This window comes from Corvus moneduloides, chromosome 5 (genome assembly GCF_009650955.1).
Source record: "Corvus moneduloides isolate bCorMon1 chromosome 5, bCorMon1.pri, whole genome shotgun sequence".
Classification (NCBI taxonomy): domain Eukaryota; kingdom Metazoa; phylum Chordata; class Aves; order Passeriformes; family Corvidae; genus Corvus; species Corvus moneduloides.
Window position 1 is genome coordinate 17,742,928 of NC_045480.1, and position 72,089 is coordinate 17,815,016.

Consider the following 72,089-nt stretch of genomic DNA (forward strand, 5'->3'; position numbering starts at 1 on the left):
AAGTTTTACGAGGTTATAATAAGCAGCTTTTGAGTTAGAGGTAGCAAAATATTAAATAAGTAAATTTTCAATCAGGGTAATTATTAATTGACCTCTAAATTAAAAATAGTTTGATTATACACTGTTTGAAGAAAATTAATTATCCTTCTTTTCCTTCAAAGTATGGAAATTTTAAGGCCAAACCAATTTCTAAGCCAAAGTTAAAGAAGGGCAAATATAGGACTTTAAAAGCTAAGTGCAACCTTAACAATTGGGAGAATACTGCTGTTCCATAATAAAGAGAAGGTAGATGTGACAAAACTTCCCGAGACAGCTACAGATTTGATAATGAGGGGCTAAACCAAAACTTTAAAAAATCCAGCACTTACAGAGTTTAGCTGAAACTCCCTTGATGTGTGGTATTGAGTAGTCTGAAATGGGTTTAGTATAGGAAGGTGCTCCTGGGATGTGCTGCATCTCCAGAGGAAACTGCATTGTGCTTGTGTTAGCTAGGAAAACATATACTCCAAAATGGGGCACTGCATTTCCTCCTCTCTGAGACATTACTCTATAAACAGAACAGAAAACTGAATGTTTTCTGTTATTGTAAATTCAGCAATGCAAAGCTTGTTTCACACATGGAACCACTGCCTCTCAGTCCAGCATCTTAACTTCTGTCAGTTGGTGGGGGACCTGTAAGATAAAGATAAGATGATGAAGATTCAGTCAAGGTGAAATAGCATGTTACAGCTTAACTCAGACTTCCCTGATACCATCAGGGCTGAACTTAACTGTTGGTTGCACTTTACTTTCTGGATGTAATGATGAAATACAGTCATTGAATTACCTTGAGTCACCCAGTTGCTGGGCAGTTCAGGTTTCTATAAAACATGATTATATAGCTGAAATACTAGAGAAAGTAATATATCAGCAACAGAACTGGGTGCATAATACTTCATTTTTGATGAGGGGCCTTTTGCTTAATTTTCTATTTGTAATTTTCACATGCAATTATCAGATTTTTTGTTAAATAATTTCTATAAATATTTTTCATAGCAGGTTATTGGATGGCAGTTTAATCAAAGTATCTGATATTAGAAATTCAGAAGGGACTTTTGCTATTGGACATAAGAGTCATGTGGTTTTTTCCTAATTGGTTGAGGATATCTCTCAGAATCTGCCTGCTAGTAAAAATAATAATAATTACAAATGCAAAGTCATCACTGCATTGATCATTCATGCCAATAAACCAATATGCTGGAATATTTGTGGAAAGCAAACACAAAAGGATGTGAATAGTTAATTACAGCTCATTCATTTGAGCAACTATTTGCAAAAAATGCTTGGGAATGTTCCACAAACAGTAGCCACTGTTATCTTCTTGCCTCTCCTGTCTTTGAGCCTCTTTGTCTGTTGAAGGACAAATGCTGGCACTCAGTTGTCTTTTCAGGATTCATCAAAAAGCCATATGCGATGTGAAAACTCAGGTAATAATACTTAAACAGAAATATAAAATAATTAAATAGAAATCCACTGTAGAGAATTATGGTTTGCACTGCCCAGTGTACACTATCTGCTTGCAAAAAAATATTTCAAATGAATGTAATATATATATTAGCTAATTTTACAAGGTACAGATATTCAATTCTGGATAGATTTTCCCCAAATCCCTGGTGACTCCTTATATGAATCACAAAAATTAAAGTGTGATTTATAGCAACTGTCTCATGGTTTGGAATTCCTAACAGAAGACATATATCCCTTTATTTCAATGCATAGATACATGGCTTCTCTGATCCTTTTTACAGATGATTTCCAGTTAGCACATGGCCTAATTCAGAGAGTTATCCACTCTGCTTCAGTCATTAAAGTAGAATTGGAAGAAAAACTACTTGATCTCCATCCATACCCAAACGCTTCTGCCTCGCCAGCAAGAATTCACTGATTCCTCTGGATAACTATATTATAGACCTGACTACTTTGGGCATCAAAAAAGCTGAAGATACAATCTGCATGACATTTACATATATTTGCATACATTTGCCTGGCCAGAAAATATAGCTATTCAGATTTTCACATTATAAGAGAGCTCATGGAAGTATTCTCTGTTCCTTTGGTATGCCTTTAGCTTTTTTTTTTTGTCTTTTTCAGGCATCTGTTTTACTCACAAACTTTCTAAGTTGTCCCTGCTTTTGCTCAACCATCTTCAGAGATAATGTTTTTTTCAATTTTTGTCCTCACCCTGACTTTACCCACTCTACACAACTTTTTCATCCCAGCAGGATTCTTTAAAAACATTTTACTTCACCATTATTAATCTATTTAAAGAATTTGCACTGTTATCTTGTGGTGGACTCACTCAACTTTGTCCTTCACAATCCTAGATCTCCTCTCCAGTTCTTCCTCCACAGCTTCTTATGTATTTTACCACCACTGTGAAAGCAGAACAGACGAGCAGAACAGAGCAGGAGGACATGATTGGTGCTGCACTCCTTGGACTTAGGTTGGTTACATTTAGATAATTTCAGCAGCTTTTCCATTTTCTGTCAGGCCAACACAGCCATCACAAACATCTGTGTGTTCAATGATATTCAGCTACCATCCCAGGTTTCTTGGACAGAGCACAAAAGCCACAGAACTTACCAGACAGTTGCTGGAGAATGGAGATAGTTTCCAAGTCTATGTAGTAAAATTAATTTTGTGCACTTTTCACCTCTTAAATTTCCTAGTTACAGTCTGGTCAGATGAAGAGATTGCTACAAGAGAACCAACCATGAGGACTAGCATGTTAGAGGGGAAAAAACAGGGAAAGGTTTCTTCTTAAAAACTAGGAAAAACCCCCTCAGGATTTAGATATCTGAAGTCTATGCTAAAATAAGGAGAAAGTTGTTAATAGGTAACTGGGATTACTGTGACTCTCCTAGGAACAGAAAGGCAAAAATCAACCTCTGAGCCTTTTTTGTGACTCAAAATCACACTGGATAAGATTCACGATTTCTGTCAGGATGTCCATGCCACAGTTAGAGGTGTGCTCTGAGTTAGGCCAAGAGCAGCAATATTCTTTAAGGGAATCTGTTTTCTTAGTTAGACACTCAGCTGAGTCCAACTGCCAAAGCTAATCATGTTGTTTTTCCCCTAGAGCCCTGATTCAGTCAATTCAGGGGCAAAGATTTTGTATAGAATTTCTTCCCCAATTAGAGATTTCCAGAGACTGGTACAGGGATTATAAACACACTTTCTTCTGGGTATTTTGGGTATGATTAATCCTGTTTCCTGACTTCAGAGCATTAATATGTACATAATGAATTCTTTCTCCTGTTGTCCTCATTTACTTTAGATTTCAGGTATGAAAAAAGGGGTAAAAAATGAAGTTGATTAGAACTACATTTGGCATTAAACAATTGGGTTAGAGTTAGGAAAATGGTTTTGAAAAGATTTTTCTGCCACTGTTCTCAAACTACTTGAACTTACAAAATAGCCAGTGAAGGCTTAAGAACCTTGTGGCAAATTCTCTGCTGACAGCAGGTTTATGCATTCCATTTCTCATACTGTCACCAAAAGCAAATGTATGTATTCTTGCATTAAGAGTTTAAAGGCAGACTGAAGCACAGCTGCAGGAGAAGCAGTTATCGAAGTTATGGGTAAGTAGCTCATTGCTGCTAGCTCTGCAAAAAGATTGTGCCTAGTGTTGGTCTGTTTTAATTTTTAAAGTATTTCTTAATGAATTTAGGTGAAATCTAAGCAAAGAATCCCACACAATCCTTATCTAAAGAAATCAAACCCTGTACGCCTGTTATTATTATTGGTAGACCAGAACCTCTGAGGAAAAAATTATTGTGAAATAACTGAACAGTGTAAAATGATGGGTTAGCCAGGTCAACACAAGTACTGGAGGAGTGCCATACATCCTGCTACTAGTGAATGTTTCACCAAAGCATATATCTGTCTGGGAAAGGATTAAGAAATAGATTTTAAGTGCCTATATACAGGCACTTCCTCCTTTTGGATGATAGACTTTCTTAAGGATAATGTAGGAAGAAGTCTGTAGGATTTTAAAAATATGTTTTCCTTTGAGGAAATGCCTTGCAATCCTGTCTTGTATTATTTTAGCTTTGGGGGGAAAATCCCCAAAACAAACAAATCATTTTTTTGTTTGTATGGATATGTTCTCTATTGAGAAAAAATCAGAGAAGGTTTTCTGCTATTTATTCTACCTGGTCTTTTCTTCCACCAAGCTATAACATTAGTTGGTATCTTCTCCCAGTCTGTAGTCAAGACTAAGTGAAGGAGCAAGAAGTTGTAAAATGCCTTACTAGCTATAGCTGTTAACTTTTGTTCAAGGTGACTGCTTTAGTAGATCTAAGACTTTAAGAACAACTGTTCTGTTTGTGTGCACATATGCTTCTATTTTTCTCTGTATACTCAATACTACAACTATGAGACTCGATTACTGTCACTTTAAAAACTTAAAACTGAATCCATGGATCTACTCCAATTTTTCTAAGTCTCAAACTGTCAGCCAGTGCTTAAATTGCAAATTCTATCTGACAAATGCCCATTTATGAAATACATTACAGCATGGTTCACATCCGCCTTCAGAGAAACAGAGTGAGAGAATATAACTGATTGTAGAGGTTAATTTGGTCCATATACTTTGTCAATAGCAGGTCTGAGGAAAATTAGCAGCAATAATTACAATACTGGTGTAAGTCATGAATCTTGCTAGTGTGATTTTTAGCAATTTAAGGACTGAAGGACCATGTATGTCAGGACTTCAGTAATATCCTTGGCTTTTAATAAATGTCAAAAATAGAATTTAGTAGGTTTTTGCGTGCAAGCTTAATCACTATCCAAGAGCACAGAATACACAATGATAATTTTCAAGACAATGTTACAAAATTCATATTCAAGCCAAATTGCATGTGGATACTACTAGACTGTATTTTTTATAAAAGGAAATACGGTCTGATTTTCTCTACTACATCAATCAGAAGTAATTTTCCTTTCTTTTCCTTTTGAATGCATGTATATGTGTATCAGTTCTGTCTGAGATGCAGTTAATTTTCTCCGCAGCAGCCCTCATATCTCTGTGCTGTGCACTGGTACCTAGAAGGACGTTGGTAACACACCAGTGTTTTGGGTACTGCTGAGCAGTGCTCCCACAGCATCAGTACTTTCTCTCCAACATTCCTTCCTCATCAGAAGGCTGGGGGTAGGCAAGGTCTTGGGAGAGGAGATAGCCAGGACAGCTGACCCACAGGGACCAAAGGGATTCCAGAACAAATGGTGTCTGCTCAGATAGAAAATCTAAGAGAAGGGAGGAGGAAGAGGGGCATTCATTATTATGACATTTTCTTTCCAGGACCTCCATTAAATGTACTGAAGCCCTGCTTCCCAGGGAGTATCTGGACATCACTTGCTGATGGGAAGCAGAGAATAAATCCTTTGCTTTCCTTTGCTTCTGCACAAAGACTTATATTTTGTTGTATTAAACTGCCTTTATCTCCACCCATGAGGTGGAGATATTTCCTCCTGCCCCGCCCTCCTGAGGAGGGGAGTGATAGAGCGGCTTGGTGGGCACCCAGCTTCCAGCCAAGATCATCCACCACAGTGTGCTACCAAGGCACTGGGATTGCTGTTTCTCATCCGGGCCCATAGACAAGAGGGTTCATTTTTATTATACCATAACACACAAGTAAAAGATCATTCAACTACTGAAGGATCTATTGCAAAACTGGTATGTCAGAACACAAGCTGTCCAGCAAGTCCATCAGTTCATTTGTGAGAAAATTTTCTATATGAAAAAGTATAAAAATAATGGGAGCAATGGACTTTCTGAAAATGCTTTAACCAAGAGAGAACTTGAGATAAGCATGAGCATGGAATGGCAGAGTTTAAAATGGTTGGGATGGGATAACACAAATAAGACCAATAGCTTTCAAAAAAGACACTAGTGCGGTACGAGTGATACAGAGAATAAAGCTCAAGGAGAACCAGCAGATGCTTCAGACATAATATTACAGGACAAGCACAGAGGAAAGCTAGCAAGGGCACTAGGACATAAATTTGACTGGAATATAAATTTGAACATGAGATTTCAAATCAAATATACAGAAGAATTTACTCAGAAAGTAAGTATAGAAGTGCAGCAGAAATTTTGGGCCAAAAATGAGAAAAGCATGGAAACAAACTGCAATGCACATAATAAGGTACATTCTACTCCCAAGCAGCAAGCAATATGACAAGAGAAAATGTCCTCAAATTGCACCATGGGAAGTTTAGATTGGATATTAGGAAAAACTTCTTCACTAAAAGGGCTCTCAAGCACTGGAATGGGCTGCACAGGAACGTGGTTGACTGACTATCCCTAGAGGTATTTAAAAGATGTGCAGATGTAGCAGTTAGGGACATGATTTGGTGGTGAAATTGGCTGTGCTGGTTTAATGGTTTGACTAAATGATCTTAGAAGTCTTTTCCAACCTAAACAATTCTATGATTCTATGGTGTAAGGAGATAGAATTCACTAAAGGCGTGAGTATTCAAAGGCAAACCAGGTAAAAAAGTAGTCTCCTATTGAGTATAATAGAAAAGCTACTTACTGTACATACCAAGAAGACCGAACACAGTTTTTCAACTTCTTAGGCAGTCCTTCTGCTTATTTCCAGGGATAAGGGTATTCACAGGATCTAGATAAGATGGGTATTTTTGAGGAAATGTCAATAGCTTATTGCCATATTAGTGTTACACTTCCACAAGCTTTGTTATCAGTATACCACCACTCAACATTTCTATTACTCGTGTCTAGAAGTATAGAAAAATTATTATGTTGGTATGGCACTAAGTGGGAAAGGACTTTCAGCATACTGATGTCTTGTTTAGAATCCAAGATAGATTAGATAGATGAGTTGAATAGTATAGAAATGTTCTAAAATAAATTGTTTTAATAAATGAAATTTTCTAGATAAATGTGAAACTTTTTATGAACCCAGGTTTCATGAAATTAGTTTGTTGGAGCTGCCAGCACTGTAAGTTCTCATGAACAGATTAAACAAAACAACAGGTACCACTGATCCTCCCATCCAGTTGCAAAAAAAGCTCATGAAGTCTTTTTCAGGTGTGTAATTTGTTTCAGTATCAACAGTGGATTTATGAAGACATGAATGGAATAAAGATGCTGAGATCCTCTACTCAGTATCAGCAGAACCCTTACAGGCTTTATAGGGTTCTGCTAAATACAATAAATAACTTTAACTTTCCAAAATCAGTCCTTCAGGCACAAATGGTTCATTAGTATACCAGCATTTACCTTCATCAGATATCTATGAAGCCTGCCTCATGCTCACAGCAGGACCCCTGCCTTTCTTCTACCCTTCCAGGATTTCTATCTGTTAGAGGATAAGAAAACTGATTTATTTTTATTCTGAGTTTCAAGCTTCTATTTTACTGGCTTCTCTAGTTTACTTTTTCAATTTATAGATGAATTTGCCACTTCTAAACACACAACTCTATTGTAGACATGTAGGACTAAAATTTACATGTGTACCTGTGATGGCATGTGTGATATCTAACATCAGCTTTGATTTGTCCACAAAAGACACATTTCCTAGTTTCATTTTCATATACAAGATTGACAATAGTACCTTGCCCTACCCATGACTTCTATATTCCTACAATTGTAAGTTTGATTCAGTGTTACACTTGAATTTCTTCCTGTTTTTTAAATACATCAGCTCTTTGACTACACACTGAAGTCAAGTCTTCCCAACTAATGTTCTCTCACATGTGTTTATGATATATAATACAACACATTTCTGGTATACAAACCCTAAATTTTGGCTCTTGGCTTTGAATATCTCTTGCATTCTCTTTGTCTTATAGGATTTGGGCTTATCCAATTTACACCTGCCCTTCAAGGATTTGTATTTCTTTTATTTCCTGATACAGATGTGATGTTATCTCTAATTTGATCTTGGACTGATGTCAGATCTTTTCTCAACATCCGTACAATACATCTACAGTCGCTACAGTTCAGAGCTATCTCTTATAGATAAGATATTGAATTCTTTTGCTCTGTGATTTAACTGGACTCAGAAGTGTTTCAATAACTACTAATATTAAGCTTTAGTGTGATTTCTTGAAACAAAAAGCATTCCTTGGAGAGATAATCCCTTTTATGCGTATAAAACCAGAATGAAGTGGTTTTCAGATACTTGGTGCAGTTGTGGGAATTACAGAAGCAAGAATGGAGACAATTAATCATCTGGCTGGAATCCATGATGTAACCAGTGTCAGAAAAACATATTTTAAACCTGCTCTTTTTCTATTTATTTCTATTTTTCTTCCAAATATTATGGTTTTCCTCAGACCTACACATCTTCATTTAGAGGGTTCCATATCAGAGACCTGCACCTGTACTGGGAAGTCATTATGCACTAAAATTTTGTGGGAGTATTAATGCTCGTTTGGAAGGTCCTACCACAGGAACAAAAGTTATATGGAAATACCAGTAGTAAGAAGAAATGAGATAAAAGAAGAGGAAAGGAAAAGAAGAGGAAAGGAAAAGGAAAAGGAAAAGGAAAAGGAAAAGGAAAAGGAAAAGGAAAAGGAAAAGGAAAAGGAAAAGGAAAAGGAAAAGGAAAAGGAAAAGGAAAAGGAAAAGGAAAAGGAAAAGGAAGGAAGGAAGGAAGGAAGGAAGGAAGGAAGGCATGATCCTCTGACAATATAGGGTTGCTGTTATGAAGTATCCTGCCAATGACACTGCCATTTAGATTTGCCAATATGCTTGTTAAATATCATACCATGACACCTTAAAAGGCATCATTACAGTTTATTATGTTGTGATTTGTAGAAAAATAGTATGTGGCAGTCATTTCAGTGGACACCATCATGACCTTAGTGTCAATGGGAAAATCACAGACCATTCATGTGTATATTCTCTGGCATAAACAAAACTTAAGGACAAAATCCAATGGGGAAATACAAATGGTTAAGTGGACTAATACATAAACCTGCATTCAGATTTGAATTTTTTTGTAACACCCTTCTTCCTAGAAGAGACTTTCACGTGTGTGTGTGTGTGTGTTCTCACACATTTGGGATAGACACAGCAAAATGGATCACTGAAGTCTGGGCTGAATCAGAACTATTAGATCACTACATTTATGCCATTCCCCTGTTACGATATTTACTCATCTGTTTGTCAAACCACATCCCTTTCTGTATTCGTGTCAATTTGGAATTCCCATTATTTTTACTACACGTTCATTGTCTTGCAACCCCAAAGTTTTCTATGGCTAATTTGACAAATCACTGCCTTTAGTATTGTGTTCTTCCAGTTTTTCCTCCTTCAGAAGGCTCCTGTGTATAGAACCAGCTATAATATGTGCTGCTGCTCCTGAGGAGGTGCTCCAGTAACATGCATCTACTGGATGCATTTGGGAGTAAATGCATTATTAACGGATCCTTTTGAGTTTACAGTAGTCTATAAAAATTAAGCTTTAATTTTTTTAAATCTACAGGCTTTAGATGCCTCCAGTCTCACTGTGTCCTGCTCTGAGTTCAATGGAGGCAAATAAAATTTTGTTCACAAACTGCATGTTACAAGGCTGAAGCAGACACTTTAACGAGCACTGAATGCCTTTATTTTGTGTTTTCTGGAACACTAAGCTGACTTTAGTACCAGCTCTTAGGGGATAATTTGTTACACATAAGTTTTGTAATAAGAGTAGATTCACTGCCATTTTTCATCATAGCTCATAATCTTTGAAAAATGTTAGTCTTAAGGAGCCACAATAGGACCAAAAACCCATAAGTGTCTGATTGAGATACGCTCTTGAGCCAGCCAACAAAACTGATGTGAAAACCTATGGGCTATTTTACTAGTCAGTTAAAAGAAGACTTTTTATTTTGGAGAAGCATGTGTGTACTACCTGTTTTGATGCAAGTTTCTCTGGTGTGAGCAAAGTTATCTCCTATTTTTTTAGCTTTTTAGCTAGTGATGTTAGTGTCTCTAGCTTTACCTCATGTCAAGGAAGATGTTGCAGGAACACAGAATGAAAAGTGGGCAAAGCCAGTGGTGACAGATAAACAAAAGAAGAGTTCCAGGAAGGAACAGAATGAAAGAGCTTTTGGAAAAAAAGGCAAGGGGTGTGTTCATTCTGCGCATGATTTTCATTTCCTTACTTTATTCTATTCCTTTCTATATTTTCCATTTCTTCTATGGAAAAGTACTCTAAACCCATTTCTTCGGACAATAACCTTTATAAAAACTTTTATGCAAAATTATCCTCTATTAATGCTGAATTCCATTAAATACTTTTCAATTATTTCCCAGTCATTAACTATCTGAATCCAAACAATCTATGTGGAAAAATGTAAATAGGGATTTTCAGCCCACAGGCTGCTTCTAAGAGGCCCAGAAAACTAAGAAAAGACAAGCTTGTTGCCAAAGGGTTCAAATTTGTCACCCAGCATCTTTCACTTCAAAATATGCAGAATACCATAAAACATAAAAAATATGTAGCATAAAAAGAAATTAAAAAAAAAAAAAAAAAAAAAAGAGAGAGAGAGAGAGAAAGAGAGAGATTAAAATCATTGATGTAAATTGTACCAGAAGCAGCAATTGTCTTTTTGCATGGCTAGGGGCATATTCTTTTTACTTATTATTCCAGGTTCTTTGTGAAGTGCCAATAGCTGTACTTGGCATTGTACAATACTCATACAGCCTCTAGAGAAAAGAGCAGGCATTGACGAGGAGACGGGGCAAAATAGACACTGTGTGCCTTGAGAAGCACAAAGGGAGTGAAAAGTAGGAGGGTTGCCGGATTTTACTCCTATCTTTTCTGGCCATCATCAAAAAAGAAGGCCTTCATTTTGAAGATTCACAATAGGGCGCTTTAGAAAAGATCACTCCACGTTGTGAGGCGGCGCGGGCGAGTCCCCGGGTTTGCGGAGAGCCCGCGGCTGATCCGCGCTGCTCGGCGGCCGCGGCGCCGGCGGTGGGCGCGGGCAGAGGCGGCTGCAGTGCGCCCACGGCCCCGCTAGAGGGGCCAGTTGTTCCTGCCTGGCGGATCCCTCCCCGAGCACCGGGGCGTGCATCGCCTCCTCTCGCCGCCGGGAAGGTGCCACTTCTTCCCTTTCTCTAGCAAGCAAGCAAGCAAACAAATTATTTGCCTCTGTAACAAATGAACAGACGGCTACTGGACTTGCATGAACTACCTGTTTTACAAAGCCCGTAGGAAGGCTCCAGGTTTGGTGGCTTGTGCTGCCATTCCGCGGTGGTAAATACAGCTTGCCTTCAGGATATGCTCATAGCTTAGCCTCTTCCACCTTTGGAGCTGAATTGCTCATTTGGGGGTAAATGGGAAGATCTGCTGCGAGAATTGTGATATTAAAGGCAGGATTTGGAGGATGCCACTTAAAGGGACTCTACCTGGCACTAGAAGCATCCCTGCAGAAACCAAGGTGATTGAAGTGAGCACAGCCTGCCTGAACATCTGCACATACAATAGCTACCCAGGATACCACAGTCAGAAAACACTTCTGATCACTTTTAACTTACAAGATTTTAAATGGTGCTATTTGCCTTTAGAAAGCTGTCAAACAACCCTGAGTTTATAATTATAGCTTTGCTTTGAGAAGCAGTCAGTCATAAAGCAGCCTGGTAGACAGAGACATGCTAACACTGTATTTGGGGAAGACATGGGATATGGGCCCTGACTTCCTCTATTTATTCCTTTCCTTTTTCCTGCTGCAGCAAATGAGAAAGCATCAGAGGAAGAGGAAATGGAAATGTTGCAGTGCAAAGTATGGTTAATAATATTTTTTATGTATGCAGAGAAATATTAAATTAAAAAAAATTAATGGAGGTCAAAAGCCAGCTTCTAATTCTCTTCAGGCAAAAGAAAAAATTTATTAAAAAGCAGAAAAGGTATCCACAGAGAAAATTTCCCTATTCACTTTATGTACATGAAATATAGACATCATCTTGACATTCAGCTGATGAAAGAGAAGGAAAGAAACTGAAATTACCACTCAGACAGTTAACAATAGTCATATTTTGGGAGGGGGGACAACATCTCAGCACACTGTGTTTGACACAGGATGTTCCAGAGATCTGTTAAAGTTTGCAGTGCCATTTCCTAAGAAATCATTTTGCAGAACCAGCTTTCATCATACCGTATCTTCAGTACAGATAATCTTGGCAAGGCATTATTTTACACGCTGCAGCTAGCTGAAAACCTGAAGAAAGGATATCCAGATATTCTGACTGTATGGATTTGACACAAAAAATTGGAACATAGAGAAAAAGAAGCATGCATCAAACGTGCCTTTTGTTACTGGAGGCATCTTCTCTGCTGACAAAAATATTTGTTAAAAGTTTTTGAATGAAGACAAGATCCAGATGTAGTTGATCAAATAACCTAAAGCTGCCTGATGACTAAAAAAATTCCCAGAAAGCACCCCAAGTATTTTTTAATTTTCTGTGTTCTGTGTGCTGAAAACATGATTCTCAGTATGGTTCCCCTGCACAACCTGTGAGAGGACAGAAAAAGGAAGATGATTTGAACCAGTTGCTACATTTTACAGAGACAGTTTGCAGAGGAAAAAGGAATAAATGTTTTAAAAATGTCACTGTTCTGCTGCCATTAAATGCAATTGCAAACCTCTATAGTTTTCCCCCAGAGACAGGCACAAAGGCTGGGCACTGCTTGGATGTTGCATAAGATTTGGAAATATGAGATTTTGTAGAGGCTTTGGACAGGCCCCTCTGCACAGAGATTAATTTCAGGCAAAAAATCTGGACACTTGTCTCAAACACAGGATTTTAGGTTTTGTTGGTTTGTTTTGGTTTTTTACGTGTAGCCTTCCTGTATTAAATTCCTTGTTCTTCACCAGTCTTGTTAAAATCTGACATTATTTCCCTTGGTATTAACCCCCAATTTATCATTTACTCAAGACTGCACAAGGTTTCATCCTGGGAGTAGGTTTTTTCCTTTATCCATTTCCTTAAAAACATAATCAACTTTTTGTAGGAGTTTTCTGGGATCAGAAGTGTTCCTCGCTTCATGAACACACAGGAAGATGAGTATCTTACATTCCAATTATAATTACCAACAATTAAATCTGAGACCTGAGACTAGGAGAAGACCTTTAAGAGTCAAGAAACTGCCAAGAAATAGAAGGAATTGCAAGTAGCGCTCCAAGTTCAGTCATGTATAAAATTTACAACACGACTGAAGGGCAAGTCTATAATTTTCACTTTCTTCTTTGGCTTGTATTATTTAAAAAGTTATGTTTTAAATCTAAAAGGATAAGGTCTGCATTCATTACCTTACAACATCTTTAGCAGGACCTTTTGTCTCGAGCTCAGTACTGTGCCAGCACAGTTACACAGCTCCTGCCCTGGAGCTGGATTCTGCTTTGGCACTTCAGAGTGCAGAGGGAATATTCCACTATGTAGGCATCTCATGTTGGTGTATGAATTCTCCACCACCTTTTCAGTCTCTGAATAACCTCACCCCAAAATACTGAACTGAAGGCTGTTATCTAGCTAATCAGCAAACAAAAGTTTTTCCCCCAAAATTATCTGAAGAGGTATTCATAACCGGCTCCCTGCAAATATTCTAATCCAATCTGTTGTGTAAATATTACAGCTGGGGCTGAGGGGGAATGCATGTGCATTGTAAGCAATGATAAAGCCGGAGCATCAGCCTGGATGTGTGCAGCTGCACATGCAATGGAAGCCTTGGACAAGGGCAGTGGGAAACTGTGAGTGTCACCAGTGATGTCACAGTGGTTTAGGGCACAAGGAAGTGATTGAAATCATGCCTCTATGGCATTTGCTGGAAGAACAGTAACTCTTGCAGTTTTTCTGCTTCTGCAGCATGGTACATCACAAAAACTCTCGATTATACCTAATTTTTATGTACCAAGTGCTTTTTCACAAACAAGGCATTTTTGCACTCTCATGGTTTATCAGTTTCTGAAGGTGTAACAACAGATTAATGAGCACAACCAAGCTGATTTTATTTTATGTCTGTTTTCCAACCTCTGTGGAAATGTGTCAGACAATGAGATGAATACCATATATGCCAACGATACAATTCATTAATATTTTGCTTGGCTTTTGTGGAGTTTCAGAAACCAATGGTAAAGTCCTGCAACCTATATACACCTGCTTTCCATATAGACCCTCTGTCAAGCAGCTGTATGTTGCAGAGGAAAACGGTCCAGGAACAAAAAGTCAGGTGGCAAAAACAATACAGGGGAGGAATGTACTTTGTAAAGGGACTACTTTTGTCCTATGTCCCACTTAAGAGATACTCTTCCTGGCTGCCGTCCAGAGACAGGATGCTCCTGCTCCAAGACCCAAAATATTTAATGTATCTGACTTTTTGCACATGGCATTGAGAGCAAGAGGGACAGTTGTGTTCCACTGCCAGTGATACAGAAAAATATCCAGCGAAAGGAGAGACTGAATGGGTCACGCCAGAGCCTGATGATGCTGTTGACCTCAGGAGTCACGGTTATTTCAATGGGCCCTGTGCACAGAGGTATTGCCAGAAGCAATATGTGCATCCCAGCTTTGGAACCTATGAGAATATGAAACCTGAGTTTCATTTCTGAAAGAGGCAAGGATGTCCTTGGTTTGGGCAATGTGCAGAAAAAAGAAAGACAGAGTAAATCATAGTTACAAACTAATTGTGTCTGCATGTGCATTGATTTTGTATGTGTATGAGTGTGTGTACAAGCTTTCATGTTAAACTGCAGGCTATGAAACTGTCCCATTTCATTACACTGGGATATAATTTTAAAACACTGTCTTGCTCCAGTTTTGAATTGTATAACTCTGATCAATTAAATAAAGGCAAGGAAGTCATTAACTTTCAAAATTGCAAATATAAGGAGGAAACATACTTATTCATCTAACCCAAGATCTGCAAATAGAGTATTGGTGGGGGGGTTATTGTTACTCATCCTTTTCCTACTATTGGGGTGAGTATTTTCCAGTACTCCAAAGAAGTAGACATATGGGATGCTCTGTCTAGCCTCAGCGATTACCACAGTTCATTGCCTCCTGCATCAGCTTTGCACCCTCTCAGCTGGGGGATTTTTTTCTTTGACAGAGCCCCAACAAGGTCACAAAACTGATTAGTAGGGGAACAGCCCTAGAGATCAGTGCAGGACCTGAACAGGGATGGATTATTCTGGTGCAAAGTAGCTTGTGATGAAATACTGGACCAATTTCAAACCTTTTCACATACAAAGGTCACCAAAAAATCCCCAAACAAAAACTATAGTTTTGGATATTTGCTTTATATTCCAGTTTTACCAAAGATTAAAATACTGTAGCCTAGCTGCAGAGCGGAAGGTTTTGTTGCCGTTTGCTTTGGGTTGGTTTTTATATAGACTGCTTTAAATCTTTGTCATTTCCCCCCATCCTAAACCTGTCTTCTCAATAGGAAAAAATGTAAAGCACATAATTTTAAAACCAGTTTTCATCATAATGTTGTTGGGGTTTAATCCCAGCTGGCAACTAAGCCCCACACAGCCTCTCACTCGCTCCCCTCAGTGGGAAGGGGGAGAGAATTGAAAGAGCACCAGCAAGAAAACTCACAGGCTGAGGTAAAGACAATTTAACAGGTAAAGCAAAAGCCACACAGCACGCAGAGCAAAACAAGGAATTAACTTACCACTCCCTATCGACAAGCAGTTGTTCAGCTATCTCCAGGAGAGCGGGGCTCCATCTCACATGATGGTGGCTTGGGAAGACAAATGCCACCCCTCCAAATGTTCCACCCTTCTTGCTTCTTCCTCCAGCTTTATATGCTGACCATGATTCCACAGGGTATGGAATATCCCTTGGCCCAGTTGGGGTCAGCTGTCCCAGCTTTGCCCCCTCACAACTTCCTGTGTATCCCCAGCCTTCTCACTGGTCGGGTGGAGTGGGAAGCAGAAATAGCCTTGGCTGTGTGTCAGCCCTGCTCAGCAATTGCTAAAACATCCATTTGTGATCAACACTCTTTTCAGCACAAATCCAAAACATAGCCCCACACTAGCTACTATGGAAAAAAATGTAGAATTCTTGATGAGAAATCATTCAAACCTTTAAGCATTTCAAATAACACTAAAGCTTTTCCTCTGTTAAACAATGTAAACAAAAATTTATTCCAAACTGAATGTAAGGTGTCCAAATTACTTTCTATTTTAGAAATACCTTCCTTTTGTTTTGAGGTTATGAAATATTCTGAGGTACCTCAGGAAAAAAAATTTCTCTATTTTCCTTCCAAAACCCCCAGACTGTACCTTCATTCTGTCATAGGCTGAAGCAATTGCCCATGACATGATCTTGGCAATTCCTTCCACATCAGAGGGAGGTTCCTCCTGTTAGCACATCCCAGAAGCCCTTGGTCATGGGAGATGTCACATCAACAGCCCTCCTCAAGCCCTCCTCCTCTAACAAACCTATATACACCCCAGTCTGTCCCTGATGACCTTTTCTTTTAGTCTGTCTAGCCCTGGCTGTATTAGAAAGAGTTTCCCACTCAGAGTAACAAGACCTTATATTTTGTCTTTAATTCCCTACCTCCTCAATAGTTTCTCATTTTATGTTATTTGTCTATAAGGTTTTATAATCTTACATTCTATAAAATTATATTTATCATCTAATGATTATCTAAAAAAGTATGTCCAAAAAAGGGCAACAAACCTGATGAAGGATCTGGAGCATAAGTATTTGGAAGAGCAGCTGACAGAGCTGCGGTTTAGCCTGGAGAAAAGGAGGCTCATGGGTGACCTTATCACTCTCCACAGCTGCCTAAAAAGAGGTAGTGAGGTAGGGGTCTCTTCTCCTAGGTAACAAGCAGTAAGACAAGGTGAAATGGTCTCAGGTTGCACCAGGAGAGGTTTAAATCAGATATTATGAAAATTTTCATCACTGAAAGGGTTATCAAGCACTGGAACAGGCTGCCTAGGGAAGTTGTGGACTTACTGTCCCTAGAGATATTTAAAAGACGTGCAAATACGGAGCTCAGGGACACAGGTTAGTGGTGGACTTGGCAGTGCTGAGTTAATGGTAGGACTCAATGATTTCAGAGCTCATCCCCAACCTAAATGATTCTATGAGTATATGATTCTAATATGTACAAGGAATTCCAGCACTTTTTCATTATTTCCAAGTTAACTATTCTTTTGTGGCTTTCTTTTGTACAGACATTTATGTGGCCTTCTAAGCCACACTCACTTTTTGACTGTGTGTCTTCCTTCATAATTAACCTCCTCTCCCTGAACAAACTGCCAACACACATGCACACAAATACAAACCCTTACCTTCAATCATTTCTTCATGTCTTGAGTTCATAGATTGTTTTACTTTGGGTTTTCTTTCCCCATCAGCTACTGGTAAATGAATGTTATTAATCTCAGGTCAAATATCTTCCTCTCTCTTTCTAAATTGGATTGCCTGTGACAATAGGCTCATGGAAATTTCATCTGTTTTATTTCTTTTTCATGGAAGAGTCCTTTACCACATTAGCACATATATACATAAACAGGGAATGAGTTACAGGTTAATTAGATATTTTTGTTGCGACAGTTTAGTTGTCTGCATTTGGATTTTGGCATTGTCTAATGAGTTGTATGAATTTCCTTCTCTCGTTCTCCAGGACTAGACTCCTACATTTTTCACACGTCAGTTTGCTTCTTATGATCTCAGCAGGTAGGCAGCACCAGAGAAAGGAAATAAAATGATTTGGGGATATTCTTTATACCGCTTTGCAAAAATGGCTGCCTAGCATTAATTGCCAGCTCTGCAACCTACTACTTACATAAATGGCCTAATTTTAAAATAGTAATTATTATTGTTGAATATCTAACATCTTCCACTAAGTGGAATGAAGTTAAATTCTCAGATCAAACAGAATTACATAAAAACGCCAAGGTAAATGCTAGAATGTGTAACTGACTCTAAGCAGAAACCTCAGATATACATATAAATTAGCATCACTGTGTTGAGTTCTCTTATTTTTACTTCAGGTAAAATCCTATTTAGTGAATAGATTTAAATACTTACACCTCCAACAGTGGTGTGTTAATGTAAACCATTTCTAAATAAGAGTCACCAAAATATCCATGTCCATCCCAAATAAGATGATGTAGCTTCAACCTTTGTATCCTTTTGCAATGACTTGTAATTGCATTTGTCACATTAAGATTTGTTAAACAAAGTTGAATGTTTTCCATTTATAAGATATAGCAAGTGTTTCAATTTAACTCATTTTTATTTATTAGGACTGTCTTTAATGGGTAATTTTTCAGTTATATCCTCAGTTCTGCTTCAGATTTGAAAAAATACTCCTGATTAGGAACACAGCTTGCTTGATTCAACACAGCAAAAGAGACAGACACAATATGAGTCTACAAGTGATGGCAGAAAATAAACTGTAGGATGCTTTCCCTGTATACCTGTTTGATGAAACATTTGTTGAATTACGTTTACTTAGCCTATTGGATTTGCTTATACTTTTTTTTTTTTTTTTAGCAAATGGCTAAAATTTCAACAGGAAAAATAAGAACAGGGATTTTAATAAATTGCGTTGTTCATATGTAATCTTACAGGCGAAGTCCTCTAAGGTATTTAATAAAGTAGGCCAGAGAACTCTCCTTTGTGGATAAAACTCTGTTGCAAGTTCCAAGATGTTGGTGAGATAGATCTATTACATTATTAGCTCTGGGGTAAGGTTTCCCAGTGCTGCTAAAATATGCTCAATTTAAATTCTATATTATATCACCCCGTCTGAATAATTTTATATCTATATTTTACTTTTAAATGCTTAGCTGACTCATGCATTTTAAAGAATTATAAACATATTCTTTTGAAAAAGAATATACATCTTTATGTTACCTTTGTTGTTTATTACATTTAACTAGAATAAAAGTGGATCGAGGCCAAGGTTAAAACCAGAGGTTGCACTATATTTACATTTTGTTCAATACAAGCACTTAAGAATAGCAGCCAAGCATTTAAAAACAGGCTGAAGGGGATGAAGAGATTTAGAGGGGAATGCCTGGCTGTCACAGAAACTACCAGGTGAGTCATGGTTCTACCGCTGCGATGAGCTCTGGGCAGGGAAATTGGTACAATTTAGCTCAGGGAAGGGAGACAGCAAAATACAGAGGCAAAGGAAGGCTGTATTTCTATTGTGTTAAGAAATTCTCCCCACTCTGAGCTGCATCTACAGAGTCTCCCAGGAACTCTGCAGATCAATATAGGATGCTGGCCTGCAGATTTCCGTGGCAGCACTAGGACTGTCACGGCAGAACTGGTCAGTAGCTCAGACACTAATCCAAATCATCCAACTGCACCTCTCCTGTCCCAGAGGGTAGGGACAAGGCAAACTCTTCTGTATGGCCACGTTCCCATACTCTTGCAGACCACTGAACGTAGCAGTACTCAGGGAAACCACACAGTAAGCAATTTATGTTACTTGTCCCCAGAAGGGCAACAGGGGACAACATACTGTAGTTGTGCCAAACAGACCTGAAATGAAGGCAATCTCATAAATTCATAGGGTTGGATTTAGGAAATCTTAAGTGAAATATTTTTCTTTGCTTTTCAATACAGATGGATTTGGTGCTTATGGAAGCAGCATTGGTTCTGACAGTGGAAGCTTTTTTCCCTTCAATACTTTCTATGTGAGTTATTCCCACAGAGACTATTTTCTTCAGGTAAAACTCCAATCTCTGTATAGTAAACTAAGCAAAACATGGTACTTCTGGTAAGAAAAGACTATATATAAATTTAGCATCCTGGCTAAACTTGAACTCAGGTAGGAATACTGCTTTCTTATCCAAGCTAACTGTCACTCTCAAAAAATACACTTAATCTCCTTTTCCCTACTAAATTATTTCAGATTACTGCCCAAAGATGGTAATGCTTTTGCTGAAAACAAACAAGCAAACAAACAAGAAAAAAGCTAACAGCTAAAATACATGTTCAGACTGGCCCAGGAAAAAGGGCATCTGCAAGAAAATCCCCCCCAAACTCCCACCTAAACCTCAGAAGAGTGCTCTAAATCCAGATGCCTACATCCAGGGTCTTGAATAATGATAAATGTGAATTCCTTCAGGATAGACACTAAATTTCAAGTCCAAAATGACCCCTGCTTTCTAAGTCTATATCAAATGGAATAAAGGGCATCTTATACTTGAGTAGAAATTATATAAGTTCTCTCTTACCTTATACTTTATGTTGTTATCACATAAGAATTTTTCACTTCCTGGGGCTGCTAGTGGCTAATTCAAATTTTTTTCCATCTCTGTCTTTGTTCCAAGGGGCTCATTCCCCACAGGCAATGCCAGTATTGAGTCAAAGTGTCATTCAAGCTCACAAAGTCACACATTTTCAGCTGGGAGGTGGGTGTGATTATCCAATTACCTTTTGACATTTCCATCGTCTCCTTTGGCACCTAGGTACAATAAGTTGGGCATTTCAATATCTGCCCATCCTCAATTTAAACCTGTTTTGAAAATACAAAAGAACCTTAAGTGATCTGTCCACAGCATTGAAATACCAACTTTAGTGGATACTTTGAAAACTCAAAGGCTTTATAAGATGAATAGCAAACTGGGGATGACAGCTCCTGTGGAGCCATTATTGAATTGCAGCAGTGACGACTGCATTGCTTTGGATTTAGATAAAAGGCTCCATGCAAGACAAATGGTAGGAGGACATCAAACAAGACTGTGTCCATGCAGTGACAGAAGCAATCCAATTGAAGAAGCTGTTGATTTCCGCAAGGTAACTTACTATTTCTTCTTAGGTAATCTATGTAAGGAACTAAGGATTGTATATTCATCTTCCATTTACACTTTTCTCTAAAATACTGCTTCTAGTTGTCAAATATAAGTTTTGCTTAAACTATTTGCCAGAAAGGAAATACCAGTATCAGACCTTGTTAATTATTTTGCATCCGTGTTTTTATTTAACCACAATATCACTGTGTCTAAAGGTTATAGATTGAGAGTTACAATCAATACTGATCAGGTAAAGAGATTAGTCAGCAAATGAATAACATAGATACCAGCAGGAAGCACTGTGCACTCAATACAGAGGGTACAGATAAACATCATCACCTTTATTTAGATGAAAGCTGATTCTAGAGCATTTCCACTGTCTCATTAATAAAACACAAACCCTTTGGAACCTATGCTACACAAGCATAATGTAGATCTTGAATAAGTGTCAAGATGCAACATGAAGTAGCTTTGTACAAAACCATAGAATTTGGGGTTGACAGACAGCTATACAAGCTATAGCCTGGAAAGGGTACAGATGTTTATTTAACTTCTTGTAGAAAGTCCACATTGGCATGTGAGTCTTGCCATTCCCACTTACTGTGCCTCACTGATTTACAGCATTCAGTGGACATGGATCACTCAAACCAGCTTGATTCATAAGAAGCTAAAGAGGGAGATACACCCTGTAAGAACACATTGTGCACTCCAACTGGGAATGGCCATTCTGCCCACAGGGCTGGACTACAATTTTTCCAGGCAGATCTGACTGAAATATGTATAATGCCATCAGTGGGTCTTTAATCCACACTGGTTCACTCCACAGATCCACTTTTATTTGTCTAGCAAAACAACTAACAGAGACAAAGAATTACTCTCTTAGAGCACAACCACAAATGAAGGTTAGCATTTAGCGTACCATAGCTTCTCAAAAGTGTATTTTTGCAAAATGTGGGCATTTTATGGATGTGAAGAGATTAAATACATTTACACACATAGAATGACATAGAAGCATATAACATGTCTGGTAATTCAGATTATTTTTCTATCTGCCTTTCTTGTATACTGTTTTGTATCACTTCGCAACTTGCTATGCTTGCATTATATTTTGGATCAGGTCTAGTTGTCGTCTTCATATTTTCCACTGTTTCCCAATATGTCTCAGCACATTTTTCTCTCTGCCTGTCTTTCCCTTCTCCCTTTCTACTACCTTTTCTTTCCCAAGCCCTTCTTATTAAACCTAGAGTAGGTTAAATTGAGATTAAAACAAATAACCTTCAAAGAATATGTTCCTCTTCTCCTGATCCTTCTACTTCTCCCTCCCACACAAACTGCCTGACAGACCACAGCCAGCTGTCATGAGAAATTTTACCTGGGTTGCCACCTTGCCAGGAGGCATGCTCCAAAATCCCTCCTCACCCTGATACAGCATTTTTTGGATGAAACTTTAATCTAAATACCCAGGCATGTAATTTCCTAAAACCATAGCCAGATTCAAATGACATTAGAGCAAAAGGAGTCTTCAGCCTGTCATCCCCTCACAATGAGAAAAGGACTCCCAAATCCAAAGAGTTTTGGGAAAAAACCCTGAGCAGCAAATTTTTTGCATAATCAAGAAATAGATCCCCTCCACCCCACCTTCAAATTCCTGACTAATTTATTGTGTGCATGTGAGTCTCTGAGCTCCTTGCAATGATCTTGGTCCCAAGAGGAATCATCTGCATCTGCTCCTTTCCTTTCAGGATACTGTGAGCAATATAGCAGAGAATGTAAGAGCTAAGTTTGTTCTGAGCAGATTCATTGAAAAGAACAGGTTTCAATAAGCTAAACTTAAAAATAGCTTCAATAGTGTCTAATCTGTGATTCCTGCTTGGCGCTGATAATTAGGATTAAAAAAAATAAAAAAGGACAGAACTAACATGATTGATCTCAGTGAAAACAGTTTTGTTTTGTTATCTTGAAGCTACCCTCAGAATTCTACTTTGCATGATTGCTTGCAGTATTTTTCCAACTTCATTTTTACTTTTCAGAATTGGCTAGTTTGTCTGAGACCCAAAAAACTAGTGAATTCAATTGCCAGCCTAGGAATAAGCTGCAAATTAAACTTCTCACTTACTCTTTTTCGCCCATGCCCTGATTGGAGCAAAGCTGCCCTTCTCATTATAGAGCTGTTACTTTTAATTATCCTGTTCCTGTGTCTGCCAGGGGCAGAACTTTACCCCTGGTTGGGAGGGTGGAACACTTGGCACCTCTCTGGTGCTTCTCTTGGTGAGCCAGTTGGAGAACAAAGAACCAAACCAGCTCCGTCTCTAAAAACATAGGATTGGTATGTATGGCTCCCCCAACTTCACCTGAATTTATCACTGCTCAGCATCTGAAGAAAGCAGGCCACAACAGCTACCTTTATGTCTTCTAGCCAAAAAACAGAGACTTACAGGCTCAAGCTGTTTTCTCCCATGTAGGAAATCATATTTGCAGAACATCATCTGTGGGGAAGCACATGGTTTTCCATAACATCCATACGTGCACTGCTCCTTGAACATGAGGAATTGTACGGACAATAAAGTCAGGTGCCCTCTGAATCCTTTTTCAAATAATCATTTGGAAAGCAGACATTTTTTTTATTTCCTGCTGCAGAGGAATCCACCTCTTTGCCCTCCAGCTTTTATTGCTCATTTTATTGGCAACATTCCTTTTCCTCCTAAAGTAAATTTCTGATGTGGATTTTGTATTTTGGATTCATCCCTCCTGCAGACTCTTACCTGATTGAGTTATTTCGATCCAAAGAACTGAACAGAAACTCCCTGATGGTGATAGGCTGAAATTCCTCTGCAGTTTTCTCTCTGGGAAATGATATTAAAAAAAAAACAAAGAAAAAGAAAAAAATTAAAAGAAAAAGAAATAATCAAACCAACATCACTCTGCCATCCCAAACTCCAAAAATAAAATAAAATAAAATAAAATAAGATAAAACAAAATAAAATAAAATAAGAAGAAACAAACCACCTCAAAACCAGTGTCAAATGCGGGTCTCAAAAGCATGTGTTGGTTCCACAGTACAAAGTCACTTTAAATCTCCTAGTCCCTCGTTTCCACTCCCCAAGAGGAATCAAACCAAACAGAGAACTGCTTACATTGCCAAGACCTGGGAGCTTGTTGTAAGAATAACTAGTTCTTGACATTAGAAATTACTCTGGTTCAAACATTTTTTGATCTTTCTTATTAGCCCTGTGTCTTGAGAAATAAAAATATGATAATTAGAAAGTACATAATTGGGTTCAGGGTATTCTGTGGTCACCCTTTCTGGCTCTGGAGATAAAGGCACTTTGAAAGATTATGCGTGGATATCTGGAATTTATTCTGCACACTCTGTGACATGACAGATCTTTTTTCTTAATTACACAGCTATCAGTCTAACACCTGTAGTTAACCATTCTGTCCTGAGGAATCTCTTCTGATACCTTTTATGCTGCCACCAGGAACACAGCAGCAAAATGGCACGTGGATGCTGAGATATTTATTGCCACAGACACAGAGGCTGCCTTGAATCCCCGCAATGGCCACCGCGTTCCCAGTGCTTCCCATTTCCGAGGGTCTGTCTGGAGAAGGTGCCGCCACACTTCAGAGGCATTACGGACTGAAAGCTACAGTGTTACAAACTGTTCGGAGTGAAATAAGGGTGCCGTAGCCAACCCTCACGACTTCTAATCAGATGGTTTTGGGAGCCGCCCTTGGTGGCCCGAGCAGCCGTGCGCATCCCCAGAGCTGCCGGTGCCCCGGGGCGCCGAGTCCCGTCCGTGCGGCCCGGCCCAACCACGGCTCTCCCTTAAACCTCCGTCCGGACCCTTGCTGCGGCAGTGAATCACATGCAGAGGGTTTTCCACAAGCTGGGTTTATTGAGCTATATTACAGGAAAATATAGCTCAGACAGCCCCACTGCAGCCAAAACAATCTGTCATTTTTAATTCTTCCTGTCACCTCATTAGGTATACAGCTAGAGTGACAGTAAAAAACCTACAACAAGAAAACACCAACAGCAAAACCCAGAGTACAATGTTACCACGACTCCTGCTCAGAGTTTAACATAAATATCAAGGCAGCAAAAGATTCATTGACCAAACATATGTGACTCAGTGCTATATATAACAAAGTGACATGCAGAATGGTCTCAATAGGCATATAAAGCAATTAAAATAACTGTGCTTCAAAGCATTGTACTATAACATAAAAGGTCATCCCTATAAACATGAAAAATATGACTGTGGTTTTTTCCTACGTACAGACACACTAATACCTAGCTAGAAGTTCCATTCTAAATGGTAATCTTTAAAAATCTCTGAAAAAATGCCATGTCCTGTATCATTCTCCCTCAGACCATGTCTTTTCATCAATGGTTAATATTTTAAGTGAACACAATACGAAACATTATTGAGGCCAACTATATGTCAAAAGACAATACTGTACTAACTACAAAATATTTACCCTGTGCATACACATGATAGTGAAGGAAGCCCTGGCTAACCTTCTGTGAAAATGAAAAGCCTTTCTTTTTTCCTCCTAGAGCTCACATTAACGCATTAAAGTTGTATTCCAATGGAGACTGCAGAGAGTACATTTTGAGGACTCTGTTAATTTTTGCAGTAACACTCTGAGTTTGTGATAATAGTGTTTATGCACAGATGTAAAGAATGTGCTGACAGATTAAAAAGGAGTCAGCTGGTGTTTGCACAGTGTTCATTTTTATTTAAGGGGAGAGAAAAAAGAAAGGGAAAAAAAAAAAGTACTACACCTGGCCATGAACAAACAGCTTTTACAGAAGTGGAAGTAGTTTGGCATATTGCAACTCCCTAAACCCTTCCTGCATTAATTCAAAAATTCAAGTTACGGGCACATCAGAGAATCACAAGGTTTTATTTTTACTGCAATTAGAGAATTCACTTTGACTGTTTTTCCTACCAATATTAAAAGGAATCTTAGCCCAGACAGCATTATTAAGTAAGGAAGTGTTAAAAAAGAATTGTCATTTGTTGCAGACACAATCCTCACTCTGGAGACCCTTCTTCCTTACATATTTAGGCTATACACACATTCCAACTGTACTTGGAATGCTGTAATACCCCTAGAGGTGTCTTGAAGGGTAGTGAAGGTACAAATGTAGCATATGGCAATAGGTATCTGCTGTTCCTTAATATGCAGTTATAGTATTTTGAAGCTAATTGATGTACTGAAACCTCACATTCTACAATTCTGTAGCATGGGAAAAGATGACAGGTAATGTCATTTTCTGTCCAACCGATCAGAGTGCCCTGATCAATACCTGCAGAAGTATGCAGCAGCTATGTCTGGAAGAAGCATACTGATTCAGGTAGAAAAAAAGAAAACATGAACAGAAAAGGAGAAGCAGCAAAAATATTCAGTTGGAAGAAATATTACTTTGGAAAGCTGAAGCCTGCAGAAAACTTCAACTTCACAACAGACTCCACAACTGCAATGGGTAACCTCTAGCAATGCTTCCCTTTTCTGAAGGATTTGCCTTTCAACCTAATTAGAGCAGGAGCTGAGCGATCAGATATCCCTTGCTCCTTTTGAAAAATGACTGGGAAAACTCTATGTAATCAGGAGGTATTTAGGATTTCCATTGACTTTCAATTTTCTTGGTTCATCTGTTCCTTTTCAGAACGTTTGATGCTAGTCTGTTCTAAACTGTATGTTGAATTTGCTTTAATCAGATGTCTTTGTAACAGGCATTAGGTCATTTACTGTTTGATTTTTTCTGTGAAAATACAGGTTTTCTTAGTTTCAAAAGTATCCTTTGAAGAAACCTGTCATATTCCAGGTAGAAGAAAAGAAAATAAAAGAGGGAGAAAGAGAAGAGTGTGAGGGAGGGAAGCAGGGAGCAGTCCTGTAATTCTGTTCTTGCCCCACAGCGGCGGTGGGGAATTGTGGAGTTGTGCTCAGTTGTGAGTGGCGCTCTTTTGTACCCAACACTGCCCCCACAAGCTCCTTTGTCTGGTGATCTGGGCTCATGCACTGAAGTTGATTAGCGTAAGCAGAGCTTAATATTCAAGCAGAAAATTAGATACACTGGTAAGTGCTAGCTCAAACAAGTGCGCCTTCTAGTTTTACACCTTCTATCCATGGACCCTCCCACAGCTTTGCTGGTCTGGAACTCTCAAGCCCCCTTCCTCCTGTTCCATATCTGTTCCTGTATTTGGAGACCCAACCTTAATGTCATCTTAACCCTCATCCTCAAATTTTAACTCCTCATCCAAACCCACCTTTCTGCTGGCCCTTGCAGCCACCTGAAACTCCAGCCTCTTGAACTGTCTCCATAAAACCAAAAGTCCTGCTTCTCACAAAGATATTCTAAGTGACACATTTAATGAAAAGCCACTTAACTAAGGCTCTGTGGTGAGGAGCAGAGTCTCACGCAAGTCAGTGAGTATAGTTTGGCTCAGGTAGGCTGACTTTCTATTCAGAAGGGCAAGTCTGTCTCCAGTGCCTGCAGAAAGAGCCCAGGGTAAATATGTTCCTTAGCTCCTAGCCTAGCAAGCCTCAATGAGGTGACTAAAGTCAAGTCTCTGTGTATTTACCTTTAAAATTTATCTTGAAAGAGTATGTTAAACTAGAAAAGTTTGCTGCTATACTTGGAAGTGAGAACTTCTATGGAAAGTCTCTGTCAAAGAAAAATATAGTCCCCTCTAAAAGACATATATCTTCTTTTTAGAGGGAATTCTCCCGTATATTTAAAATTCAAAAATAGTAGTAGGTACTGAACACCATGATAAAACAAGCCATAAACCATCTTGAAAATCTATTTTAATTGTTCTAATACACATTTCTAAGATTAATATCTCCTTACTTGGATTATGAAGCAGTAGGAGCTGTGGTACTGTTTGGGACATGGAAAGAATAAATTGTATAATGCCAAAAGAAAAGGTGCTGAGGTAGCTGGTAATTGACAGAGTTAATGAAGTATGTTAAGCAGGTACAATATAGATGAAGTTGTCCCCTGCAGGGTGATTGGCCACTGGGGAAATATTGTGACAGTTGTCTTTGTGTTAAAATAATGTGGTCCTCCTTCTTTGCCAGATCCTATCTGCAATGAGAGATGAAAGAGGTCTTGCAAGGATACCCAGATCCTCCTGCAGCACGTGCTGTGCTTGACTCTGGCAAGTAAGGAACAAGATGAAGCGGAGGTAAAGAGTGTAATGGCTGTCTGTAAAGCCATTAGGCTGTTTCCTACAACCCACACATGAATTACCCACTGTTGAAAAGTAATAATTTGACACTGTTTTCTATAATCCTCCCTCATACACTACAATGCACTGGTGCTGTCTGGGGATGAATGGGAACTGAATTTGGCCTGCCAATTTTTCTGGAAGTTGATTATTTTTAGATATTGTTTTAATAATTAGCTAACTAGCTCCCAAAGAATACAATGGATTTAGACAGCAAAAGATGGTTTTCAGAGTAATATAGATTTTGTATTATTATCTCCTCCTATTGTATGTGAATATTATCATTGAAACAGCAGAGAAAATATCAAATGGAAATAGAGCTCAGCCTCTCAATTATACTAAGCTGTGTGGTCAGCATTGGTTCCAAAAGAGGCGTATAGAGCATAGAGTAATGAAAAATCATTGATACCATCAGTTTGGTGTCTGAATAATCTATTGTGCTATTCCAGCATTGTTCTTACTAAAACCATCTAAGAAGGTGAGCTAGCCTTCCTTGGCCATCAGATCTCAAAATACCTGAAGCTTTCTTGATTCCCTCAGGTGCTGACAGCATTCTCTGTCATGGACACATGAAAATTATACAGTATTATATTTATTGAATTTGAAACTCTTGGTATTTTCATAGTTGATATTTATCTGCTTATAGTGGAAGTGAGTTAGGTGTTATTGGACCTTTGAGCTTTTCAATGTGGTTTTATTCTTGTCAACATGTTCTAAATCCAGGAGTCCTTGTCAGGGTTCTTAAAGAGAGTGATGTTTGGAGAGAGAAGTGATTCTCAGCAAACCTCTGACTGAGAGCATAACCTAAGAAAGTATTTCTAAGCATTACATGGCAAACTATTTTCTAATTTTCAAAATATAGTAAGTCAGAAAGATTAAATGGAAACATTTGTTCATTGTAGGATTTAGGTTCAGAATTATCATAATCTCTTTCCCCAGTCTTTCTTACGGTCCTAAGATTTGTATAGTCATTTGTCAGTATGTTATCCAGAACAACAACCTGGACACAAGAACATTTTCAGCAGAGCTTCTTACCATGGGAATTTGAAAAGCACTTCCTGAAAATTTATCACCGATCACAGTTTAAAATATTTTTGTGCCCAAAGAATCTCAGGTGGTGCCATTAAGACAGCATAAAATACCACAAAATACCAGGAGAACAAACCAAGTAGCAATTATCTAATGCATTTTTCTGGTATCCAGATCTGCCTTTTGGGAGTGCTAACTCAATAAATAATCACTATACATAAACAAAGTATGGGCTATAACTCTCAAAAAACTTAGAATTGTCTTCAAGGTGTTTTGCTTTGTTTGACAAAATACTCTTTGGGGATGTACTAATGGACAATGCTAAAGATCCAAAGAAAGGTAACTTGATCCATTTGAAAGAGAATAGAAGTCTGAAGCAAACAAATGCAAAAATATGCTGGTACTCACTCAAAAAGTGCTGACTTCCTGCTGTAGGTCACCTCACCAGCCTACCTTGTACTACAAAACAGGGTAATTAGAATGTGCTGATTCTCTGTGCTAGCAAGACTTTTCTCTTTTCAACTCTTGTTTAGGACTAACCAACAAGACAGACTATGGTGTGTGTGGGGTAGAGAGTTTATATCTTACAGACTGCCTTAAAAACAAGAGATACTACAAAACCCCACAAAATCAGATCAACCAAAGCACTCCTAATCTATTAGTAATAATTAATAAACTCTGAATTTATATTTTCTATCTCAAGGCTTTGTACATGTATCCATCCACACGATACCACTGTTATTAACTACGGCTGACACGGGTTCAAACTGCATGTGCATGACTGAGATAGTCAGATGCTCAGGCTGACAGCTGATACAGTGATATAGATACGTTGTATCCTACACAATGCAATGCATAAAATTGTCAGGCATAATAGCCATTTCACAAAGACTAGCCAACGCAAGAGACTAGTCACCTCTCTCTCCCTTTCATCTCCTCACTAAATATACTACCTTTTCTAAATCTCTGTGCAAGTATTTGAAGGGCAGCAAGTCTGAGCCAGTTGTGAGGGATTAATTGAATTTACAAGGGGATTGCTCTGTGTGCAACATCTCAATTAACTTACTTGTTAAATACGTAATGGCACTTGACTGTTAAGTTGTGAAGGAACTTGTTAAATGCATATTGCTACTTATTTAAAGGATATGGTCTATGGTCTAGCTAAATAATTAGGACTCCAAAGTGTGTAGAAACCTAAACAGTATAACAGGCGAGGCTAGATGACAGAATGAGCCCTACCTCTTTGTTCAGATGCTTTCATCTATTTCACAGTACCTGAACAAGAAGACATTTTTTCTCAGATTTGAAACACTGCTGACCAAAGATATGCGGGAAGGAACCAACCATATTCAGATGAAAATTGTCAACTGTGATGCAACTGTGATGAAATCTGCAAAAGTTTGCTTTTGGTTTGAGATTTGGTTGTTTAGCTTTGGGGTGTTGCTTTGGGGTGGGTTTTTTTATGGCGTTTTTTGTTCTCTTTCTCCAGTTAATAACTTTTCAGATCTCTGCTGAACCAAGCAAGAGCAGAGGTAAGATACTGAATATATTTCTTGAAAGAATCAACAGCTTCATGCTCCTCCTAAAAGGTACTTTTTTATTTGTCTTTTCATTCCAAAAGTTTCCCTTACATCAGTAGCTTCCTTAACAACAGGGATAACTGAGCTTGAAAGGGTTTTGCTCTGAAATGTCAATGTTGTTTACTTCCTCTGCTCTTCATTTCAGCATTTTGGCCTGAGTTTTCAGATCTTGGTCTGTGGGAATCATAAATCATGGGGAATAGATACATAGAAAGTGAAATAGTATGGTCCATCTACTTAGTTTTCAAGGAACTTGGAGTCTATAGCTCCCTAGTTGTCAGCACCAAGTTTTTGTGCAATCAATTTTTTTTTTTTTAAAGGAAGCTAGACCCAAAAAAAAAGAAAAAAAGGGTACTACACCATTATCTGTTTTCCCCAAAGTTTGAAGAGTATGTTTTGATCTGTAGTTCTGCTTAGGAGCATGTCTAATTTTAATTAAACCAAACTGTTACAGAATGTACAGGCTACAAGTTTCAGTTTGATTCTCCCTTGGTACAGACAATCTTATAAATACAGTGGCATCTCTCTGAAAGAGACAGACTCTCTAACCTCTTGTAGAATGCATAAAATCCTGCACATATGTCATGTGGCTGCCACCTTACCTTCTCGTGGGACAGAAACTCCTGGCAACTACTTCAAAACTTCAAAGAATGTGGGGGGGTTATGAAGGTTTATCAAATAAAAACAAAGCTGTACATTGTTTAAAGCATCATCCAAGATTCTTCTTAAATGATAAGTGCTTTCCTTAGTACTTAGCTTATGCTTCTCAGCTGGGTACAGGGAAACTAAATGGAAGAAAAGGAAGAAGTATTTTCCCTGTAGATTGTAAGAAAGACAATGCTTCTGCTTAAGAAATGACGTTGCTTTAGTGGCTTTTGCTCACTCACTTCACATGAAAAAGATCAGGGAAGAGTTTTGCAAAGTTATTGGGGCAGTTGCAGAATTTTCTGTATCTGGAACTGGAAAATGTCTTTGCAGAAGATGGAGGCTGCTTTTTGAAAGGCCATTTTCAACAGGTGATAACTTGAGTAGCAGGAGCTCTGCCTCCCCCAGCATGACTGTAAGCAAGGATGGCCCTTGACACTGCACAGGTTTCTCTGAAGCCAACAAAGCTGCACCTGAGGCCAGGAACTCCCACAGATGTGATTGCAGAACTGATGGTTACAGTCTGGCTGCTATTTTGCGAGTGTCTGACATACTTGCCTGCGTGGGTTATGGTCATCTTTTACATTTCTTCATGTGCAATCAACACAAAGGGAGTGGAAGAAGAAAATTTCACTCTCACATGGAAACAGAGGCAAGCATTGAAAACACAGTGCATTTCAATAAGCCGTAATTACAAACACAAATTCATCTACTAAACTTGGGCATGCAATTAGTAGACTAATTATGCTGTAATTGTAACTGAATACCAAAACAGATGACCGTGTGCCAGCCTCCATCCCACCCAGTTGTCTTTGTGTCATCGCTCCTACGCACAGTAGTGCCTATGCTCTTGTGTATCTCCTACTGAAAATAGGAATTCAGCAGATGGGTAAATGCTATCAGTTTCTCACTTAAGTCACCAATTCTTCCAATTTCTATATTTATCAAGTCAGCTTGCTGTCATAATAACTGTGACTGAGACCCTGTTGTGATGTGTTGTCTCAGCAGAAAGTCAGCGATGGTCCCCAGCCCAGAAGCTTCGAGTCAAAGAAGGCGCACTTTGGAGAGGCGCTGCTGTCCTTGTTCTGTATACAGGAACCTTATCTATGGATAGATAAGAGGTGTGCTGATCTCCATGGGTATCGAGGTACCTAATTCTCTCTTGCACTGACAAATTTTGCAATATCAGCCGCTAATGACGGCTTTTACCAAACTTGAGCTACTTGGTTGAAGTGGCCATGTTGGTTGTACACTCCCAGAATAATCAGTGTACTGAGTCACCTCCACCAGGTGATTGCACGTGGGGCATGGCTGAGCAGAGAGGAGCCTGGCTTACTGTGCTGGTGTCAGTTGGGAAAGTTCAGGCCTAAATTAGTCCTCTAAGGACTTCACCCAAGATGAGGCAGTTTGTAGCAAAGAGAAGGAATATCAACCCCAAGCCTCTTGTTTCTTAACTTTCAGCAAGTTAACTCCTTATTTCATGCGGCTTTATGTAAGTTTGCCTAAAGTTTTCTGAATGTACTGATGCCGTGAGCAGTGTCTGAATGTCAGTATTTTGATTACTGGTAATATTCATATGTTTCAATAAATTAATTTAGCTAAGAATAAAAATACCTTTTTATACAAGATCTCCCAGGTTTTGGCAATGTATTGATTTTATGTACTTAGTTCAGTGAAAAATCTGTTGGTTTAAGCTATCTGCCATTAGTTTCAATTAAAATATATTGATCTGAGTAAATGTTGGTTAGTAAGTGTTGCCTGACTGTGAAAAAATATTTGCTTAAGCAAAAATTGTATGAGTATTTAGACATGTATTTTAGGCTGGGGACTCCCCTAGCATCAGTAGAACTGTTCAAGTATCAATAAATTTCTCTAAAAATAAATGCAAATATTTTTTCTGAAATTAAAAAAGCTGATTACAGTAATATTGGGACTGGCATGCATATTAATTCAAGTAAACTTGTTTTTGAAAGAGTAAGCATTCAGTTAGGAATATTTTAACATGAAAACACTGAAAACTCAAGCTCTCTGTCAGGAAACCAGGCTTTCACATGGAATGCCAGGCTTTCTTCTTTACCACAAAGCCAAATAACCACAAACCAATAATAAAATAATTTTGGTAACCATAGGTAGTAGGAAAACAGGTAGTAGGGTGCAGGCTAGGAAATGCAACTGTTTTAAAGTACTATATGTACATTATTCATGGGATTAATTTTAATTCAAAGCATCAAAAAATATACATAGAAATAAAAAGTATGCAAGCAATAAGGCTGACACACCAGTCCTTTATTAGTTCTATAAAGACTGGAAGCCCTTGGGACTCTGATCTGCAAGCAGAAGAGTAACCTCCCCTTGGGATAAAAGATGGACATGCCTGCTTGACTGTCCTTAACGACCTGCACTCACACTTAGATGCTAACTCCCAACACTGCCAGACAGAGAGCAGGTTACATCTATCCCACAGTGGTATGCTTACAGCCATGCAGCAATTCAGCTCTAGGGTTCAGATTAAAAAACTCAGGAGATCTGGAATGGTAGTTGTACATTATTCTTCAGAGAATACATACATGCTGCCCATTTGTGCTGCTTACACTAGAGCTGTTTATTTTAGAGATGCTCTTTGTCATAATCTCATCTAGTTAAGTTTAAAAAAAAAAAAAAAATCCTGGATAGAAAGTAGCAGTTTTCTATCTTTACAGGTTTGTCTGGGGGAATGGTACTTCCAAGTTTCCCTCTTTTCCATGTGTGGGTGTGTGCAGAGAAATAAAGTATTCATAGGTTTTTGTACCTGCCACCTGTCCTGTATTTCAATGGCACACTTTGTCTGGTGGAAGTGCCTTGCCTGGGATGGTGTATCTGTGTGCGTATACTCCTTTCACACGCACAAGGAGACTGACAAAAGCTCCAGTACCACCGTGAGGCACTTTCTGGATGGCAGGGGCAGTAGCCAGTGCCACAACAGCACAAAGTTATGGCCCAGTGTTCAGGGTATCACACTTCAGGCAGGCGCACACTCTCATTTCTTATTTTACCTCTCTCATTTCCTCATTCTTTTTGATTGTTAATTGGAGACTTGAAAATAAAAATCTCTTTAGCTGTGTGGTCACAGTTGTTGGCCAGAGGTTCCTGTAGTTTAGGCCAACTGTTTCCATAAAGTTGTGGTTTTAAATGAAGAACACCTACTCACTGCCTTCTACAAGTTGTTCTCTTTTTTAAAATCCTGTCGTAACAATAGTTAAACCCCATTACTACATCCTTGGATATAGAAATAGAAATTCATACCTGAAAATGTGATGTATATAACTTTTACATTGGGATAGACCTCTAGACTCTATGTCACATAGCAATTATAACAGCCATTACCCTGCAAAAGAAAAAACTATGCAAGTGTGAAAATGGGAGAGGAAATCCAGGTGCATTCCTACAAAGGAATGTATGGATCAGTAAGCAAGTCTTGGGGCAAGACAGGGCATGAAAATCAGCCACAGCACTGAGCAGTCAGCATCAGACACAATACTTGATTACCAACTGTTAAACAAAAGTAAGCTGAGAGCTTCATAAACAAAGAAAAACACAGATAAAAAGCTGAACTAAGGCACCTGGTTATCCAACACCTTTTCCAAGCCTGGGACACTAACGAAACCCTTTGCTGATTTCCTTCAACTGTAATTTTAATTCATCATCACAGAGTGGAAACAAAGCAAGGATCATTCTCTTCCTTGATGTTCATGTTTGCTTTTATTTATTAATGTTCTCAGACATTGCCAGTCTTCCTAAACTGGCAGAGGGATTTGCATCAGAAAAAATCTCTACGGGCTTTTTAACCCAATAATGTTAAGAGATTGCTTCTTTCCCATTTAAGTGCTTGTTTACCCAAGTGAGTTAACACTGCAAAACCAGAAATCTTTCAAACAGGCATTTCTGATTTAAAATATATTTAAAATATACAGGGATCTTCCTTCTCCCTCCCCCATTCACCTCAGTGGGAGTTTCTGACTGAATAATTAAAGACAAAGTTATCTTCAGAGGTTGAAGAATTAAGTCTGCTTTTGAAGCAGTGAGATAATGGGTACCCAAGAACTCGGAGAACAAAGTTGCTTACAGCATGATCCCAGTCGCTTAGGGGGTAAGTCTCAGAGACACAGAAGCTCTCTCAGCCAAAGCCAGCCCCAGTATCCAAAATCCCAGGAAAACACAGATGACAGAGCAGAATACAGAAAAGCAAGAATACTTACATTATAGGATTTGCTTTAATCCATATCTTAAAACTAGGTCAGATGACTATCAGGTAAGCAGGTAAGAATGAAATGAAGAACAGTAAGTGCAACAAATAAGAAAGAAGGGAATCAGTAAAAGACAAGGTGACGGAGCAAGGTGAAGAAAATACTGTACTAGGCCTAAGCAGCAAAACATGTGCACATTGCTGCTGGGAGTTTAATACGCAGTACTACATGCGTGAGTATAAAACTCAAGAAAGGTATCCCATAAGGTAATAGAGATGGCATTTATGTGACAGATTTATTGTATTTATTTTTTTCATGTTCACAGCAATAATACTTTGATGACATCTATACCAGTTTCAGACCAGGAATACCGTATTTCCTGACACTGTTCCAAGTAATTCATGGATTATATTTTGCCCAGCAAGCTGAGATGACATAGAGTAGTCCAATGTCCCATTTGCTGAGCTAAGGTTAGGGCACAGAAGTTCTGCAAGGTAAATCAGTTGTGGGATCATCCTGCCTGTATCCATGAAAGGTATGTATTTTACTAGAACTCCAGACTTTATTTATTTGCACACATTCTTATATTTTTCCTAAAATTTCAAATTCTGGGAAAGTTTTTCCTAAAATGGAGAGAGCAGAGAGTGGGCAAACATTCATGAGAAAGGAGAAAAGTTATTTACAGCGAAGCTGAACTCAGTCAGATAATTGACTGTTCTAATAAATGTTTGACTTTTCTCACCCACTTTCTGGAGAGAGATTCAGGCTTAAGAAATAAAGTCTCTAAATTAAGAAGCTTAATAATTTCTGCATTTAAGATGACTTGGTGGCTTGTGGGAGTGCTTAAGGTTTATGCTAGAAATTCCCTTGCATCCCAGGGATCAAGAGTAGAAGCTGATAAGATAACTTGAGGCACGGGAGCAGCATGTCTCACTCCACTGGCTCTGTCTTCAGAGAACATTAGAAGCTGGCATGAGGATGAGTCTAGCTCTCTTTGAAAATCATAAAAGAAAGCAGACAGCTACACTATACTGCTTCTAGTTACTACCACACACTCCCCTAAGCACAGAAACCCATCTCCATTGCTCCAGTGGCTGTTTTCAGGTTTCTTCATCATAGTAGATTCATTGTCAGACAAAGGAAAAGGAAAAAAACTTTGTCCTAATTAGTAGTGATTACCAAATAGCAACATACCTGTAATGGAATCACAGACGCCACACTGATAACTGGAAAAGCCATGAAGATTTCTGAAAGGGATATATTTGGTCTTCCTGGCCTTCTATGCTCATTCCTGACAAGCAGTGGCAAGTGACCAGCAGGCAGTAGTTGACTTCAAGGCAGCTTCTCTGTGACTGAATAAGGAAATGGGATCATACTTTTACTGTGCAAACCTAACCTAAGGACCAGCCCAACTGAAAAGACATTTTCTGAGGGCAAAATTCACCTGTTCTATGATGATATCTTGGTATGATACTCTAATAGTATAACTACATTGACTTGTATTCTTCTTTTCACCCATTTTAACCCCTAAATCCTTTCTAAAAGGGCAAATAAACAAGAAACTCCCACAACACTATCCCTTCTGTTTTAGGATTTTTTTCTGAAGATAGGGAGAATAAGAGGGAGAGGAGATTTCAAAGGCTTCTTGCACCTGTTAGACCACCCTGCATTGCACCTGTGAAGCTGCTTTTCACACAGCCTCTCTGCTCACATGTGGAAGCAATATGATAAGTGCAACGGCAATGTGCGTTATACAGCTCTGTTACTTAGATACTGCATTTAACTAGAGATACTTATTCCCATCAATTAATGGTTAGCCAGTGTGACTGAACACCAGAAAATATTCTCTGTGAATGTTTGTTTCAGTTCCTAGTGAAATTTGCCTGCGATCACATTCCTTCTGCCTACACTTCTCACAAGCGAGCTATTCATTAGTGTTATGCTAGGCCAGGAATATGCACTGAAAATGGAGCTACTCAAAACAATTCCCAGTTCAACATTTAAAAAAAAAAAAAAAAGGAAAGGGAGGGTGGAAATTTAGTCTGCATTCTGAGATATGAAAAGAAAAGGAGTGAGAAATAAAAATTGAAAGTGGTTTTCAAATTTGTCACTATGGCAATGGCAAGTTTCTAAATGGCAGAGATTGTGAGTGAGTAGCACTGTCTTTTGTGCTTCTCTGAAGTAGGGGCATCACAGCAGGTATTTAACAAACTAGCCCCTAAAGGTGTCTGAGGTTATCCAGGATGTTACAGGTTTAAGGCAAAGGCTAGAAGTTCTAAAGTGAGCCACAGGCATGCCAAAAAGGAAGTACAGAAGTTATGTTCCCTATTGTCTTCCTTCCTCTTCTGTCTTCAGACTGTAACTGCTTCAGGACATAACTTCATGTACATGTGCATGTTTCCAGATAAAAGCAGCAGAGGCAGACAAAAATTATACTGTGGCTGAAAATAGTTGATCAAAATGGTTGAACAAGTACACTTACAAGGGTATCTTTATCTTCAAATTATTAATAAAATGTCTGGGAAGGAGCTCCAAGTTTCTTTCAGGAGGTTTTGTAACCAAAATTTACCTAAAGAGTTGAAAATATATGTCAAGAGGAAGAGATGTAGGAGGAGCTTGGCAGCAGCCCAAGGGTTAAGACAGCTACAAAAAAGCATCCAGGAAGGTGGTAACACAGCAAACACCTACTCAGCAGAGTGTTTAATGCCAAAGATCAAGTTATGGCATGTAGCTGGTAATATTGCTGAGGTCAAGAGGCTGCAAACTCTTTTATGATGGGTATCTCTATCTTTCAGTTTCGTATATTTTGACTTTACACTCCATTTTTCTGTCACCAGGCCTCATGGTAAGTGCCTAGTTGATGGCTATTCTGCTTAGCCTTTAAGAAATAAGGGTAAGCCCCTGCCAGCATTTCTGTGGTTTCTGTTTCCTGTGTCAGCAAATAACTCTGAGTAACAAATGCATTCCGGAAAATCAGGGTATGTTCATGGACAATTTGCAAACAAAAGAAGACTCAAAAATTCAATTAATAGCTGGCTTGTTATGAATTATTATCTCCACTTCTTCTGTTTGCTGCTCAGCAACTGTGTGTGGCCACTCAGGCCAACGCACACCCCCAAAAACATGAGACGAATCACTTCTGACCTTGTTCTTCCTATGACCTTATAGCACTGGCTTGCAGAAAGAATATGTGTGTACAAATATCCTGGCGTAACTTCAAGAGCGGTTCAGTAAGTAGTTCACAACTGCTGACCATCTGGCTGTTAGATCTAAGAGGGATCTATTAATGATAGAGCTAGAACAGTGCCAAGCTGCAGCAGAAACTGCATGACCAAAGTGCATGCAGGCCACCCTTAAAACCCTGACAGAAATCATTGCAATTGTTTTATCCACCCGTTTACTCAAGTAATGTCACATTATTTCTCGTGCCATCACATCCAGAAGCACTTCACAGGAAGGAGCTCCATTATTTGATAGTACAATAATAGGCAGCCTCTAACAGCTTTAAATCTGAGTTTATGTCTTCATTATATACTGGAAAGACAAATTTTTGTGCATTCTCTTGCTCCTTCCTGCCCTTTGAGATGATCAAAAGCAATGAAATAGACAGACATAGGTGCTGTTAACACAGTGACAAGCCTCAGGTAGAGGCAACATAAATTAAATGGGGCTCTGCATTGTAGGATGGTTTTACCGTGCCCTTGCTTAGCTTAAAGCCTCGTAGAATAAGTTTGTGTCATCCAGCAGTTTTACTGCATTGGCAAAATATGCAATAAGCGAAGAACAAAGAGCAGGGAGGGGGAGATACATGAATATATACAGTTTATGGGTCGATTTATGTATCATGGAAGCTGATGTACAAAATCTATACTCAGACATCTCTCCACTCTTCTATTTTGTTGGTGTCACAAAAGAAATGATCCCGAGGGATTTGCCAGTATCATCATGCGTGTCAGTTTATGAAGGTCTTTTCATTTACTGGAAGCAACAAGAACTAAAAGCTGTGAGAAGAATAAAAAAAACGTATTGCATTGACATTGTTACCAGTTTTGCAAAACACTAAATAGTAACTTTGAAAATAAAATTTAATAATAAATTTTGCATTTTCCATTGAGGAATATTTGGAAAACTGTCCAAACACCCATTATTTCTCTTATAGGTACATTTAAATGTATTTGGAATGAGTATTGAGTCTCAGACACAAGAATAAAATACATTTTCTAAATATTTTCTCATTTTTTACTACTGGCCTGATTGGTCTAACTTAAAATATTGCCTCTAAGTATTTTTCCCTCTTATGCATGCTTCCAATGAGCAGATCAGTCTATGAAATTTAGGAAGTTGATCTGAACTGAAGCCAGTATAAAAACATTTTGAGGTTTGCCCATCACTGCTTACAATGCTGTTTTGAAAATAACCCCAAGGCTATTTAATTAACCATTCATTCTTTTAGTCTCCCAGCCCAGGTAGATTAATACCTATGCTGCCTATGGATCAACGAGTTCTGGAGTTTCCTACAGATTTGCACAACTGTAGTTTAAAGCCATTTTGCCTTAGAAGGAAAGAAAGAAGCAAAGAAAGAAAGAACAAACATATTCCCATGAGGAACCTTTCAGGGATCAATTCATAAGCAAAGGAAAACATGCTATTCTCAGCAAGGAAACAATGTATTTTTTTGTCTGGTACAGTGATTAATACTGTGCTATAGCTGGAGCCTATTTGAAGGGCTCCATCAATCCATGTAGACCAAAAGCTGACCCACTTTAAATTCTTAAAATATGGTGAGAATTGCCCTCAACACTTTTTTTCAAATTACAGGAGTAAGTGGAAGCTATAGAATTGCCACCACCTATCTCCTTCACCAAGAAAACTGAGTATCAGTGTTGAGAGCATTCAGAATTAGTGGCAGAAATCCTAGAGCTCTGGGGGAACCAGCTTAAAAATCTCCAAATCTCAGGGTACATGGGGACCACAAAGTATCATGCTGTTGGGTTTTTTATGCATACAACAATTCAGAAGAAGGATTTTTTTCCCAGTCTTAATTTCAAAATCCCTAACAAGGTTGTGCCTGTCTTCTGGCTTCGAGGTTCATAAACAGATAAAAAAGCAAAATTTTGTCTGCCTGTTTCTGTCTAGCAGAAGTGGTAATGTTTTTCTGGAACTGATGAAATAAGTTTGATATCTATAAGCATTTAGGAGCTCAAGGATTACATTTTAGATTACAGTTAGTAGACTCAATCCTCAGCCTTGAGCCTTCCCCCTTCCACATTAAGATGAATGTTTCTTCCACATGGAGATGAATATTTGCTGGTGTTCCTGGGTCATGACTCTGAAAAGGACCACATCCTTGCAGGTGATGTTTAGTCAGTAGCCCGGAGAGTGCTTGATCTTAGCAGATTAGATCCTTGAGCTCTCCTTCAGGAAAGTACACATACAGATTCTCAGATGGTGAATAATCTTGATGGTGTTGGTAGAACTACTCAGATATGCAAAGTCACATTGGGATGTTAGTGGGTAGGGGATCTTCTGAATAAATAAATTCATAAATCCTCAAAGCAGAAGAAGACTGAAAAAAAAATTTAAAAAATCATCAAAATCTTCAGTCAAAATAGATAAGAATCTCATTTTTTGTATCTAGTGAAAAAGTGCATTTTACTGAAGACAAAAACTGAATTATTAATATACGGCCAATAGCCAAACATAAGATAGAGTGTATGCTAATTTCAGAGTTCAAATAGGCATTTATGATCCTAAATTTAGCCTCCCATTAAAAAAAAATACCTTCGTCAAGCTGTTTAAAAACACATCAAACCCTTTAAGAGTGAAGCAGAAAAAACAGGGTAATGTCTTCAGTCTCAGAAATCCAGGCAGCAAAAGGGCAAGCAAGCAATGCCTCCACCTTCAGCATTACATGGATAGAATGCAGTAGGAGCAGTGAACCACCCATCCCACCTGATGGGATGACTAACAGATAAAGTTAGCAGGGCTGATGACAAAATAAAATCCTTAATATAATATGGAATAGATGAATAATAAGACAAATTCTTAGGATCCAGAATCTGGTCAAAATACCCTGCCACAAAACAAGATGTGAACGAATGGGTGGGTAACTGCACCCCAGTTCTGCAGCCTGGGTGTGCATCTGGGCTATACCCCTTGCTGTCAGGCTGGGACTGAAGGAAGGCAGCAAGCAAGGCAGCAAACAAGGGTTACTTGCTTCTGTGCTCCAGCATGCATTGGTCTGGTCCCTTTGATTCATGAGTGTCTCAGATTTGTCTTTTCCACCCTCTTGGGAACAAAGACTTCATGCTCCCTTTGCTCTCTTTTTCATGTGAAACTCATATGGTGCTGTAGGACTCCGTCTTCAAAGGATTTAGGGCAGTTTACAGCATCTATATATCAGGCCCACAGCACTTTGAGAATTGGGGAGCTTAGGCTTATATGACTTTAATGTTCTCCCTAGATATGGTCCTACACTGGCAAAATGCACTGAGGTTGACATCACCTGCCTGTAGTACATAATGAAATTCATACCTGAATGGCAAGTACTTTAAGTGCCTTTTTTGTAGTCTATCACCAATGATTTTCTCACTCTAGTTATTTCTTATTTCTAAAACCTTCATTATAGAAGCAGTTAAAAAATAACTTTCTCCTTTTAAAATGTTGATTTGTTTTTCTTGCAGAGAATGTGTTGCGAAATGTCAAGGTAAGCATTAGTTAAAGGGCTACTACACCATGCCAGCAGGAGCAATTTACTTCTTATGCATATATTCCTGAACATTATTTTGTTCCCTTTCTTGTTGTGAATGGGAACCACTTCCTTACAGCAGCCGAGGGCTTTCCTCCCCCCTCTCCTGCCCTTTCTTCACCAGCTCAACAGCAGGGGCACATTGAGGGCATGGGCAGTGGAGGCACTTATAGCGGATCTGTACATTAAGATAGAGTTGCCCCAAAAAAATGCAGTCAGCAGGCATCATTTCGGTCTGAAAACTCAACATTTTCTGTGTGTTAAAACTGTATTAAGCCATTTAATTGTTTTGTGATTACCAGAACACTTACCTTGTGAGGATATTAATTATCCAAGTGTAAAAAGACCAATTTTTTCTGTAAGGAGAGAGCCATTCTTTTTTCTTTTTTTTAAAGTTATTCAAGTTTATTTTGCTCATTCCAGCTAAATAGATCCTGCATGGGAAAGAAGAAAAAAAAATGGGTCTAAATGCAAATTAACATTACTGTTTAAATATCACAGACCATTTTCTCTGAGCCCAGTTACAATAACTAGTAATTATAAAAATTGCTTGCCTTGGGCTTCTGGCTAAGCCAATGCTAAACTTGTCCTTTTATTAGATCTGTCAGACTGAGTTAATTATCTTTATGATAATAGATGTGCCTTACCTCAAACAAAACAAATACCCTTATAATTAGCTTTTTTGTTAGAATTTTAATTTATTTATAAAGACTGTTTGTTTTGTTTCTTTTTTTGCTTTTACAAAGAAGTTTTAACAGGTTACTAGTCAGCTTAGTAATGTTTAAGAAAAAACAGACTCGCTAGGTAGACAAAAATATTTTGTGGCTAACATTGTCTCTCACCTAGCCACTGTGAAATCTGTTGGGTTATGTGAACATGCAGGTGTATATTTGTGGAAAAGACAAGGGAGAGGGAGAGAGGAAGAAACAAGGCATGTTCTTTTATTCCAGAAAGTTTTCTCTAAGCTGATTTTTGTAACAGCACATTAACCAAATTTAATAGTGAGGCATACTAGCAAACACTAATCCTGGCTGCATGTTTTCTTTTGAATCCTTTTTCTGAAGTCAGAGATGAACTTTCGCTAGACTACTGAAAATAGAAAGCACAGTCTGGTTAAATATATCTCTGTCTCCACAAAATCCCTTTCAATCTTTCTCTCTTTCTCTCTTCTTTTTTTTCTTCTTATCTTCCTCATATATTCTCTGAACTGATCCTGCAAGCCCTCCAAGCAAAGCTCCTGGTAAGAATTGAGGGCTTGCAGAATGGGGTCTGTACTTTATTCAGAAGTTCAGATGCATTTATTCCACTAAATAAAAAAATGTCCCTTGTGCATCAGAACTATCTATTATTTAAAAAAAAAAAAAATCTCAAAATTGGAGTTGGTGGGAAATGCAATCTACAGATTAATGAATTAAAGAACATGGTTAGGAAACAAGCACCTTATGTATTATTTTAGTTCTGTCACACTGATAGGATCCAGATTAGATTTGTCAGATGAAGCCTGTTTAAATCAGAGTCATGGAATAACTTCTTTTGATCTGATTGTCCCCATGGGAGTAAGGCAGCCCTATCTGGAAACATTGTCGGGGTCTCAGGTCATTATTATTTCCGTCAGAATTTGAGGTCCAAGGATTAGTTGAGGCTAACTAATACTGGTTTATCATCTTATTCCCTCTCTATCATATCTTGTTTGCTCTGTACTGAAGTAGTGGAACAGGCTTGATATGCAACAAATGTAAGGAAATGTGGATAAAATGTGGTGGCAATTACGGTAAGAGGAGACATTTCCAATATTTACTAGTTTTTCAATTAATAAAGTAATTTGAAAAATAAACAGCTTTGCAATGAAATGAAGGCAAATGCAGCTGTTTGGTAATGAAAAAACTCAACCCGTTACTATGCACCTTGTGTAAGCATGCAAAAGGAAAAAAGGACCCACTTGAAATCAACAGAGATACATCTTTCTGCTCTCTATAACTTCTATATGGTATATAATTTCTATATAACTAAACTTATAAGCTCCTCAGGAAACACTACTAAACAACGGAAATATGCTATTAAATGAAAATAATAGCTAACATTAAAAGCAACCCAATACCAATGTATTTCTGTTTGCAACTAAAGAATCTTCATTTATTTTTTGTAAGTTGAAGTTTTTTGCTGGAAACAAATATTTCTGTGGCTAATATTTAAAGCTATTGTGACAGAAGGTTATATTTTCCTAACTTTGTACAGTCTATTTGACAGTTCTAAATCACCATTAAAGACTGTATGTTTTTTCTATATTTTTGAAAGATGGCAGGAGAAGTGGGAAAAGGAGGAAAAGGAGACAAGAAATCAAAATAGAAAAGAAAACGTTTTATATGTAAGAGTAAGTGAAATATAACAGCCCTCCAACAGACACTCTCAGAAGAAAGGTTTTGTTGCCAGCCCTATTTGCTTGCAGTTCTACAAGTGGTGTTAAATCTACTCTTTAGGAAGACCGAGTTTATAACTTTTTGAGTCTTTCTGTAGTCTTCCACTAAGTCCCTTGCAATTAACAGGGCTGTGTGGCCACTTCTTTTTCTGGCCAAGGAGAGAGGCAAGGAGACACCCATGTCAGCTTTCTGGAGAATCCAGAGCCCCTGGAGCCAGGTCTGTGCTGATTTCCCACGCTAGCTGACAGTCCCATGGGCAGGGTTCCTGCACACACAAAGTCCTAGTGATCCTCCTCAAAATTGAACATAATTTGTTTGCCAGCACTTGTTCTAGCAGCCAGAGAAAGGTATTAGAACTATAGATATCCTCTCCTCCCAACCCCCAATCACAACCAAACTTGGCATTGTGTTCTTACCAATGGTGAAAAAGGACTCTGATTCAGTGCTTCTCTTGGAGTCCCAGAAAACCCTTTGCTGCTGAAAATAAAAAGCTGATCTCTATTTTTTTCTTAGCAAGTCGAAGTGCAATACCACACCCACATTAGCCAAAGTAAGGTGATGCTTCTTCAATCACCCCTCATTCCCAGCTCAATCTCCTGGTCCTTTGCACCAGTTCTGGTGCCTGTCTGATCCTTTACTGAGGTGGTTCAGAGAGCTGGACTCGCAGTAAGTTATTTTCTGATTTAATCATATTTTCTGATTTTTAGCAGTAGCTTATTTTTCTGATTTTCAGTAATTCTCTGACCCTCCTCCCTGTGGCATCAGATGAATGCTGGTTTGCAGGACAGGTGGGACTATGAGGCTAGAGGCGAACTTTGAATCTCTGCTGCTCACAGGTCTGTGACGCCAGGCATTGTTGCCACAGAGCTATGCACCAGCTGGGGTTTTTCAGTGATTGCTGGGATCCTCTTAACCCAAGCCAATATTTTATCTTTCCTGAGTAGTTTCTTAAACAAAACATTTTGATCTATCTCTTTGCCAAGCAGCATAACAGAACAAATACCCCACGTAACACAAAATACTCTAGATATATCCCAGCTTTCTGAACATTTTGAGTTATTTTTGCTTTGCTTTCTTTTCTTTCGGATGTCCTGGTTAGATGAGGAGAATATGTTGTATAAGGATAAAGAAACTGGCGTTAAATGACATTTTTTACTTTATTATTTATGCTTGTACTAGAGTAAAATTCTGAATTTTCTGTGGCCATATTTGTGCTTTCTTGTACAAAAACATACCATAACAGCTCCTGTTCAAGGAATTGATATTTTTCAATGAGATGCTATATTCAGTACTATAGAAACAGAGCTAAGATTTAGATATTCTATACATAACCCGTAATATTAATAGATATTATAAAATGCAGTCTGTTTTTAATAGTCGTAGGGGACTCCACATGAACAGAAAAATATGTTGTGAACTCTCTCTATCAACATAAGCAAAATCTTGTTCCTCCGCAAAATTTTCCAAAATTCTCATTAGTCGTGATTGCATTTGGAAGATTCTGATTGAAAAATAAAGAATTTAGTTTCTGTACAAACTAATGCACAATACCCTAGAATCATCTATTTTCACAATTACATGATCAGTTATATAAAAACAGAAAGCTTCTTACCATTGAGCAGACATCTTCAGGAAAGGTCGTAGCTGTACTTGACTCTGTTCTGCTCTTTTACGAGTCTGATGCTCTGTCACCATCCTGCAAGGACAAGTACACCACAACATGGGCATGGCAGGATTAGCTCTTAAAAAAATTCAGAGTGGCACTTTAATCTTTTAGTATTTTAAAGTGGACTTCAAAATGGAATGCAGACATCTGTTGCATATTTGCTTTACAACTGATGAACAAATCCCTCCCAATATGGATGTTCACTAAAGCAGTGGGAAAAGAGCATTACTAAGTTTGCAAAGTCTGCATCCTAGAGTTAGAAAATGTCACAGTTACGGCTGCAATTTCAACTCCCGCCCCTTGGACAAATGCATTATGATACAAGTTTTAATTAGTTTCCAATCTCTACTTTTCCACAGTATGACTGCTTTACTGGATGGAAGCACAATATGCACCCCTTCTGGCTGCCCGTAAAATATAAAATGATGAAAAATGTTGTTACACTAGCCAAATATTATTACTAAAAACATCTCAGTGAAAGGTAGCTGGTGTATATAAATTCTTTGCATTTGTATGTGCTGTACATTATTGTGAAAGTTACTCTTCCCATGAGAATAGCAGTGTCAATTAGGCTGTCAAGGATGAGCGAGCCCATCATGTGAGCTTTGACAGAATGCTTGGGTTGATTAGCTTCATGCAGTTATCATAGTTTAATATTTACATTTGAGTAGCTAACATTTTACAAAGTCTCATTGAATCTTTTCTGCTTACAGAACTGCATTCATAAATATTGTCTTGAAAAAGAAATATCATCATATAATGTAAATCACTTAAATATGTTCATTTTAATAGGTTGCAGGCATAGTTATCAAATCAATATTAAAGCACCATGTTTCCTTACAGGCAAAAAATGAAGTAAGTCACTCTGATTAGGATTGTTGAAGACAAGGCTGGGTTTCTCATTCCTGTATGTGGTCTCTAGGGCTTGTCAAAAATGAGTGATACTTACTGTTTACACCACTGGGAAAAGTAAAATCTTCTACCTGTGGAAGAAAAAAGGCTGGAAGTGTCCTGTAGGCTAGAGTGCATATCAGGGTCAGCAGTTCGCTTAACCCTTACAAGAAAAGGAAAGATTGACTAGCCCATCTCTTGGACACCATCTCTCTTTTCTTGGGGCACCCTTTTTACCAAGCAGTTCATCTTGGGAACTGGACAGGAACTGATCTTCCCCTTCATGTAGCAATAATGGAATGAGGTGAACATACAAGGAGGTGTGTTATGTACAGGAACTGGCAGCATAGCTCCTGCTTTGCTCTGCAGTCCGAAGGTAGAGCAGGGACCAGCAGGATCTGGAGTGTGCTTTTTCCCAATTCATAAAAGAGATCTTAATTTTTTTAAATGATAGTACAAGGTGTTAAAGTCAGATTTCCTTCCGAATGTCACGTATCGCTCTCAGCAGGGCTTTTAGTTTTCAGTGATTTCTGTTATATATGCCATCTGCTTTCACTTGTGACCTGACCAAATCTGCTCCTGGATGCTATTTTAGGGATGCATATCTTGGACATTGCAAGGTCAGAATTCTAGGCAAGGTACTATCCCTGTGCCAAAAGATAAACACCTTCTCAATTTTCATTTGGTCTCTAGTCAAATTAACCTCTCATTGACTTCAACTCAGGACTCTGGAATTTCACCCAAAATAATAGTTCTAATAAAATGAATGAATACCCAGTATGGAAGAGGATTCACAGATAGAAGCACAAAGGTATGCAGTGTTTTAAAACATTGAATAAAACATACCTTATCCCAAGTGCCTCCTCCACATGGCAGCAAACACACAGACTAGGTGTTCTGTTTTGTAGCCTTAGTTTTCTGAATTCTTTTTCTCTTTGGGTCTTGTTTGTTCTCCAATGAGACTGTATGGAAACTGGATGGATGCTGAGCACCAAAGTGCCAGGCTGTTATAATCTCAGTGTAGACTTTAGTCTTTCCTTGCCTATATCTGTCCATAGCGTGAATGAGGATTGCCAATGGGCTAATCTAAAGCAAAATAGTAAGTCATTTTCCCTCGTGCTGTGACATTGAAGGAGATGTCATGGGTTCACTAAGTGAAGGATAGAGAAGGCTAGTGGCTCCTATGTTGAGTTTTCACCACATCAAATCCTGTGGTGTCGGGAATTCTAGATCCCTGTTATGGGAATTAGTAACGGTGTGGGAAAAGAGAGGAAGGAGAAGTGTATTTTAAAAGAAGATTGAAAGAAAAACCAAGAGAGCAAATGAATAAAACATGACAGAAGCAATCGGAGAGATAAAGGCGACAAAGGAAGCATTAAGGTGAAAATATTAAGTGAATGATAGAGAGGAAAAGATGCATGGAAAGTAAAAATGGAGATGTGAGACAAGGTAAGATTGTTAGGGACTTGGCCTGTTCAAGTCAATAGCTTGAATTTCCTCATTATGCATTTGCATTTCAGCCATGTCAGGAGCCCAGAGAGTGAGCAGAAAGGTGGCATGTGACAAAACACAGCATTTGGAAGTGAAAGAAAGGATAGACTTGTCTGGCACCTTTAGAAAAAAACAGTCAGGAAAGTATGTCTCTGATAAACTGTTCTTGAATATACTGCCAGAAATGTAAACATAACAGAGATTGATCTGAGCTCCTCATTTTTCACACAAAACCTCTTTCCACTTCTCAGCGATTAGGGTCACTAGAGAAATGGTGGAGGAGAGAGAGAAAGGCTCACATTAATTACAGATTTACTATGTCAACTTCATTATAATATGAAGGAACAAAAGCCAGTGCTGTGAGACTAGTAGGGAGACCACATATAAAAACTGGAAAGGTCCGAGAAGGGGCCTCTCAATCTCCACATCCCTTATTGCTCCCTTTGCCAAAAAGTAACCAGAGCAAAGCTCTCCAGTGAACTGGAGGCTGTAGCTGGGAATAAGAAATTAGGGAATAGAGTTTTCTCTTCTCTTATTCAGTATTGTGGACCGTACTAAATTAGAAGATAAACAGAAGAAAGATAAAGGTAAAGGTAAAGATAAAGAACCATAACTGCATTGAACCTACTCAATACCTTCCCAGGTCTGGCAATGTGTGCAACCTGATATGGGTACAAGGGACATATCAGTGGAAGGTATGTAAAGGTATTTTAACTCAAGATCTCCTTGTTCAATTCCCAAGATGAAGTATTACCTAAAATTCACAAATTACTTGAGCCCATCTTTACAGATCAAGGCCATTTTCCAGGGAAAAGAAAAGGAAGTCACTGGATTATAGTTATCACAAAGCCAGAGGGGAAAATTGCACAGTAAAGCAGTATATTTATATCTACAGAACCATAGAGAGCAAGCAAAACAAAATAAAAATAAAATACCCCTAAGCAGCCTAAATTGCATTTCAAATAAAACTTTGTATTAAAAGATACTTTTGCATACCAGAAAAATTAGATGTGAAACTTACAGTAACCACAGATCAAACCATTAAAAGTAAAAAGGGGTCTGCAGAAATCTTGATGGGGTGATGACTTAGAAAATACTTATTAAGGACTTCAAAATTTGACCTAATAATAGGATTTGCATGTCCAGTTTTACAATGAAACCCCATGGAAGTAATTTCCCCTTGATACATACACATACTTCAGTCTAACAGTAAAGGAAGAAATGTGAACACATTAAAGATGGAATATACCATGTAAGAATCCCAAAAGGACTTAACTGAGTTTAATTTAGATTAATAGGATACTATATAAATATTTCTTGCTTGTTAAGCACTTTTTATTAAGATATAACCACTGTCTAATACTTTTCCATCATTCACACTCCAAAAGCATAAAGAGAATAAAATTTCAAAAGTAATGAAATTCCATTTTCAGAAAACCAAGACATTCAAAGCTGGGTTTGTTTCTAAGAGTGTAGAAATGTCATTCACCTCCTAATTTTAGTTCTTGAAAGGACAGTTTAATCTTGTCATTTAATCTAGCCTTAACTAGATATCTGTGTTTCCTCTGCAGTCAGTGAAGAGCAACAAACACCTCCAACAAACAGTTCATCCATTGTAGAAGAGGAGACTGGAGTAAGTGGATTATGTCACTCTCTGATGATGTTTATGAATTTTTCCTCATTAACACAGATGTCAAGCAGATGACAATCTGAAACCAGACTTGAACATTTACACAGCTGAAGGGAAGTTAGATGATCCTCAGCTCACAGTGAAGTTTTCAAAATCTCCAATCTCACATTAGCAATTATTTCAAAATTGTAGGTGCATCTGCCCTCAAGCACCTTTGGATGAGACATCGGTTCTCTTAAATCATCTAATTGGTTTAGACTGTGAATTTCCTACTGTTTAGAAAAACTATTAAATCAGCATGAGGACTGGAAGACATTTGGGAAAGAAAACCAGGTCCTAATGTGTCACTGCTTTATGTTAAAAGAAAAGTATTAGCATACTCAGTTTCAACAGTTCTTGTGACAAGATATATGTGATTATTACTCTACAGAAAGAGTACACTCTGCTTCCTTTACCCTGAGCCGGGAGTAGTACTGATCACTTCCCTTTGAAAATAGTGAAAGCTACATATAGTGGGCTCCAAGTTTCAAATTCGTATTTCATGAATATTTGGGAAATAGCTACTTTGAACTGGAGCAGACAGATGTTAAAAGATGGAAGGCAAAACACAAATATTTAAGTACAGAGAAAAATGTAAAGGAACAGTGATTACTACTGGCAGAGAAACTATTTGCATGTACATTTATGCCTTCCAGAATTGTTGTATCTGAACATTTTTTCAAAATTAAGTGGTATATCTTACACAGTATTCTGGGATGAGAACTAGTATTTGCACAGTGAAATGTGAGGTTCAGAGATGTTAGAAACTTCAGAACATTAATTAGTGTGCTAGACTTTACTGTCAATGGCAACCGTAAGCTTGACATATACCTGGAGTTTTGCTCAATCTAGACCATAATTCTCTTCTCAGTTCTTCAAGGTAGCTAGTAACTAAGATGGATAAAAATTGTTATTTAACTGTTTACAAATTATAGCATTTCTATAGGACTTGATTTATTATGTATATAATCCTATTGATTGCATCTTTATTTAACACCATTAGAATGATATTGAGAATTAAAGAATTCAAACACAGCTTATTCTTACATTTAAAATCCACACTGAAACAGATTATTTTTGACACTTTTAAAATATGAGATAAAGACTTAAAAATACACTTTCTAATAGCTCCATAGTTACCTGTTGTCACCCTGAACAGAGAGAATAACAGAAGACAAACAGTCATCACAATATTTCTGACATAGCAAAGTCAGGGAACTTCAATTATTGTCTGTTTCCAAATCCTGTGCTCCCAAGACATAACTTAGAAACTGCTAAAACATCATAGACATTTCCTATGCAGCTGCAAAAAACATCTGGTTATGTAACCTAATTGGAATTAGACAATGTTTATTTTTTCTATTGTTACTGATCCCTAAGCAATGTATCCACTAAACCTGTTAGAGGTTTAGTGGATACTGTTAGAGCATGGTTAAACTGCTTGCAACCACTGTGCCTCAGTAGCTAGAAAGTTCTAGTCTTGCAAAGTTTAAACATTTTCAGAAAAAGATGCACACATCTAGATGATTAAATAATTTAAAACCTCAGGCTTTATGATACTCACCTATTACTAATTTCTTTTCTTTGTATTTGTTCTAAGTTGTTTTGTTGGGGGCTTTTTGTGAAGCAATGAAAATTCTCAAGGCAAAATAGGTTCTTCCTAAGTAGTAGGCGAACAGTAAGTATTTCATTAAAAAATGACACTTTATATGAAATATGGAAATATGGGGTAAAATTCTGATTTCAGAAGGGGAAGTAGTGTCCATGAAACCACCCATGAGCCCAAAGTAATCAATGTGAACAGAATAAAATCTTTATTGTTTTGTGCCATGGCTCCCCTTTTTACATATATCCACCTATATTTAGGCACAGCCCTATTGCTTAATGTTAAAGGCTGCTTTCATCTGATGAGTTTTGGTGATCTCCTTCCAGTTGAACAAATGTCACTGATTACGGTAAACAGATGATGAAAGCTTTTTGCATCTTTTGGGATCTTCAGCATCAAAATACTGTAATCACCATTTTTCCTAAGGCTCATTCTCCTGCTCAATCTCTTAATGGCATGTGTTTTAATCCTAGCATTTTCAGTTTGTGACAGAGTTCAGCTAACCACAGTATCCTCAATTCAACACCACCCACGGTTTCTATCCATTTTGTACTGTCAGACGCACATCAAGCAGCCTCTGAGAGTAATCACATCAAAATCGATTTTCATGGCTGAGAGAAAAATAATGGAAATTTCTCTAATGTAGAAAATGTATGTGTTCCTTTTGGTTAACCAAAATAGACTATATATCAGGACTGTCAAAATTAAGTTTTCTTAATTCAGTGCTCTTCCCCAGACTTGTGTACAAATTACAAATCCTCGCTACAGAATGTCTTTAACGTGATATTCTGTTGGACTGCCTCAATGTGGTTCCCACAAAATTAACAGTCTACCCAAGTGATGGACTACAGATCATTCCCCATAGCAGATCTGCAAGCAAATTAATCGAGGGGTTATGAAAAGAATCCCTGAAGCAATACTGAAATGGCCAGCCAGGACGTTATACTTGCATGGAGCCTGATAAGGCTACCAGCTGCTGCAGAAAGCCAACAGCAGAATATAGAGGCCACACGTGAAATCATGGGTCAGTTCTGTGCGTTTATTACCCCTCAAAAATGTGAGATTCTGTGCAATATAATGCAAGTAAAGCTCAACAAAATTTTCAAGAAGAATACTTCAACAAGGATATTCTCTAAAGGAACAAGAGTCTCTTAAATGTAATAATAGTTTTTAATTGTTTGACAGCACTGTTGGAGAATCATGTTCAAATGTTAGTTTGCTGTTCTGAATATGCTGCTCATCTGTGACTGCTGCAATCAGTTGTGCAATATTATGTTCCAGAGTTAGATTTGCTTACCTCCTTTAAATAGATTTGAAATGTTGAAGTGGATGTTCATGAGCTTACTTGTGGAGATTCTGGTAGGAGCCAGAAAGAGAGAAAAGGCTAAAATAGCTCACGTTATTTATTTCCTGGGGTTATCTAAGAACTAGGTGCTAGAGAAGAGACTGGCAGCAGTAATAGCCAGGCACATGTATTTGGGAGGCAGCAAAGACATTTTCTATGGAAATACACAGGAATCTTCTGAAGGTAATTACAGATGGCCATAAATATTTATTGAAATTTGAAAATGGATATAGTAGTAACCTACATTCTTAAAACAGGATTAGCTCATTAATCTGAAAAGTGCTTTTTGTGAGGCATATGGAAGAAAATAGGAGTGGCAAGTTTTGATTTAGAAAGGTTTTGTTGTTGCTTCCCTAAGGAGACATAGTCTAAATGAAATTATGATGTCATGGGTGAAAACTTTATCCAGAAAGTAGTTCTCGGATGACATTCTGCAACAGTCTGTTCTGGATTTTATCCGTTGCTACTAACAATTCAGACAGTGGAATAGAAAATATGTTTATTAAATCTGCTGCTGATGCAGATATGGGAGGGATCACACAGACATTTAGGGACAGAATTAGAAATCAAGATGGTTTTCATGAATTGAAGAAATAGTCTGAAAAGTACATGGTGCTGTTTGGTAAGTAGGAAGCATTAATGAAAAGTCAGAATGAGCAGCTGTATTATACAAGAATCAGAGGAGCTGATCAGTTCAGGAACTGAGGGCATAGAAGGTTATAAGGGGAACATGGACAGCAATACCAAGCTGGTATGACAAAGGTTAATGTCCCATTAGGACACATAAACAAAAGTTTAACAGTAAGGGGTATGGAATGGTTCTTCCTGCCTGCTTCATCCTAGCTAGACTTAGTTAAAATAGCACATCCAGTTTTGGCCAATCTGCTTCAGCAAGAAGAGAGACTTGGAGAGAGGTCCAGAGCAGAGCACTCAGAATGAGCAGAGCCCTAGGAAACACGATCTAACAGAAAAGATTGAAAGCCTGAGTTATTAAACTTAAGAAAAACTGTCAGGAGACTTGACAAGGCTGTTGTACAGTGGAATGGAACAATAAATTCTCCATGATATCTCACAGGCTAAGAAGAGATGATCATAAATTACAACACTGAACACTCAAGTTACAATTCAGGAATGATTTTCTGAGTATAAGGCAGTGAGGAGATGACTGGGGTTCCACTGTCAGGGACCTTTAAGAACAGGCTGAGCAAGAATGGCACAGATTTAACAGATCTCACCCATAACCAAAGGGGTGGACCAGAGGAAGCTTTTTCCGGCTCTATTTTTATCTGAGCTGATGACTGTGCACTTAAGCGTCTGTGCAAAAGTACTTGGACAGGTCTAACCAATTAACTTGGTCATGATGGTATGCAGCATCTCTTAGTGACAGAAACACCTGAAATAAACATCAGGTGGTGTTGTCAGCTCCTGCAGTTTTACACTGGCTCAGCTCCTGAACTCGTACAATAACAAGAAAATCTTTCTTCTCACAGGGAGGGAAAAAAAAGTAAATTTCTAATCTTGCCTTTGTGAAGAAGAACTTGAAAACTTGTCTCCAAATAGCTTAAAAAATCAGATGACAAAGAAAAAGAGACAATGCTTCTACACCATTAAATTCTTATGGTTTTGGGGGGGCCCGACTCATGGTTTTTCAAAGGAGTTGGCATTAATGGTAATGGACTAATTTGAATAGACAAATTTAGAAATTGATATTCCTGAACTTCCTATTATAGAGAAAGCAATACTGCCTGAACAGCAGGTCTATTTCAGGAAATTAAAACCTCCCCATATCCTTTCAGATGACTTGATCGTTTCTACATTTCAGTCAATGTTACACAGGGGACATTGCACAATGCGTAACATGGTGGCAGAAAATTCACCTAGCAGAGAATCGTGAAGGCACAGTGTGTCTGCTGAAAGACTCTCCAGCTGGGAACAGACATAATAGGGGCACAAGGAATGAATATTTGGGCAATTTCTGTTTGAAAGTTGTTGCCTCATTAACAGTTCTTCTTCCACAAGGTGGGTCTAGGTAGAAATTGCATGCAGAGGAGCAGCTCTCTTCTGCACCAAGCAGGCCCAGACATCTGCATTCTCAAAAGATACACAAGTTAAAACATATTAAAGATGTCAAATGTGAGATTTGTTTAAGTGAGTTTCTGTCTACAGAAACACAGGGAGCTAAGGAGAATGTTTTAAAAAACCTAAGTCAACCAACATTCAAGATCTTTTTCTCTTGAATAGTTGTGATCTTCATTATAGATTTTATTTTCCATCTTCCACCGTATGTCCTTGCTGAATGTTTCTATTTCTATTTTCCTGGAAAACGGGCATTTTCTGTCATCCCTTCCCTCCTCACAGACAGAAAGAGGTGGGAAAACCAGTGCTGTGACAGATCCCTTTCACAGGATGAGAAGAAAAATAATAGAAAATACCTTTTTGATTAAGTAGTCAATCTCTTGCAGCACTTCCTTCATTAAGACCGGGAATAAATGTCATGCATGTTTTACAAAGCTTTGATTATATTATCATGATTGGGGCATTTTAAAATGTTACTTAGTCTCCGCTGGACTTGGTCAGCATTTACATTATCAAAGCCTTTCTATGGGACCTCTTCTTTCCACTTTCACAAACTTCTGTGAGGCTCAAAATGCAGACACACCACAGAGATGTCTTGACTACTGCCAGCTTCTACCTCCTGAGACATGATTTTTTTCCTGTACCTTTATCTCTAGATTTAAAAGGTCTTCCTGTATCACATATCTTCCCCAGGCATTGCTAATCAACTTGTCCTTTGGCTTCTCCTCTACTAAGATGAAAAAATGAGTGCTGCAATTCTCTCTAAGTGAGCAGCATTTTTCACGCTCAGAAGCATTTTCTATAGGTCTTTTTCTGAATTCTCACCCAATTTTTATCATCCTTCTGAAAACTCAAACTTCTCAGGAGACTCCAGCTGAGACAGCCATTCCATTTTGCTCCTCTTGCTCCAACTACCATCAATAAGGCCAGAAGCCACTGAAACTCCCCTGACAAGCAATAGCTGTCCTGCTGCTTCCACTGCAATTGCTTGTTTCTTGAACTTTTCAGTTCACCAAAGAAAAGCAAGAGGATCTCTGGAGCATTCAGAAATGCAAAGAAAGGGAAAGAGAGATGTTCTTCCTTTGATGGGGCGAAGAGGCTGTGTACACCCACACTATCTCTAAGCTTTGTATCTTCTCAGAAACAGCTGAGATCTGAAATCCTGACAGAGAAGGTACAACAGTGGGAGTTTCGGCTCCACGACTGCAGGAGCGGGGAATTCTTCCTGGAAATCCTTGGAGCACAGCATTTTGCTCCCAGAGCTGGATTTAACCCACGGAGTGTAAATATGCCCTTAAGTTACATCTAAAAATGAGGATTCTCTTTGCAAATGTTAAGCACAGTTATAATGATTCGTGCATAAAGACTAGAAACCACAGAGAAACATCTATTATTGTTGCTGCAAAACACAGTAGCAACTCATGAGAGTTTTACTTTTATTATTCATGTTGCTATTAGGAGTTGCATTATTACTAGATCCTAACCGGCACAGATGGCTGCTGTGCTTTGAGGTCTGCTTTAGTCATGTTTTTAGCCGCTTTTTTCTGCAGATTTTATAGGGTTTGGGCTGATTTTAGCTTCCTTCATTTGCTTGATAATTGTTTTGGGTTTTGTTTTAGTTTTTTTCTTAATTAGCAGGAATATGTTCATGTTTATAGCGTGCTTTATTCACTCTTTTTGAACTTGTGGTAACCAGAATCAGCAATGCAATTATACCTTCTGTTGTTTGTGTGGGACTGGCTCAGGCCAGATGCTTTGATGGGGGCAGCAGTTTTCTTGGAAGGTCAGTATCAATTTGCTGGCACTGCTGGACTGGTATTTCTCACCTGTTGATAAATCTCCACCCTGTAAATCATCTTTCCCAGTATTTCTTCTGTTTACTGCTAGAGCGAGGGGGAACCTCTCACTTGAATGTTTCCATTCCCCTGAGACCCTCTGTTAAATCACTACCTGAGCACTGGTGAGGCTTTCTGCTTCCTGGGCTCCTCCACTCACGCTCGTCTCAGCCATCACCTCCCCTGCTGCTGTATTTTACTTGCCTAACAGGTCATCTGCATGCAGTATCTTCTGGTTCCACTTGCCTTCCAGTTATTGCCTTAGGAATGATGAGAAACATCAGGAGAGGGTTACTTACACTGCTGTACATGGTCAGCTCTTGTTGCAGACATGACTGAGCAGAACCTACTGGTAAATGTTTATCGTCTGTTAGGCAGAAATTCGGGCTCAGGCATAAACAGCTGCGCTTGCACTGCAGTTTGCTTTGGCTACATCATCACAGCTCAGTGGTAAGAGATCTGGGTGCAAGTTCCAGCTTTCCTCTGAAATGGAGCATATGAGCTAGGGAATGAAGCACTGTGTGCTCCCATATGCCTTCTGCTCTGCAGGGTCAGTATGTGGCATTCAAATTCAAGCACAGACTGTCTTCTAGACCTGAAGTACATTGTTTAGTCATCATCATGCAATGTTTCCACACACTTACATGCCCTACTGTAGTCTTCAGTTATTTCCCATAGTCCTGTTCTTTGATTGGTAAATGTGTAAGGAGGATTCACAAAAAGCTTCAAGTACTGCCCATGGTTGCACTACTTCTTCTCTTGGTTCATCTGAAGGTCACCACCCATTTTCGATAGGTAAAGAAAGGGTTTAAAATACAAAGTTCGTGAGTGAAATGTTTGATTTTTTGAAAAAATAAGAGCTTTTCAGGAGTATGTGGTAAAAATTAGTTCTGAAAATCTGAGTGTCTCAACTCTCCAACTTCAGGAGGCATGAAATTAATTACTAGTGTCATAGGATAGTTTTCAGTGTTATGATCATAGGGAAAGTATCTTACTTAGGATGCACTAACTTACAGTAATTGGCTCCTAATCTTTTTCCACAGGATTTTAGTAACTCATTTTTAAAGTCCATGGCAGTGTTTTGCATGCTGTGGAAGGGGGCTGGGTCCCTTAGCTTTTACCCGCTCTTCACACTAGCCTGACTAGAGTCTATGAGCCAAAACTATAATCCCAGTTCCAGATGCCCCCATAATTTGGATCTGGATAAGACTTTAGCAGATCGGGCCATCTCTAATTACATTGGACAAATTATTGTATAATTTCTTCTGCTTTATCTTTTCAATTCACTGGAGCAGTTAATTTCTCCAAAAGCAGGCACATCCTTTCTCATTAGGAATCCCTTTTTGGCCCTCTTCGTGTGAGTTTCTTATATTAAAAACAAACACATGCCCACACACACACAGAGTTTTGCTTTTATTGTATTAATGTTACCTAAGAGAATATGAGATGCTTAACAGAAATTTGGCTTTAGCCACTAGGTAATCTGCCACTTCATGGAAGCAAAGCAATTACATTAGTCCATATCTTTCCATAGGACAGAGCTGGTGAGACAACAAGGAAGAGCTGAAAGAAAAAAGGACTGATGGCAACTGATTTGAGTATTCATTTTGTGGTGTCATGGAACACAAACTTCTGGCTTCTGTTTTTGAAGTTTCTGTTTCTCTCTTGCCTATAATGGAAGTGAGGTACTCATCAGTTGCTAACTCTGATACTTATATTACCTTTTCTTTCCCTTTTGGATATTTGTGTTCTCTAAAAGTGTACCCCAAGTCATTATTTTGAAGACCTTAGCTGAAACGTATTTCAGCGATCCCTAAGGGTACAAAGAGATGCTTAAGATACAGAGAGGTTACAGTCTCGCACAGACTAAACAGAAACAGGAGCAGGATGTTTGCAGTAGGTGGAAATGCCAGGCTGTGGTTCTATGGTCACCCAGAGGCATGGTCAGACATAAAGCTCTGGATTCTTGCTTCTCTTCAGTGTTGTCTTGCTCTCTTTTCTCGCATCCACACACAAAAAACCCCATGTGCTGAAAAAGAATTCATGTTTTCACAAAATATCCCAGAAAAAGAAACCTTAAATATCATTCTGCTTTGCTTTACATTGTTTGAGCACTGCATTTTTCATTTTGAAATGGGGAACCCCAGGGGTTTAGTCTGAGACATCCAGGGGAGTAATAATGGCACCTATACATTTTGAAGCTGTTGGTTGTGATTTTCTGGTTGCAAGTGTAAAATCAGCATTATTATTTAGGAAGTTCTGGCCTCTTGACTGAGCTGCAGAAATGTATACCTCTCCATTGTGTAATATTTTGGAAATGCATGCTTCATTGAAGTGTCATTGATTTTCAACTGAAGTGAAAATGTCCTCATTTAATGCTTTCTTAAGAGAATTACAAAGGAGGCTGGAGAGGGTTTGGACAAAGTCGTTATTAATTGCACATCACAAAATTTGGATTTATATATTTTTAATGCAGAAATTCTTCACAGCTCCTAAATCAAAATGCTGTTCTCAAATTATGTCTAATTTTATAAATGGAAAGATCCTATTTTGTTCAAGACTTTCAAATTCCTTTGCTTTGTTCAACAAACCCCTATACTTGCTGTGAGGGGATTGCTGATTGCTTTGTCAGCAAAAGCAATGATATTCAATCTTTGATTTCTGATTCATTTGCTTCTTCCTTCCCTTTGATGAAGAGAATAAACGTCTAGCTTTTCCTCTCCTTTCAAAAAAATATCTCTCGCCTCTCACTTCCTTAGTAGTGAGAGCGTTTTATGTGAAGCGTTCTGCTTGCCTTTTGGACTCTCTCCTCCTCTTCTGAGCTCAGAGCTGGGTAAATACTTTAACAGTCTTTCATTAGAGAAAACTATTTTGTTTCTGTTTCTGTTTCTGTCATTGGCTCTGACGTTAGGGTGTCCCCTTCATTGCTGACCACAATGCTTTCTGGCTTCCCTTTGGCTGTTTCCTCAAGGTTTTGCCTTGGCATTTCTCTCTGGGGTGTCCAGGTCTACCCCTGTTCTGGTAGACAATGGGTAAGAATTTCTGAAACAGGTTGAACATGAAGGATACTGAGATTATGGAGGGCATCTTGGATCAGGGCCTAGATGTTGCTGTAAATTAAGCTTGTTGTCCTTGGTATTGGCATACAAGTTTCTGCTAGTCCCAAAGGGAAGGCTACAGCTTAGTTACGAACACAGAGGAGCACCTTAAGTGTAAAAAAACACTGTGGAAGTGGTGACAGCACCCTCAAGAGGGGTATCTGGTGAGCAAAAGCAGGAGGAGCAATCCATTGTCAGGTGTGGCAGCAACTTGACAAAAGGCAACCAGAACCAGGGTGTTTTCTACCTGCTCCAATGTCTTTCATCAGGCAGAGAGCCTGGGGATGCCCCAGCTTGGCCCTGGGAGTACCCACCATGTCGTCCCAGCCTCTACATTTCCCTCCATGGCTTTCCCACCAGAGGAAGATGGTCAACGGGCTGGAGAACCTGCCCCATGAGAAAACCCTGAAGGAGTCGGGTCCTTTCTCACTGCAAAAGAGAGGGATAATCACAATAGTCATGCAGTTCGAGGCCAGCTAAAAGGACAGAGGCTCTCTTTTCACAAGGATCGAATGAAGAAGACAAGAGGCAATGGGTACAAATTGCACCAGGAGAGGTTTCATCTTGGCATAAGAAAGGAATTTTTTATGGTAAGAACAGTCATTCACTGGAATAGCCTCCCCAAAGTTCTTGAAGGCTTCAAGATGTAATTGGACTGGCGGTTAGACAAAATCATCTAGGCTGCCTTTCCCACAGAAGGATGATCTTTTGAGCTCATTTTCAACTTTGGCTATTCTATGGTTCTCTGTCAGGAAAAAGAGAGGTCACCCAAGTGAGAGTGATGAAGTACTGGTTGAAGTACTCTGGTTGCCCAGAGAAGCTGTAGTATACTCTTCTGCATTCCTGGAAGAGTTCAAGACCAGGTTTAAGGGGTCTTAGAGCAACCTTGTCAAATGGGAGGTGTCCCTGTCCATGGCAGAGGGGTAGAACAAGATGATCTTTAAGGTCCCTTCCCACCAAACTATTCTATGAGTCTATGAATCTATGATAAGTGATTGATTACCTTTATCTGTCATTGAAGTGTTTTGGTGTCTGAGTCCATGTAATCTCCACTCTGTCATTTGGTCTTAACTCTGACCCAGGCTCCTGAAGTTATATCTTATTAATAGTTGAGAAAGTCCCAGATACACCATCATGCTCAGTGCCAAACAAGCAAGTCAAAAAGGAGTTCTTGTCTTCCCAGATATGATTTAAATCAAAACAAGGGGGATACCAAATGGGAGAAATGCAGAACCAACACCTCTGCTTAAAGGTGGAGAAGGGGGGCTCTTTGAAATCACAGAATAATTTAGGTTGGAAAAGACCTCTGAGATGGTCAAATCTAACCTTTGAATGATCACCACCTTGCAAATCAGATCATGGCTCTAAGTGTCAAGTCCAGTTGTTTTTTGAACACCTCCAGGGATGATGACTTCACTACCTCCCTGGACAATCCATTCCAATGTTTAACAACCCATTCCATGAAGAAATTCCTTCTGATGTCCAGCTTGAACTTCCCCTGGTATAGCATGAGGCTATGTCCTCTCATCCTGTCACTAATTGCCTCAGAGAAGAAGCCAACCCCCACCTTGCTACAACCTCCTTTCAGATAGTTTTAAAGAGTTCAGAGAGTTGTAGAGAGTGTAGAGAGCCTCCTTTTCTCCAGGCTACACAACCCCAGCTCCTTCAGTTTCTTCTCATACAAGTTAGTCTTTAGAACCTTCACCAGCTTCATTGCTCTTCTCTGGACATGCTCCAGCACCTCAGTGTCTTTCTTGAAATGGAGGGCCCAAAACTGAACACATGACTTGAGGTGCAGCCTCGCCAGTGCTGAGAACAGAGGATGCAGAGCAGACTTATCAAGGATTGGGCAGCATGTCTGAGAAAACAAGAGTTAAAGCACGACGATGGGATTACAACCATCTTATCATGTTAGAATTGTTAAAGCTTGCCATATTCGGCTAAAATGTTAAAAGCAGAGTTCATATGATCTGTAAAAGAGTTACACTATATTGTAGCTAATATGTATTATCAAATACTAACAGTTTAGCTAATAATAAGATCTTTGACCTGTGAAGTCTTGCCCACTATGCTTTATTGCTTTGAAAATGCATGGGTCCTTCCTCTGAAACACTGAGTACAACTATGTTCTACCCACCTCAGTAACTACTGACCTCAACAGAAAGAAAAACATGTCTCATTTCAGAGACACCTTGCCAGATTTGGGTTTGCACCATCTCTGGACAATGAAGTGGTGCGGAGACCTCCTTTTTGTCATGCACCTCACTGGACAACACAAATAACAAGCTTTAGGCACAATTCTTGCACCAGGATTCATTAACTGTGCTCCTAGAAAACCTGCTGGTTTCATTCAGTCTGTAGAAATGTAAAGGAATATGTACTCAGAAGTCTGCAGGTGAGGCCAAGATCAAGGGTGTATCGTAACTGTGGTATGTTTTATAAAAATCTCTGCAGTGTGAGGAAGAAAAATCTAAATATTGATTGCAAGGTTTGATCAGCTGAGCTTTTCAGAGGAAATTTCAATCTGATTTGTCATGATACTGATTTTTTTTCCTTGCTTTTTTGAGTAATTATTTTCGGTTATTCTTAGCTGATTGCCTCACTTTGAGCTACTATCAGATATCAGATTTAGGAGGTTTTATTTAAATGTGAGAAAATGTTCAATTTAAGAAGGATTATAAACTCAGATCTGAAAGAGAAAGCTCGTGTGTGTCCTTCCAGGAAAAAAAAGAAAATAGAAGCACTTTCTGCTTCCCAATATGGCAGGCAAGGCCATTCAAAAGTGTGAGAAAAGTTGAACATGTTTTATTATGTTCAAAGGTGCAAGATAGCATATCAAGTCTGTAATTCATTACACGCTTTAAGTGCTATTTACCTAGATATCACTTCCAAATACAGCCAGAACATTTGTAAATATGTAATGACATATCTTTATTGCAATAGGTATTCTGCATGATTCAGCAGGATATTGGGTAGCATATTCAAAGTTTGCAGCTATATCAGTAACGGTTGTTAAATCTGGACAGATGACATACCACTCCTTACTATCTTCATATCCTGTTCCTATTTTTTTTTTCCTTTCTTCAAAAAGAGTGCATAAATCAGCTTAAATGCCTCCTGAATATTGCCCCCTTAAAAAGGACTTGTTCTGAAATCTGTGTCTATTTCCTCTTGTGCCTTAACACACCTATAAGAATAGCCTGGTTCCATCTTCTCTGCAAGGTATCTAAGGCCAACAGTAAGGTCTTCCCTTGTCTTTGCTTCTTAAGGCTGAACAGCCCAAGTTCCTGGCATTTGTATCAAAAACCTCAGCTCCCTGAATAATTTGACTTTAGAACTTCTCAGGGTTATGAGGACAAAATATGATAAAGTTATTTTTCATGATGACATAACTGGGATTCCTTAAAGGATGCTACAGAAACTGATAAACATGATTGTGTTAAGAGAATTGAAAAAAAAACTTATATTATGCTCCTCTGATTAATTACAGAACTGAGAAAAATAGCAGTTTAAAAAAGATTTAAGGTGTTTGCTTGCACAAGCATTACTCAGAGCCAGCTTTATTTTTTAAGTATGCAATTTTTCTGTCAGTCTATAATGTGGTACTGTGACTGGGTAATATATCTTGAGGCTTTACAGACTCCTGGCATGACATACTCTTTGAGACAGTAGATCTTAATAGATCCTTCTGCATTAATCCTGACTAATGAGCAGATGAACAGTTAATTAAAAATGCTTCACACAGACTTTGACACAGTAGACCATTGCAGCTTCACTGTGTTTCTTGCTCTGTCATAGATGAACACAACTTAACTTTCATTTTTTCCATTAGCTCACTATGGTTGAAAAAGTTCCATTACAGTTTACCAGATCACTGATCTATGAACTAAACAGTATTTAAATATTTCCAGATTTGATTTACTATGGTATATGACCTCCTGTGCCTTCACTGAAACCATATAGTAAAAGAGCCATTATGTGATATTTTCAGTCACTGATCTAACAGATCTTTAAGAAGTTTTTCCTCCTGTATGTATTAGGCTTTAAGGGCTTGATTTTTTTCCAGTGTTCTGATGGTGCTCTGCATGAGGGGAAGCACTTTGACACGGGTGGTTCTTCAAGTGCAATATGTACAGCATGAAACCATATGCAGCAGCCCATATCAGGTTAAAATAGGGTCTTTTCTGTCTAAAGAGAATCTTGTTTTTATCTCCTGAATTATGCATTCACCAGCTTCTCATGACGCTGTACATTTTAAAAGTGCTGGCAGGTGTAAAAGGATGCTAAATGACAAGAGTTTTGAGTCATACCAGAGAGGAATGTAGCCCTCCACTCCTTACTGAGCTCTCAATAAGCTTCACTTGTGGGGCAAACTTCTGCTAATGACCCGTAGAAAACCAGGAAAGAACTCTGAATAGCAAAGGTAATGTGACTGGTCTCAGACATCTACAGAATTTGGATTCAATCACATCAAGATCTCAGTCATTGTAAGACTAATTTTTTACAACTTAGTATTTAAGACATTTAGTCTTCAGTAGCAAAGGAATGGTCAAGCCTTTCACAGAGGAATAGACGAGACTCTGTTTTCCTTTAGAGAAATCCATTGTGTTTAGGGAATAATTATTGCTCTGATCAGTAATGATTCTGTCTTGTTTCATTTAGCCAAAAGCACATTGTCCTTTCTCCAGCTATGCAATTCTAGGCTACTTCTTTAAAAGACAATATATTTTAAAAGAGGGTTTTCTTCAGCTTTTAAAATTTCTCTGCATAAATTCTGCACACAAAAAATATATTTAAGCAAGCATTATTATTGTTTTTGAACTATCAATATTGTATTACAAAAAATGCATCAAGCCAATATCCTAGGGATAAGATCATTTGCCATGAAAATGCAAAGTGCCATTTGCCAAAAGTAGTGACCAATTTCAGCATTCATGGTTTTGAAAAAACATTCAACCAAACATTTTTCCCTTCAAAATTTTCTATGGCTAGAAACAAATACCAGGTGCTCCAAGGAAACTGCAAGAAATCACAAAGAGGATGACTGAGGACAAATATACCCATACTAGACAATTATTTTTACAAAGCATTGCTTAAATCAAATATGTAGGGTAAGGGCCAAAACTTACTTCCCTTTTGGTTTAAAAATGAGTTCTATCTAGTATAACAGTATTTTGTGGAATATCTTTCCATAGTTTAGATGCTTCTCAGTGGAATCAAATGCACAGGCTAGATTAGGTGAGAGTTTCTTGAGAGATATTTGCTCAGCTGTAAAAACATTCTAGAGAGAATTACCAAACTGGTAGAGATTACAAAGAAATCAGTCATGGTAATTAACTCCCTTCAGGACTCTCATGTGTCAGAACCTAAATGTTACTCCTTCATAGATTTACCTCAGGTATAATATTCTACCTAGAGCTGATAAAAACAAATGCTCTATTAGTAAAGCAGAACATTTATAAATAAGATAAAGTTGATGCTCAAGAGAGCTGAACACCCACTAGGACTGATTGCTGTACTACTTTGATGTCCAAGTTTAAGGCTCCCTATATAGCTACATTCCACTTTATTGAAACTCATTAAGAGAAAGAAAAAATGTATTACCAGCAAGAAGTATCATTTTCCTTCCAGTAATAAAAAAATGCTATACTGGAAAACTACAGGGACACTGACCAAAGAGCAATAAAGAAAGATCAGGAGAACTTCTGAAACATTAATGATGTCCTTCTGCCAAAGCTTGTAAAAATGTGCTAAAACTTTGAGTATTCATGAACATGGCAGCTTGAGATTTACCTCATCTCATCAACTCCCTGGGGTAAGTTTTCACTTACCCAATATTTTTCCCAGACGGGATCTCGATAGGATTATGAGAGATAAGAGGGAAAGACATGCATTCCTTAGCCAAGAGATAATTAAACAGAGTCATCAAGGCCAGACCTCTGACTGGGCTGTGAAATCTGCTGCCAGATGTTGCAGATACATCTGTCTAAGTACTAACAGGATCACTTTTATCACAATATCTAAGCATTTCACAAATATTAATGGATTTTCTCTCTGGGAAAGGACTGCTTTTCTGTACTAGCATAGTACAGGACAGAGCTGAACAAATAACAGTCACAAAGTGGGTAGGTTTTGAGTTTTTCAATTTGCTTTCTAACTTTTTCTATTTGATTTTTTTTTTTTATGCATAAGGGAAAAAACACCTCAAACTTTATGAAGCTTGAAAATCTATAGACATCTAGTTGCTTCCACATAGCAGACTCTTTCCTCCATTATTCTTAGCTATGAAACAATAGAGCATAGGTAAATGGTGAGCCATTTATTGATCATTCACTTCAGTATATTTTTAGATCTACAAGTCTTGCATAGTGTAGTGGTAGGTAACTGTGGCCTAAAGAGTGAAAAACTGAAAGAAAAATATCAAGAATCTTCTACAGACATGCACATACATACAAACATACATACATACATATTTATGAGTATAAACCAAAAAATAACTACAATTAAATTGTGTATTAAAAATTAAATGCATATGCAAGTTTATGTTTTTATATAATTTAAAATGTGGCTGTATGTACTTAAGATTACACACATAGGTGCCTTATATTCCTTCTATTTCATAACACATGGGAGTTGTCTCACATATTTTGAATAGCTTGGGTTGTTTATCCTGAACTTCCTACACTAAACTGAATATGATGTGTGAGAGAGTGAAACTTCTGCTTCTTACATTACTTCAGCTTTCATGTATTGCTGCGGGTTATCCTCTGCACTGTGCACAGGGACAGATAATGGGAAAGGAAAGGTGGGGAAATAGCATCGTATCTTATACATCGTGTCAGAAAATGGCATTCTTCTCTTCAAAGATCCAAGCAGGCTTTCCTTAGACCTCCCAGACCAGCGGAGAAGAACTTGTATACACATATGAGAGCAAAAATGGGACACTTCTGTCAGGTTTGGCATTAAATAACCAATAATTGAAATACCACCTGTAAAAGATCACTAAATGTAAACAGCCAGGTGCTGCAACAAAATGAAAAATCATTTGTTTAAATGTCTGCAACACTGCATTTCAGTAAATTAGTACATCATAATTAGAGATTTTCACTGAGATTTTAGCCAGCAATGTGCTAGTAAGTGGGCTGTGAGGTTCATTCTTGCCAACAGTGGAAGATGTCCAGGTTGCACTAGTTGCTACTGTGAATAAAAAGTGTGTGTTTTCTGTCAGCTTCTGCTGTCTAAAAAAGAGGTAAATTTTCATGCATTTACAGAGTAAAATGGACTTGATCAGACTCCGCCTCAGACATGCCAGCCTTCTCCAACAGCTACAAAGAGAACCCAAATGGTCATGTAGGCAGGGCACAAGTTATCTTTAAAAGCTAAAGAGGAAGGACATGGAAACTTCACTAATTCCGTCAAATCTGAATTAAAAGCCCTTTGAGAAGAATTCAGAGCAACCTTCTGCTTTCCTTGGGAGCAGGGGGAGTCTCTCTGTCCTGGGGTCTCCCATGCATGAGCTGAGGTGGGCTGTGTGATGGATGGGCTGACTTGGGATGTCTCCCCACTGACAGCCGTGGCAGTTGTCAGTCTCTGCCAGGTCTCACCCTCTACACTGAGCAGGGAAGGTCAGTTTACTGTATATGAAGACTAGACTGAAGTATACTAATCCATTATGTGTTTTCCTAAGTATTGCTTGCCAGATTCAATGATAGCATCACATATATCACATACAGGCAACTGCTACTGATTGAGCTGACATTTCTGCTGCTAGCTGAAGGTGGAAGTTCACATGTTAATTAACGATGCAACCCTTGCTACACAAATACCTTCGGTTTAATAAAATTGTAACGGCTGCATGCAGAGTTAGGATGAATTTTTGAAGAAGAGTCTAGATAAATTACACTTTGTTATTAATAATTTTTTAGATGTACACTGTATAGAACTGTACACATAGTTATTATATTTCAGATGATCTCAGAATTTTGCCACTCTGTTCTTATTGATAAAATAATCCATTTGCTTTTTTTATCTTTTACTAAGAGTTTGGTTAGACCTTGTTGGAACTTAAGAGGTTATTGAAAAGAAGGGGTTTCTTTTCACATTTAATCACAAGTTCTACCTTACATTATATTTTTAAGTGCATTTTTTAAAAACTCACTTTAGAATATGAATTTGTTTCTGGCCACTAAATACATTTTCAGTTGTTAAGCATTTCCCTAACAACTGGGAAAAAAAACCCTGTTTTGGGTCCATTTAGCTGTCAGTAACCTCTGATGCTGAGACCAGAATAATAATTATATACTTGTGATATTGACACATTTGAAAAATATATATACTTTGCACCTTGTGGCTTTTTAAAATACGCTTCCCAAGATTAGTTGTTTCCTGTGATGATGTATAATACAATTGATTCTATAAACTACTTTACCAGGTCCTTTGGGCACTGCAAGGACTTTTAGCACCAGTATTTTCTGACCATGTACTGCCTCTGTGCTCTCTACTCTTTTCAAATTACAAGAGGGAAAATAGCCCGTGAAGAGCTGCATGTGCTGGGAATTACATAAAAGCCATGTTCATTGTACTTTTGGAGGCAGAGGTAGAATCTTGTTCAGTGTGTGCAGGCTTAGTTGCCAATTATTTATTTAAAACTTGTAATTTGTGCCAGAGAGGTTGAAGGCCTTGGCTACATTCCCCAGCAAAGCAAACACATAAAACAAAATAAGTGTGGTTTGAAGTATATTCAGTGCTTTGGATAGAAATATGCCCTAGTTTAGTCCTGATTTTTGATTCCCAAGGCTGTCCAATTCCAAGAGGAGCAGAAAATTGCCCACATATCAGGATGTTAATTGTTCTTTCGTTATTTATCCTATTTAGTTATGTATCTTTCAAGTTATTTACTGATGAAAGAATTCATAAATTCCTCATTAATGCAAATATTTTAGGATCATTGTTAGATCTAACCCTCCACTGTGATCCAAAGGCTTTGACCTGTTAGAAGCCAAATCACGTAAATTTGCTGGAGCAATGCACTGAAAGATTTGGATTGCTGTAAATATTTCTATACCCAGATGTAGTGCTCCAAACTGAACAGTATAGATTAGTTTCAAAAAAATGCATGCAGTACTTACTTGTTCATTTCGTAACATCCTCTTCATTTTTGTGCAGAGATAACTCAGACAAAGCAGAGGTTTCACTAATATTTTCTTCATTCAAAAAAACTTCAAAATGAGATTCAAAAAGCATTTTATTAGCTAAATTAGACTTTGCCAGGGAAACATTACTTACAGATTCTTCTTCTGCACAGTCAATAATGGGGCTTTTATTATGTTCCTTGGGAAACTTTATAACAATTTAGTGTACTTTATCACTAACAAACTTGTTCTGCTTGTCTAGATTACTTTTTTCTCTGCACAACTTCACTGTTACACATAGTTGGATCTTCCTACATTTTACTAAACAATTTTTTCTACCCTTTATAAATATTTCTGAAAATCACTTAGAAATCCTTTTCAAAATAGCTTAAACATATTTTAAATAAAACAGATGGGTCTCAAGCACTCATCTTTCACATCCCTTAGCCATGTGTTTTCATAAAATTTTCTGTATTAAACAGATCTGCTACTCACCGAATATGTTCTATTCTCCTTTTTAAATTGCTTCATCTTTGCAGACAGGAGACACATTAATTTCAGCTCAGAGCAGTCATCAATAAAAAGTCATTATTCTTATGAAGTTCCTTTTATCTGTGTATCCCAGAGTTTATGACAGATATTATACAATCAATTCCTCGTATGCCTCACTGGCATAAGTGTGTAAGGCTCCACTGGTAAATCTGGAAAACAAAGCACCCCTTAGGACTACAAATACTATTCTGACTTGAATTTGCTCAGTTTGAAAATCCTTGAAAATCAGGCCACATTGTTTTCAAGCAGGATATAAAAAATGCAGGTAAAGGAAAAGAAATTTACAGCTTGGCTGCGTTCATCTGCTCTACTGCCAGATTTAAAATCAAGCAGGCACATGCTTACATGTAAAAAAGCGTTCATAACTCATTGACTTCAATGGGACACAAACACGCAAACACATTTAAGAAGTAAAAGTACATTAGAACCACAGATTGATTATGTTGAAAAAGACCTCTAAGATCATGGAGTCCAACCACTAACGCAGCACTGCCTAGCCCACGACTAAACCATGTCCATAAGTGCCACATCTACACATCTTTAAAATACCTTCAGAAATGGTGAATCAACCAATTCCGGACTGCACAGATACCTGGTATACTCAGTGGGTACTTACTATACCAATGCACACATTACTGCCACATGAATAAAATTTTAACATTGCTTGTTCACAGGAATATGAGTGTCCCTTCTTTTCTAGTTTTAGAGAGGAATTGAAAGAGATCAAAAACAATGGCCAGAAGACTCATTACAAATGTTCTTTTCATTCATAACTTAAGAGACCCAGAAGTCTGAAAGCAAGCATTCAGAACAAAGTGGTCAATGTTTCAAGGCTAACTACATTAATCCTTGGTGAATGATAAGCATAAATTCTCATCATTTCTAGTTGACAAACAAGAGAAATTAAGGTGATCCATCTCTTATTTTAAGCAAGCATTCCTCAACTTTGTAATTGATGTCCTGTGGTTATTATCTTGCTTATTTTAAGAGATACCCCTTAATTAATTTAATTTTGAAGATATTGCTTACTTTCACTGCAATAATTCATTCTCAAAAAAGCTATGGATTTTTGACAATATAAATAAAAAACCTAAAAATTACAATTCCCTTTCCTAGCTGTCCTGAAGAATTAAACAAGCGAAATACAAAGTCCTGCCCTCAGCTCACGATTCCTACGATTGTTTCCCCATTTAAGAAGGGGTCTGTTTGCAGGGGTGCAGACTAGAAAGTCACAGCCACTTCCTACCTGCTCATTCATGAGGTCACAGGCTTATATGTCTCATGGGTTTGGATCATGGGCCATCCTTGAAGAGCCTTAGCTAGAGTGTGACGATGATTTGTTCTGAGAAACTAAGGCATTTGTGAGAGAGGCTGGGCTTTACAAGTGAGTTCATGTAGCAGCAGTTATGCAGTACATTTAAAACCAGAAGATACTAAAAGATGTGTTTGCAGAAATTGTATAGATATGCTATCAGCTGCTACAGAAGAGGAATAAGACAGTTTTGAGACACATTTCCAGAACTACAGCTAGCATCCTGCACATTAAACTATTCGTAATCTAAAGATTATTTTGTCCCATGGATTTATCACAGGCTGAATACTGACTATAAATGTATTTAGTGTCTACTGGTCTGCTCCATATACATACAGAGCAGTCAGTGAGCATGTTCTTAAGCAGGATTTAAACATTATTTATATGTTTTTAATTGACTGAATTATAGCCCAGTACATGGCTTTCAGCCATGGCAGTGAACATTCCTTCAACAAATCAAGATACAACCTGCTAGCTGTCTCATAAAGATTGGGCTACCTGCTCCTTCATCCATTTCATGCCTCTGAAGACATTATTAAAAATACATTATTCCTCCCTTTTCGTAGATGTGCACAGCAGAAGTCAAACAAGACTAAGCTAGTTTTTTCATTCCTAAACCAACCAAAACACAGAAATGAGCAAAACCTCTTACAGGCTGGTATCACAAAACCTTCAACATCTTCATAAAGCAGAGCAAAAAGACTGTCTTTTAAATATGCCTTTATACTTCAGTCAATTCACATCTTTGTTTTTAACTAA

The 72,089-nt window shown here is 38.3% G+C and overlaps 4 long non-coding RNA genes across 4 annotated transcripts; 1 reads left to right on the forward strand and 3 right to left on the reverse strand.

Moving 5' to 3' along the window:
- The first annotated feature begins 23,776 nt into the window (after positions 1–23,776).
- On the forward strand, positions 23,777–33,082 carry LOC116444814. The gene is made up of 3 exons (XR_004240536.1): positions 23,777–27,974; positions 30,535–30,634; positions 32,279–33,082. It is a non-coding gene; the product is annotated as an uncharacterized LOC116444814 (long non-coding RNA).
- A 6,349-nt stretch (positions 33,083–39,431) lies between these two features.
- Positions 39,432–42,673, reverse strand: LOC116444770. The gene is made up of 2 exons (XR_004240480.1): positions 42,553–42,673; positions 39,432–41,059 (listed from the first exon to the last, which is right to left on the reverse strand). It is a non-coding gene; the product is annotated as an uncharacterized LOC116444770 (long non-coding RNA).
- Positions 42,674–45,073: 2,400 nt separating this feature from the next.
- On the reverse strand, positions 45,074–47,460 carry LOC116443913. Its single transcript, XR_004240098.1, has 3 exons — positions 47,274–47,460; positions 46,271–46,354; positions 45,074–45,135 (listed from the first exon to the last, which is right to left on the reverse strand). It is a non-coding gene; the product is annotated as an uncharacterized LOC116443913 (long non-coding RNA).
- Positions 47,461–52,172: 4,712 nt separating this feature from the next.
- Positions 52,173–55,180, reverse strand: LOC116443686. Its single transcript, XR_004240026.1, has 2 exons — positions 53,279–55,180; positions 52,173–52,592 (listed from the first exon to the last, which is right to left on the reverse strand). It is a non-coding gene; the product is annotated as an uncharacterized LOC116443686 (long non-coding RNA).
- Positions 55,181–72,089: the final 16,909 nt, after the last annotated feature.